The 59,350-nt window shown below is 37.1% G+C and overlaps 5 protein-coding genes across 5 annotated transcripts; 3 read left to right on the top strand and 2 right to left on the bottom strand.

Annotated features, from left to right (window-relative positions):
• Nucleotides 1–1,285: 1,285 nt before the first annotated feature.
• On the top strand, nt 1,286–29,900 carry LOC106143222 (zinc finger SWIM domain-containing protein 8 homolog). Its single transcript, XM_060945924.1, has 29 exons — nt 1,286–1,323; nt 1,743–2,062; nt 3,053–3,301; nt 3,745–3,908; nt 4,846–5,156; nt 5,419–5,614; nt 7,429–7,554; nt 7,901–8,008; nt 8,468–8,728; nt 9,061–9,210; nt 9,619–9,703; nt 14,183–14,385; nt 14,825–14,950; nt 15,317–15,538; nt 15,754–15,971; nt 16,129–16,222; nt 16,384–16,575; nt 16,739–17,029; nt 17,437–17,645; nt 18,046–18,213; nt 18,483–18,595; nt 19,155–19,252; nt 19,520–19,697; nt 21,838–22,037; nt 22,429–22,563; nt 22,948–23,216; nt 23,379–23,612; nt 23,845–23,994; nt 24,167–29,900. The coding sequence occupies exons 1-29, from the start codon at nt 1,286–1,288 to the stop codon at nt 24,231–24,233; spliced, it is 5,175 nt and encodes a 1,724-aa protein (XP_060801907.1). The 3' UTR covers nt 24,234–29,900.
• Nucleotides 29,901–32,866: 2,966 nt separating this feature from the next.
• Nucleotides 32,867–35,072, top strand: LOC106143232 (uncharacterized). Its single transcript, XM_060945844.1, has 2 exons — nt 32,867–33,319; nt 34,231–35,072. Exons 1-2 carry the CDS (start codon nt 32,867–32,869, stop codon nt 35,044–35,046), a joined length of 1,269 nt encoding a protein of 422 aa, XP_060801827.1. The 3' UTR covers nt 35,047–35,072.
• Nucleotides 33,313–35,722, bottom strand: LOC132902075 (formin-like protein 1). Its single transcript, XM_060945845.1, has 3 exons — nt 35,258–35,722; nt 35,067–35,167; nt 33,313–34,193 (listed from the first exon to the last, which is right to left on the bottom strand). The coding sequence occupies exons 1-3, from the start codon at nt 35,487–35,489 to the stop codon at nt 33,453–33,455; spliced, it is 1,074 nt and encodes a 357-aa protein (XP_060801828.1). The 5' UTR covers nt 35,490–35,722; the 3' UTR covers nt 33,313–33,452.
• Nucleotides 35,723–40,153: 4,431 nt separating this feature from the next.
• LOC106143253 (alanine--glyoxylate aminotransferase 2-like) lies at nt 40,154–47,405 on the top strand. The gene is made up of 10 exons (XM_013345296.2): nt 40,154–40,309; nt 40,386–40,473; nt 40,550–40,668; nt 41,094–41,328; nt 41,949–42,042; nt 42,351–42,565; nt 42,913–43,132; nt 45,264–45,508; nt 46,528–46,702; nt 47,195–47,405. The coding sequence occupies exons 2-10, from the start codon at nt 40,412–40,414 to the stop codon at nt 47,276–47,278; spliced, it is 1,449 nt and encodes a 482-aa protein (XP_013200750.1). The 5' UTR covers nt 40,154–40,309; nt 40,386–40,411; the 3' UTR covers nt 47,279–47,405.
• LOC106143221 (nucleic-acid-binding protein from mobile element jockey) lies at nt 47,391–49,322 on the bottom strand. The gene is made up of 3 exons (XM_013345245.1): nt 48,849–49,322; nt 48,131–48,653; nt 47,391–47,416 (listed from the first exon to the last, which is right to left on the bottom strand). Exons 1-3 carry the CDS (start codon nt 49,320–49,322, stop codon nt 47,391–47,393), a joined length of 1,023 nt encoding a protein of 340 aa, XP_013200699.1.
• Nucleotides 49,323–59,350: the final 10,028 nt, after the last annotated feature.

Here is a 59,350-nt window from a genome sequence, read left to right as displayed (position 1 = left end):
TAATAATATTTTTTAATTTACATACATACATAAAATCACGCCTCTTTCCCGGAGGGGTAGGCAGAGACTACCTCTTTCCACTTGCCACGATCTCTGCATACTTCCTTCGCTTCATCCACATTCATAACTCTCTTCATACAAGTTCGGCGGTTTCGGGTACTTTTGACCTGACCCTATACCAGGACGTCCTTAATTTGATCAAGATACGTTCGTCTAGGTCTTCCCACTCCGACCTTTCCCTCCACACTCTCCTTGTATAACTGCTTAGTCAACCTGCTTTCATTCATCCTCTCCACATGACCGAACCATCTCAACATACCCTTTTCTATTCCTGTAACTACATCTTCTTTCACATCACAACATTCCCTTATCACGCTGTTCCTTATCGCGTCACTCAATTTCACACCCATCATACTTCTTAACGCTCTCATTTCCACTGCATTTATTCTGCTTTCATGCTTCTTTTGTCATACCCAACTTTCACTCCCATACATTAATATCGGAACCAACACGCCCCTGTGCACAGCCAGTCGAGTTTTTTTGGATAGTTTCTGACTGCTCATAAAGGCATGCAAAGCTCCATTCACCATGTTCCCCGCGTTCACTCTCATTTCAATATCACTATCACACTTGCCATCTGATGTAAACTTTGATCCTAGATAGGTATACAAACTCTTTCACTTGCTCAACTTTTTCTCCTCCAATCAAAATATTACATGCTGTCATTTCTTTCTCTATTTCAAAAACCAGTGTTTTAGTTTTACTTACGTTCACTTTCATTCCTTTCTCTTTTAAAGCTTCATGCATACAGTTTACCATCTCCTGTAACTCCTGGCTGATGACGCCAGTATAACCTGATCGTCGGCATAGAGCAGACATTTGACGAGTAACTCATTCATCCTTAATCCACTTTCAGACTCTTTCAAATCTGTCAAACAACTATCCATAAATAGGTTGAACAGCCACGGCGACGCAACACATCCTTGCCTAACGCCTTTCTCAATCTTAAACCACTCAGTGTGCGCTCTGTTTATCCTGACACAAGCACTCGAATCCTCATATAAGGATTTCAGTGCTCGTATTAAGAGACTGCTCACCCCATGCATAGAAAGTGCTGACCACAATTCATTCCTCTCAACTCTGTCATAGTATATATTTTTTAATTTATAATATCTTTTTTCTTTTGTTTTCTTTCCTAATTAGTTATTTTATGAAAATTTTTTGAGAAATAAACTCAAAATCTTATTCATTTATTTCAATGAATTTTGTAAAGATTAAAAAACGTATGTCTGTGGAATTTTGGCAAACTAAATTTCAAGTCCTGTAAAGATTTTTCGGTCTTAACTTTGACACGCGGGATTGGTCTATTATTGAATTTAATGTTTAAATTTTATATGGCAACTAAAAGAAAGCCAAAAGTATAAGTATCCATAGTAGGATGTATAACTTACTGTCAAAAATTGTCTATGGTCTTAAAATTTAGCGAATTTTAGCGACGGAAGACGGAAGAAAGGGCGACGGGACGGGTGTCGAACGGGTCCATGCTACGGGTCTATGGGACGGGTTGTTCGACGGCCATATTTGTTATTGTGCTCCGTAGGAATATTATGGGGATTTATTTAGATGAATAAAGTTTGGTCCTTTAGATGTTTCATTGTGATGTATTTTATTTTATGTAATCTCTCTATTGAAAGTTTTCCCTGGTGATATATGTTCAGTTAAAGCAAGTGATGTTTGTGAAGACCTCCCCGTGGTGATTCGCTGATATTTTTCAGCGAATTTTATTGTGGAAATAAAACAAAGAATTCAGCTAAAGTGGCGGGGGCATCAAATAATAATGGGAAAGGGGGCCGTCAAGCTGCCCCAGTCGATGTGGGGTCACCTCTGCTCGACTGGGAGGAGGGAGATCATTTCAGCTTTGAAGACTCTGAACGATTTGAAGAGGATTCCTTGTGCAGTTGGAGCTCGGAGCCCGAAAGCCTATGCAATAATTGGCGAGGATGGCGGAGACCCAATCCTCCGATGTGCTTTGTACCGCGTCCTATAAAAAAACCAGTTCAAGGTAATGGACTCAGCTGATCCTTTGTTTAAAAATTACGACAATTTTCTTTTGTGCATTGAAAATAAAGGAAATCACTTTATTTTCTTTCATACATTTGAATAGAGGCATAATGTTGTATATAAGATACATTGGATATCAAAACTAACATCTATACATACTGATTACTTTGTTTGTATTGTGTTAAGGTAGGTACAAAGAACAGGTGCTGTGATGGTCATTTACCTCTAAGTGGATTGAGCAGTAATAATAATACTAGCTTTGAAATCCCTGCCTTGCCTTTGTACTTCTTTGTTTCTTTTATTTTCTTTTGATTGTATTTAGAGAATTAATTTCATACTGTTTAGAAAGTTTAAAAGAACTTTCACCAACTTTCACTATTTTTTACTTTTTAGGATTAATTAGATTTGATATTGTAACATAGCCATATTTTTTATTAAAAACTAAATATGATAATGAATGCACTTTTTGGTAAAATTTTAATTTTAATTATTGTATTATTTGTTTTATGGTCATTTATATATGTCAACATATAAATATATTTATGTTACAATTTGGCAAATTAAAGTGCATAGCTTTTAAAGATATACTTAACTGAAATAAGTTTATATATGCACTTTTTTATTATTATAATTAATTGTTTTTTAACATCATCTGTGGTGGAGGTAACCAATTGTGAGCTTGGTTCTGGTCTTGCCTTTAGAGTCAGGTAATAGTTGCTCTATGTAATGCTATCACTTTGGCCTAGACTTTGAAACAACACAATAAAAAATATATTTCTTTTTAAAATTCTTGCATTTTTCATATACATAAGTAATTCTTTTCTAAAATTCTTCTTAATTTTTTTTTATCTCAGTTTTTTTTACAAAATTGGAATTTGTTTTTGATAAACCATTATCATAAAGGTAAAATGCCAAAGATGAGATTTCAATGTTTGCTAGTGCCCATATTTTTTTAGCTATAAATAACTTACAGAAGTTATTTTCTTTGCAGACAAAACAGTATCAACCTTGAGTGAGCTTGCAGCCAAATGTGTTGCTCGTCACATACCATTTGAGTTGGTAGAACATGTCTATCCACCAGTGCCAGAACAATTGCAGCTACAGATTGCCTTTTGGAGCTTCCCAGACAGCGAAGATGACATTAGACTATATTCTTGCCTCGCCAGCGGCTCTGCTGATGAGTTTCAAAGGGGAGAACATCTTTTTAGGGACAGATCTGTCAAGGATGTATTACAAATTGGTCAGTATATTGCAATACTAGCTTTTATCTGCAGCTTTGCCTGGGTGAATTTAGCGCTATCTACAAAAGCCACAAATTTGATAAAACACCATCTACAAACAATAATCCAGATTTTTCACAAATCAAATGGGAACAATAGTTTAACTGGGATCAAAGGTACCCTAAGTCCTTAACTTTGTACTAATAGACTTTTAGTTATATGTGATATTTCAAGATTCTTCCTTTCTCATGCAGAAAGTCTTCCGATTCAAGTGATGGGTTATCATATAATTACACCCCTGTATCACAATTCCACTATTGACTCATTCAGCTGATTATGAGTGACTTTTGTCTACAGATATAATGTGTGTCTATTTTTAATATGTATGTTTTTATTTATATTGCTTCATTGATTACATAAAGTAGATTATGTAATTTATACTATTTTTATATTATTTTTATAGGATTCCACCTGTCAGCTACAGTTATGCTTAACATGCCACGAACACAGTTTAATGTGGCAGTGACATTTGACCGACAGCGGATATCATCTTGCAACTGCACGTGTTCTTCGACCGCACACTGGTGCTCACACATTGTTGCAGTCTGTCTTTACAGGATACATTTGGTGAGAAACAATTTTAATTATGGTTTTAACAAAAAATTATGTTTTGCGAACTTTTTCCTGAGTCACCAGTGTGATTAAACATGATTTTAATCACACTATGTATACCAATACTTTAATTCCAGTTCCTGTGTAATTGATTGCAAATGATTATTGCTTCTTCTTTTTGTTGGTTAAGAGGTAAAGACACATGTATTTTTTACTGATGGAATAAAGCAAGTGAGGTCTACCATCAACTTACACAACAACAATACATTTGTGACAACTTTCGAACTGTTGGTCTAATTGTATGAAATTTAAAATGTATGTAGGATCTGTCAATGGAATTTTTTAGATTGTAAGACATTAAAATCGTTAAATAGTTCATTTAATAATCGTTAAATGTATTCACAATTAGTGTTCGCGAGGTATAATTTCGCAATGAACACCTAGTTATTTTGTATAGAATAGAATAGATTTATTTTCAAAATTGGATACAAGGTATCACTTATTGACGTCACATCACTTAAATCTTATTATAACTACTACCGCTTCCAAAGCGCATGTGTAGAAGAAGCGGCGGAACAAACTACACTGCAGCATTTTCATCAGACTTCAATTTACAAATATAGATCTCTTAAATCTAAAACATGGAAGAATGCACATTGTCTACATGATGAACGAAGAACTAGTTATTTCAATACGAATATTTCGTCAAATAAATGAAGATAAAGATTAAATAAAATATGTAGACACTGTACAAATTATGTCAACACCATATCAAAATGCACAAGCATTTAAGAGGCCATTATGTCAAGCTCGGGCCACACATATAAGAGTTCTTATCTACTTACCTATAAGTAATAAGATATAATAAAAAAAACATAGTAAATATTTTTTAAAGAGAAGTTTTGTCACTAAATCATCTGTCATCTTTCACAATAACAATCAATATTTTCAGCCAACACAAGTATGTCTTCGTGCTCCAGTATCAGAGTCCCTACAACGGCTAAGACGAGACCAACTGCAGAAATTCGCACAATACCTCATATCAGAGTTGCCACGTCAAGTACTGCCAACCGCGCAACGTATACTCGACGAGTTGTTGTCAGCACAACCCAACCCCATCAACACCACTTGTGGGGCACCCGACCCCACAGCTGGTGCGTCGGCCTATGAATACACCTCATGGTTTCTCGATGAGAAGACTTTGCACAACAATATAAATAAGATTTTAGTCAAGTTCTGTGTACCAGCTCCAATAGTATTTAGGTGAGCTAAAGCATATTTTTGTTTTGAAAAATTTATCACATGGTTTCTCAATAAACACTGTCGGTGAGGAGTTCAAAAATTTCCAAACAGTATTGGATGAAACTATACAGCTAGCACCTTGTTCATCAAAATAACACAACTAAGTTTTAGGTAGTCTACAATTTAGGAATTAAAGTGGCCACAAATCAGTAGAGAACCATTGCTGATTCATTCAAAAAGTTGCTTTAAAAAGCATTGTTTAAGCAAACTCAATTTGTTCCAGTGACGTGAACTATTTAAGTACAAGTGCCCCACCTGCCGCGGCAGAATGGTCGTCGCTGCTGAGACCATTGCGTGGGCGAGAGCCCGAGGGAATGTGGAACTTATTGTCCATCGTCAGGGAGATGTTTAAACGAAGCGACAGAAACGCCATACCGCTTTTAGAGATCATCACAGAGGAAGTCATGGCTTGTGAACAGGTAATGATTAGGATATTTTGGTAGTGGTTAGTATCAACACTGTAAGCTAGAGACTGATTTCATAAACAAAACACATGATTACAAAATGCGAAAATGATATGCTATAAGAATATTAGCATTACATATCTAAGACATGTATAAAATGATAATATGTATTCATTTAGAAAGATCAAGGTTTTTTATTTGGTACAAGTGTCTGCCAATAATTTGAAAGAATAATAATTTCTGTAAGTATACTTGCACTGATAAATAGAAGTTGTTAAAATATGATTCTACATTTGTGAACCTTTTCAAAGCTCAAGATGGTTTCTTCCACTTAAACATGGAAAAACAAATAAGCAATCACCAGATAAGAATTTTTCTCTTTAAAAAACACGGATAGGAATGAAAACCTACTGCCTCTTTTTAAATATTGTAATTTGAAAGAGGCATTGTAAATTGAAATAAAATATGGTCATTGTACATTTACTATTGCTTTTTTTGTTTACTGTAGGTTTTAGATTGGTTATACATATTTCCCATTTCCAAACCTAAAACTTGTCTTAAAATGTAACAAGAGGACCCCGATACCTGAGTCATGATGGAGAACATAAATATGAGAGAGAGATACTATATGTTTTGAGTTGGTACCCAGTTGTTGTTATAAGTTGTCTATAATTCCTCCGCTGATGGTTTGCGCTCTGCAATTGCGACTATTAACAACGATTTGATGAGCATATCAGACTGGAGCAGATCTTTTGGCATAAAAGTTAATCCTTCCAAAACGCAGGCAATTATAATCGGCAGCCCTTATTTTGTTTCCCGTATAGACTGGAATTCTATACCGTCCCTTATATTCAACAATGTGGTTATTCCTTTCAGTGACAAGGTGAAAAATTTGGGTCTGATATTTGACAAAACTTTGTCTTGGACGCCTCACATTAATGATGTGAGCAGGAAAGTTTTTGTTGCTTTCAGCTCACTCAGACGGCTTCGTAATTTTCTGCCTTATGACACCAAAATTGCGCTGTCACAATCCCTTCTGCTCCCTCTTCTTGATTACGCTGATACTTGTTATCTGGATGTCACTGAAGAACAATTAAACAAATTAGAGCGTCTTCAAAATCTATCCATTCGATTCATATTTGGGCTTCGTAAATACGATCATGTTTCTTCATTTCGATCGCAACTGAAGTGGCTCCCGATCCGACTTCGTCGCAACTTGCACATTGTGACAATGCTCTATTCGGTCTTATTTGATCCGTTTTCTCCATCTTATTTAAAGGAGCGCTTCAATTTTTATAGCGATGCCCAAGGCGCCACCCGCAGTCTGCGTAGCACGTTTACTCTACGACTAAGAGTACCGACATCCAACACCAATTTTTACTCCCACTCTTTTACTGTACAAGCTGTCCGTCTATGGAATGCTCTCCCTGTCGATATCAGGAAAGCCCAGACTATTAATAGTTTCAAAAATCTCGTTAGGTCTCATTATCTTTCTACTCTATCCTAAGTATATGTTATTTTTATGTATTTATGCGTATTTGTATGTATTATTATATAGATATATATTATGTATGTATTTTATTATGTTCAAACATTTATTTTTCTTGCTCTGCGCCAACGCCAATCTCCTGTTTGATTTCCTTCCACCCAAAGGTTGACTGGAAGAGATTGCTTTAGCGATAAGTCCGCCTTTGTACCATATATGTCTGCTTTGTGTTGTTTTGTATGTTTTACTCATATGGTGCAATAAAGAGTTTTATCTATCTATCTATCTATCTATAATTCTGTTTTTTAACCAAAAATGATAGTGAAATAATTGTTTGTCACAGATCATAGTATGGTGGTACAGCACCAAGGCGGCGCTAGTGGCGTGGGGCGGCGGCGGCGGCGGGAAGCACGGGGGAGGGGGAGGGAACTCCTCCGCGCAACACGCCTGCTCCTCGTTGTGTGACGAGGTAACACTACTATAAGAATAACAATTTTTTTAGCCTATGTTTCTTGGTCTGTTTGTTGTTTTCTTTTCTACATAAAATATGTTCTTTCAACATCTTGGAAATCAAATTATTTATAAAATGTTGATGATTGATTAGCTATTGCCTCAATTATTAAAGTTAAACTAATGATAATGATTAGAAATGTTCTTCAATTTGTTATGAGCAAATGTTATAGGTGGACTGAAGTAATTTCGGTGTTCTAAAATTTTTAATTTTAGCATAAAATCTAAATCTTTTATGTTTTAATCATTCTTCTACTATTTATCTTTATCATTAGGTGATATGAATACATTTTTTTTATATGTAGGTTGTAGTTCTATGGCGTCTGGCCGCTTTGAACCCAGGACTGGCACCTTATGAGCGCGACACGCTTCACGAGCAATTTGCTCAGTGGCACATGAAGGTCCTGGATAAGGTATGTTGAACGAAATAAAATATATAGCGAAAATTCCATTGTATGATTAATGTGTGTATTGAAAAAAATGAATTTCATTATATAAAAAAAAAAAAACTGCCTAGCCTTATCCCATTATATACGGGTTCAGTTATCCTTTGGTTGTACACTTACACTTTACAATTGACAAGTTAGTAGGAAGACCTCAGTAAACGTGACTCGGGATTTTTAAGGCAAGAATCAATAGGCATTATTTTGAGCTTGCGTGCACCACCATAGGCCTCATGCCTCACTTCAGGCCATTTTCAAACACTCTCAAATTATTATAATATACATATAGATATAATCTCGTCTTTATTATTTATGGGCTAGACAAGGCCAACTGCCTTGAAAAGACTTAAAGGCCGTGTTCAGACAAATTTCTTTATTACTTTACAATATTACCCAATACGATTTTGCGCTATGCTATATATATTGTAGGTGGCAAAGAACCGCAACAACCACATGGGCAGCTCGTCCCACGCGCGGCACGCGCGGGCGCACGCGCACCCGCCGTACATCAACGGCATCAGCGAGAACGAGGTGTTCCCCGGCTTCCACCCCGCCATGGAGGCCTGCTTCCTCGAGTGGGACGACTACCAGATACCCGGAGTCACCTACACCAACGAGTTGAACCCGCTGTATCACAGCCCGTTCACTATATTCAGACATGTTGATAAGCAGAATGAGAGTGTTCATCAGGTATGTGATTACATCAACTTTATTGTCTCAATGATGTCAGTATAGCATGTAAGTTGTACCAACAAAGAAACAGTAATCTGTTTAATTTTACCGATTTTCGGGCGGTCCGGGCCGGTTTATTTATTTAAAACTTTATTTAGTCTTAAAATTACAGCAGCAGAACTCAATGCAGAAAAAATTCTCTGCTAGTTAGGCTTTTAGTGAAAATAATTATGATAATTTTCTTTATTTTTACTTTTCTGAGTTCTTGTTTTATAAATAGAAAATATTCGACCTTTCTCATTAATATTGTCATCCTCCAATAGCAAACTTCATTTAAATTATTATTAAAGGTGAACTCATCAAAAGCGGTTCTCAACAATGAGATGTCTCTCAGTTACCGTCTGACGAATCCCGACACCTCGATGCAGGGTCACCGTACCCTGGTCAACAGAAATAGCCGCGTTAACGTCGATCTAGCCATGCCCGGACCCTCGGGACAAGTGAGTAATTATAGATGTCATATGAGTGATGACTCAATTGTCACATAGTTTTTTTTGGCATATGGAACTTCATATTTGTGTCTAGTTTGAAATTTATCTGTGGGATTAATTGGGTAATAGAAGTAATGCAGCTGATATATATGCTCGTGCGGAGTGCTTCATCTGCCCCCTCCACTTCTACCACTACCACGACCTCTCTGTCAAGAGATTTTCGATGATGAAGAAGAACCGATAGGCTCTGCCCTTTACGAACTTTGACAAGGCCTTATATTCTCTTCCTTTTAATTTCGATAAACAAAGTAAATTGTGTTGTCAAGTTTTGTGAATACCTGAATGCTAAAATAGTGCATTAATTTATATAAATTTTTATATGTTGAAAACTATTGACATGTATTCCTCTATTTTCAGCCTTGTGGTTCCAGCGAGGGCCCCGGCGAGGTCCCTAGGGAATCCGGCCCGAGTGATGGTAATCACTCAAGTGTATCTTCTGAAGGTATGAATTTTAGGGTGTGCCTTTTACAACCATAGTCCGAGATTGATTAAATTAGGTTTTTACAGAAAGCGATTGCCGACTGACCTCCGCAAACTTGCAGGAAAACCTAACCTATATTGGATCATTGTTATACATCCAGTTGCCTGAATGTGCAGGTTTTTTTGCGATGATTTCCCTCACGGTTAGACTATCAGGTAGTACTCAAACTACTACATTAGCATGGATGATTATTACAAATACATGTGTAAGACATAAAGAGCTATGGCAGATTTTTAGGTCAAGGTTTTAAAAGCGTCTATATATGTCGGCTATACCAAAAATCATAAAATATTTTTCAATAAATTATCAAAATATCAATACCATTTCACAACTAGCTAGATAAAAGAGTGATAATTAAAAATAGCTATTATGATACCTATTTGATTTTCTATAGAACTCGCCATTTGTTGTTGTCACAGTGTTGACAGCCTTAAAAATGTTTTTTGTGTGTATTACAATACATCAATATTATTTTTCTTGATTGAATGATTTAACAGATTTTCAATATAAACAAGTCTATTGTTTTTGCTTTTTATAAATTCATATTAGATAGCTTTGCAATGAAATGCAGCCATAATAAAGCCTCCTTGACCGTTGATGGACAGGAAGCTAGCTAAAAGGCTGCCAATCAGAGCTGTCAAAAAAAATGACATTTCTTTTCATTCTTTCCGATTTGAGTTTTCATTTCACACATCTCACTCGCTTGCGCCCGCGTTTCGTTGTGTTCTGTGTATTTTCGTAGCTTGGCATGCTAATATTATATACTTACCTAAATATCATTTGTAGTCACTGATACGAATGGTACCTAACCATAAGTGCTGTAGCTTAACATGCGTAATTGTGAATAATATGCCTTACTCAGTTTCCGTAGTAAAGTATTTGATACAACATAAACTAATATTAAGGTTGATGGTGACATAACCTACAAAACTTCAAAACAGTATATTTCAAAAACCTGAAGTCATACGGCTATATAGTTTTTTTCACCAAGATCCAGAAAATAAGCTCTATTAGGCAAGATATATTTCATTCGTAGACGCTAACTTTAGACATGACCTAAAATGATGTATGGGAAGCTGCCATAGCTCTTTAGAATTTTGAAAATCATAAATATATAATATTTATTTGGTTTTTATACAAAAATACATATAGTTTCCGGCATCATACATATAGTTTTTACATTTTACTTCATTTTACATTTATCTCAGCATATGTCACGTGTCAATTGAGACGCTGATCTTACGCAATCACCTAAAACTTATTAATAATAGCAATTGTGGCGATGGTGTCCGCACCCCATCACGTCTCGTTCCCGGCGGGAGCGGTATGCGGTCTGCTGAAAGCCGCTTTGCGACGATGAATGTAAGAGGAGGAATGAAGGATAAAATTGAGGAAGCATGTCAGATGATGGGTGAAAGACGGTTGGATGTGTTGTGCGTGAATGAAACGAAGCGGAAAGGATGCGACGCGACGCAGCACGGCCCTTACACGGCGTATTGGTCTGGAATTTCCAGTAACAGCCGAGGCTGTCAAGGGGTCGGTCTAATACTTTCTGCACGAATGGCTGAGTGTGTGAATGAGTATGAGTGTGTCAGCCCTCGTCTTCTATGGATTAGGCTGAAAGTTGGAATCACTCGGATCTTCGTTTTAGGTGTTTATGCACCGTGGGATGTGGGTTCGAGGGGTACAACATCAGCAAAAAGCGAAAACGAGGAGTTCTGGAATAGTGTAAGAGAAGTATTGAAAGTTACCAAGCCAAATGAGAAGATTATTATGTTAGGTGATTTTAATGGATGGGTGGGTGTAAAGCGTGATGGATATGAAAAGGTGCTTGGTGCGTTTGGTGACGAAAAGGTGAATGATAATGGAAGAAGTGTATTAGAAATTTGTCTAGAGTGGGATCTTTTTGTGTCGAACTCAATGTTTCAACATAAAGAGATCCACACCTATACAAGAGTGGAAGGTATTTTAAAAAGTATGATAGACTTTGTGATTGTAGATGAAAGATTGAAGAACAAAGTGCTGGATACCCGTGCATATCGCGGTGCTGGCATTGACTCGGACCATTTACTGGTGATATCCCGGATAAGGGGTATCTTCAATCGCTGGCGGCACAGGGTAAGGGAGCAAACCAGCGCTTTGGAAAGAGTGAAAGTAGAAAATTTGCAAGATATGGATGTAGGTAAGAAGTATATTAATAGACTGAAGGATGAAATTGAAGATTTAGATGAGAGGAGCAATATTGAAGATGGATGGAAGGAATTTAAAGAAAGAATTGTGAAAGTAGCTGTTGAAGTGTGTGGTGTAAGTAGAAGAAGGAAAGGGAAAAATCACAACAATGCGTGGATGAGTAAAGATGTGCAAGAACTTGTGCGATTAAAGAAGAAAGCATGGCTGGATTTGTTAGCAGCAAAAGCTAACTTAAGAATGCAAGAGGTTATAGATGAGGATGTGAATGAAGCACGTAAGGAATATAAAAAAATGAAAGATTTGGTTAAGAAAGCTGTGATTAGAAAGAAAGAAGAGTATAAAGAGGATTTTGATAAAAGGCTATCAGAAGACTTTCAGTCAAATCTGAAAGTATTCTGGAAATCCGTAAGGTCAGCCCGAGGAAAAACTATAACCAGAGAGCTGACTAGGATCAGATGCCAGGATGGTAGCGTTGTGAAAGGAGAAGAATGTGTGCTAAAGATATGGAAGGACTATTTTGAGAGTTTATTTGAAAAAAAGGAAGAAAATAAGAAAGAGTTCTGCTATAGCGAAGAAAAAGAGAATGAGATGGAAGGCGAAATTGAAATGTTTGAAATTGTGGAAGCACTTAAGAGTATGAAAGCGGGTAAGGCTGCCGGGTATGATAGAGTGTCGGTCGAGATGCTTAAAGCAGGAAAAGGCGTCGTAGCTAGACAGTTGTACTGCCTTTTCAATTTGTGTTGGAGAAGCGGCCGAGTACCAAAAGATTGGTGTAAGGCTGTTATTGTGCCACTTTACAAAGGAAAAGGGTCACAACTGGACTGCAAAAATTATCGTGGTATAAGCCTGCTTAGCGTCGTCGGCAAATTGTATGCTAAGGTATTGATTAATAGAGTCAGGAATGAAACTGATGACAAAATATGGGATGCTCAAGCGGGATTTCGAAAGGGAATGGGATGTACTGATCAGGTCTTTTCTTTGCGGTGCATAGCCGAAAAGTTTTTGGCCAAGAGTCAAAAAGTCTATTGCACTTTCGTGGATTTGGAAAAGGCCTATGACAGAGTTGAGAGGAATGAATTGTGGTCAGCACTTTCTATGCATGGGGTGAGCAGTCTCTTGATACGAGCACTGAAATCCTTATATGAGGATTCGAGTGCTTGTGTCAGGATAAACGGAGCGCTCACTGAGTGGTTTAAGATTGAGAAAGGTGTTAGGCAGGGATGTGTTGCGTCACCGTGGCTGTTCAACCTATTTATGGATAGTTGTTTGACAGATTTGAAAGAGTCTGAAAGTGGATTAAGGATGAATGAATTACTCGTCAAATGTCTGCTCTATGCCGACGATCAGGTTATACTGGCGTCATCAGCGGAGGAGTTACAGGAGATGGTAAACTGTATGCATGAAGCTTTAAAAGAGAAAGGAATGAAAGTGAACGTAAGTAAAACTAAAACACTGGTTTTTGAAATGGAGAAAGAAATGACAGCATGTAATATTTTGATTGGAGGAGAAAAAGTTGAGCAAGTGAAAGAGTTTGTATATCTAGGATCAAAGTTTACATCAGATGGCAAGTGTGATAGTGATATTGAAAGGAGAGTGAACGCGGGGAACATAGTGAATGGAGCTTTGCATGCCTTTATGAGCAGTCAGAAACTATCCAAAAAGGCTCGACTGGCTGTGCACAGGGGCGTGTTGGTCCCGACATTAATGTATGGGAGTGAAAGTTGGGTATGGCAAAAGAAGCACGAAAGCAGAATAAATGCAGTGGAAATGAGAGCGTTAAGGAGTATGTTGGGTGTGAAATTGAGTGACCGGATAAGGAACAGCGTGATAAGATAATGTTGTGATGTGAAAGAAGATGTAGTTACAGGAATAGAAAAGGGTATGTTGAGATGGTTCGGTCATGTGGAGAGGATGAATGAAAACAGGTTGACTAAGCAGATATACAAGGAGAGTGTGGAGGGAAAGGTCGGGGTGGGAAGACCTAGACGAACATATCTTGATCAAATTAAGGACGTCCTGGTGAAGGGTCAGGTCAAAAGTGCCCGAAACCGCCGAGCTTGCATGAAGTGAGTTATGAATGTGGATGAAGCAAAGGAAGTATGCAGGGATCGTGGCAAGTGGAAAGAGGTAGTCTCTGCCTACCCCTCCGGGAAAGAGGCGTGAGTTTATGTATGTATGTATGTATTATTTAAAAGATAGCACAAAATTAAACTTCAGTTTTTCTACTAAAGGCGTATATTTATGTATCAGGTTTCTGCGAAAATGAGGAAGAGATTCTGCAGCAAAGCGGCGGCGACACTGATTCGCAAGAATCCAGTTCTCCGCCTGTGTCTTCTGATGACGCTCAGAGGAGAGTGTCGAATGACGATTCTGTGTCCGATGATGATTGCAACATGTACTTCTATGATACCGCGGCGGCGAGACGAGTCGCCGGGGAAGGATCCAGTGCAGCTGTAAGTATTTAAGTGATTTTAACTTTCGCGTTGCATAATACTACACTTTATCGAAGTTATTTCGCATTGTATTCTTCTTGTTAGTGGACGAGTAATCCACTTGCACTCTAACGGTAAGTCACCATACTCCACCTTAGTCCCGGTTGCCTGCTCACTTCTATGAAAGTGAGTTGCATAATCTGCTTCCTCCCAACGATAAGTCCGGTAACGGTATCATATAGGTAATATAACGTACACCTACATAAAATCACGCCTCTTTCCCGGAGGGGTAGGCAGAGACAATATTTTTCTACTTGCCACGATTTCTGTTTCCTCGCTTCATCCACATTCATACATCTCTTAATGCAAGCTCGTCAGTTTCTGGTATTCTTAACCTGACCTTTTGTCAGCAGGATGTATAGAAATATTATAAATAATTGATGGTTACCTATTCCCCCAGGCAACGGCGTCAGCCAGCGGATCCGGCGCGGGAGCCTCGGGCTCCATGTCCCAGGGCGCCATCAGCTCCTTGGACGGCTGGGAGTGCAGCTGGGAGGTCGCCTTCGCACGTGCTGAGGGTCTACAGGTATACGTTTTGTTCATTTATATTTTTTTACAATGATTAATATCAGTCCAATCTACCATTATTTTGTACGACATATTTTTAAACATGTTTTGATGACTACCGTATATCCTGTCATTCCGGGTTGAGCTTGGTCGACGCTTCGTCAATGCGACCGTTATTTCACGCCTCCTCTAACACTTGATATTATAATGCCCGACCATCGAGTCAATATTTCTAAGGTTCGCCCTTCAAACAATCATCCCTTATTTGATTAAAGGGTGCTTTGTAAAAAAATTAGTGTTTTAATGTTAATTGTCTCTGCATTTTTTTTTGAGATACAGTAAACAATTTCTGTATCGAAACTGATTGTTCCAATGATCCCTCCAGGCTCACGGTTACGCGCGCGAGGCATGCGCCCTGGGCGCCCGGCTGGCGCGCGAGCTGCTGGCGCGGCCGCCCGCGCTGGGCGGGCCGGGCGCCAGCGCGCCGCCGCACGACCCGCGCAAGGCGCGCCGCCGCCACGCGCCGTCCCCGCGCCTCTGCGCCGCCAGCCACCGCCTGTCGTGCCTCGCGTCCGCCACGCTCGCCAAGTGCGCCTTCCTGTGCACCGTGAGTACTGGAAAATCTATTTATATTACGATCCCTCGAGGCCTCACGAAAACGAAAACTCGCGCTAGCTACCAGACTAGCGCAACATTTCAAAGTGCTTATTGTAAGGCCGAGCAGTGACACATCGACAAAGTTACATGAATAACGTCAGAAGGACACCTGCCATCACTAAATATCTTAGAAATAAATGTATTAAAACCTAAAAATATTTACAGGTGCTGGCAGAGTTCAGCGAACATCACGAATTGGCTTTCCGCGTGGGCTTGTTCGCTTTAGAAATGGCGCGACCGCCAGCCAGTACTAAGGCTTTAGAGGTGAAGTTGAACAACCAAGAGACGGAGTTGGTTGCTTTGCTGAAAAAGCTGCCTACTGGACCAGAACAATTGGCATTGGCAAGGGAAAAGGCTGAACAACTGAGAGAGGGTACTCTTAGGTATGTAATTCTGAACGCAAATAATATTTACTTTTTATCTGTTTTGATCTTTATCACGATTATGACTGTCAAGCTATTATCTGACAATGTTTAATGAAATATATGCAAGGATTTTGCTAGAATGTGATCGTTATAATGTTTTTTCTTTTGTTTTTAGGAACCGCGGGCCGGCATTATTGCCCATTGCATTGGCAAGCTTTTTGTTCGACGTTCTCGTTTTGTCTGCAACGGATAAAGAAAACAAACATCCGGTATGTATATTTTCACTAAGCCAACTGGTAAATATTTTCTAAAGTTCCGGGTTTTACATAAATTCTGGGCTTATTTTCTCTTCCTTTATGGTATACTTAGATAACATTCTTTATCAAGGTTCAAAATTAAACAAAAATTTTATAAACATATTTGTTACCAGGCAAGACTACCATCCGACGAGATACTCGGTTTTGAGGCAGCCGTTGCAGCTCTAGGGCTGAAAGCCAATGTGTCTGAGGCCGAACATCCTCTGCTGTGCGAAGGCACGAGACGGCAACGTGGCGAATTAGGGCTCACACTGTTGTCCTTTTATAAGGACGATACTGTGAAGTTGCCAAGGATCATGAATAAGGTATAATTTGTAGAGTGTTATGACTATACATCGTCAAGCTGTATCTAAAGATTTTGATTCATGTAAAATGTTTTTAGTGATTTCATCAGTTTGCAGATATTTTTTTTTTATACAACTATGTCTCTCTACCCAGAATAAAATCTAAATAATCAATTGTTTCCAGCTCCTCGATCGCGACATCCATCAACTGACAAAAGGGCCGATGGTCAGCGTGTACTACACGAACAACCCCAAGCTTACTGCGTACCGCGCCGACGTACAACAACCCACCTATCCGGTCCATCCTCAGTATCCCCACCCGCCACATCAGCATCCTCCGCATCCGCCGCACCAGCAGCATCCGCCGCATCCACAACATCCACAACATCCGCCACATCCGCCACATCCTCAACATCCGCAGCATCCGCAACATTCGCAGCATCCGCAACATTCGCAGCCTTGTATGGCGCCAGCGGTATGTGTGTTTTAAACATACAATAAACTAACGCCCTATCCCTAACGGGGTCACAGACTCGACGGCCACGTTTGGCTGAATATGTCTACTATGTAGTGTTTTGTAAAGAAACTAGGAGTTTTATTTCTAATTAAAAATAGTAATTAAATGAGAAAACCTCTATGGTTACCTCTATGGCCGCCAGTCATCTCTACATCGTTCTAATAGGTCTAACAAAAGTTAGTGATCCTCTTTCATTCAGCCTTTCAGATTGTATTTGTAAAATTGTGCAAGTGAGACGTCATGATTTTGGCTACCATATTAGATTCGTTTTTCTATCCCCTCAACAGTCCAAATGAGTAAACTTGTTGACCAGTTATTAAAACGGGTTATATTTATGTACCTACTTACATTAACATCGTTTTCAGCCGCCGTGCCAGATGGTGGGTGACATGGACCGCCTCGTGCTCGCGGACATGGAGCGGCTGGTGGTGGTGGAGGGCGCGTCGCCCCCCGCGCCGCACCCGCCCGCGCACCCGCCGCACCCCGCGCACCCGCCGCACACTGCGCACCCCCCGCACCCGTCGCATCCCCCTCACCCGCCGCACCCGCCGCTCAACAGGGCCAAGGACTCGAGGTAAATCATAGCTTACTTCTTATCAAAGAGCATAGACGACTTTTTAAAGCGAGAGAGGAGGTTTGCATGAAGAATATTATGAATGTGGTACAGCAAAAATATGCAGAGATCATTGCAAGTGGAAAGAAAGTAGACACGTAAGTACCCCTTTTTTAAGTGAAGACCATTATTGAGGAAATCAGCACAATCCGAATTAAAGAATGTAACATGATATAGACCTCTATGGCTAGTAAACTTGGGAGGTGGGTAGGGAATGACTGCAGCCAATCATATAAATTTATTTTGCTAATATACCTACATAAAATCACACCTCTTTACCGGAGGGACTTTCCATTTGCAACGAAAACTCATATAGATTTCATAAAATTATTTTAAACTTCACTAACAATTCCAATTTCAGATACAAAGGCAAACGCGTATATCCATCAGTGCCCAACCAGCCTTCCGAAGCGTCTGCGCATTTCATGTTCGAGTTGGCGAAATCCGTGTTGTTCAAAGCTGGTGGATCGTCAAGCACCAGTCTGTTTACGCAGACATCTTGCGCTAGGGAACATCATGGGCCCCACCGGTAAGATACCGAAGTTATTTTCGTGTTAAACCATAGAAGTAGTATGCAATTATGCCGCAGAATTTAAAACCATATCGACTTAGTTAACAAATACATTCAAATTTATGTATTATTTACCCTTCCCATGAGTTTTGTAGGTAAAATCAAATTCACTCTGGCGTAGTTTCGCGTTAGTGTTCCGTATGGTTTCGCAAGGGGTTCTTCTTATGTTTTTTAAATCTTACTTTTTAATAAACTAATTTTAACTTCAAAATCTATTTTGGTTTCAGTGGCTTGCATATGGCTGCCTTTCAGCTGGGCCTCTACGCACTTGGCCTTTTGAACTGCGTAATTCCTAATTGGCTTAGTCGCACGTACTCTTCACACGTTAGTTGGATTACAGGTAATATTGTGAAGGTTTAGGACTTATTTACATGAGACATAAATTTGTGTTTAAAACGCTTAGTAATCGAAGTTATCATTGACAGTAATATAAAGTATTATATGAGAGATTACATATAACCGAAACTATCGTTGCATGGTACAAAGTCTTGGGAATGATGTTCTAGATGTCCCTTGTGAAAAATAGGGGAGCATTGGGAAACAATTTAAGAAAAGACCTGGAAAGGGAAAAAAGGAATTTTAAGTATTTCGTTATATATTGAAATGAAGATCTCCATAATTGTGAAGTAGTAGTAGTAGTAATATTGTGAAGTTGACGTTGTTGAAGAAAATGCTGCAGTGCAGTTTGTTACCGGTTCTTCTGCACTGACGCCTTGGAAGCGGCAGTAAACTTAGTTTTTAAGTAATTTATTTGACGTCAACCAAGTTGTTAAACCATACGACAATTATTAAGCGATATAATAGTATCCTATAATAATGAATAAAAATTTTGAATTTGAATTTGAATTGTATGTACGATATGTTGGTTTTCTGCTGTTGACGCGCCTGTCTTTTTCTAGGACAAGCCATGGATATTGGCGCACCAGCGATTTTATTCCTGATAGATGCTTGGGAAGGTCATTTGACACCACCTGAAGCTGCCAGCATCGCTGATAAGGTAGTAAATATCGACAATTTTTTTTTGTATTAAGCTCCAAGCTATTACTTTTTGTTGTTATATTTTCACTAAATTTGCTTTCGAGATGGGTAAATGCATAACTGATCTTTTTTTTCCTTTATTTGCTCTAAATCTATGACACTCCCAAAGTTTGTTTTTAACTAAAATTACCACCTGCTTTGCACACAGAAAATCGAGAAGAACTGACCTTACTATAAATTCAATCAAAAATTCTTGTTTAAAAAGTACATATAATACTTCTTACAGGCATCTTCAGGCCGTGACGTAGCCACCGTTCGTGCCGCAGCCGAACTGGCATTATCAGTATTGCCTCACGCCCACGCACTCAACTACAACGAGATCCAGCGCGCCGTGCTGCAGTGCAAGGAGCAGAGCGACGCCATGCTGGAGCGCGCCTGCCTGACCGTGGAGGCCGCCGCCAAAGGTTACTATACGGGTTAGAGTGTGTATACTCGGAGTGTCGTCACTGTGTCATTGTGATCCATGTCTCACACGCACTCACTACAACGAGATCCAGCGCGCCGTGCTGCAGTGCAAGGAGCAGAGCGACGCCATGCTGGAGCGCGCCTGCCTGACCGTGGAGGCCGCCGCCAAAGGTTACTATACGGGTTAGAGTGTGTATACTCGGAGTGTCGTCACTGTGTCATTGTGATCCATGTCTCACACGCACTCACTACAACGAGATCCAGCGCGCCGTGCTGCAGTGCAAGGAGCAGAGCGACGCCATGCTGGAGCGCGCCTGCCTGACCGTGGAGGCCGCCGCCAAAGGTTACTATACGGGTTAGGGTGTGTATACTCGGAGTGTCGTCACTGTGTCATTGTGATCCATGTCTCACACGCACTCACTACAACGAGATCCAGCGCGCCGTGCTGCAGTGCAAGGAGCAGAGCGACGCCATGCTGGAGCGCGCCTGCCTGACCGTGGAGGCCGCCGCCAAAGGTTACTATACGGGTTAGAGTGTGTATACTCGGAGTGTCGTCACTGTGTCATTGTGATCCATGTCTCACACGCACTCACTACAACGAGATCCAGCGCGCCGTGCTGCAGTGCAAGGAGCAGAGCGACGCCATGCTGGAGCGCGCCTGCCTGACCGTGGAGGCCGCCGCCAAAGGTTACTATACGGGTTAGAGTGTGTATACTCGGAGTGTCGTCACTGTGTCATTGTGATCCATGTCTCACACGCACTCACTACAACGAGATCCAGCGCGCCGTGCTGCAGTGCAAGGAGCAGAGCGACGCCATGCTGGAGCGCGCCTGCCTGACCGTGGAGGCCGCCGCCAAAGGTTACTATACGGGTTAGAGTGTGTATACTCGGAGTGTCGTCACTGTGTCATTGTGATCCATGTCTCACACGCACTCACTACAACGAGATCCAGCGCGCCGTGCTGCAGTGCAAGGAGCAGAGCGACGCCATGCTGGAGCGCGCCTGCCTGACCGTGGAGGCCGCCGCCAAAGGTTACTATACGGGTTAGAGTGTGTATACTCGGAGTGTCGTCACTGTGTCATTGTGATCCATGTCTCACACGCACTCACTACAACGAGATCCAGCGCGCCGTGCTGCAGTGCAAGGAGCAGAGCGACGCCATGCTGGAGCGCGCCTGCCTGACCGTGGAGGCCGCCGCCAAAGGTTACTATACGGGTTAGAGTGTGTATACTCGGAGTGTCGTCACTGTGTCATTGTGATCCATGTCTCACACGCACTCACTACAACGAGATCCAGCGCGCCGTGCTGCAGTGCAAGGAGCAGAGCGACGCCATGCTGAAGTCACTGGGTCATTGTGATCCATGTCTCACACGCACTCCACCAGACCAGAACGATCCAATGTGTCATATTATCATTCATCACGATTTAAACAATCATCATCTCTTCTTATTCCTGGTTTCCGTTGCTGCAGCATTCTCATCACTGTGGAGAGGAGCCCGGGGTATGCCTTTGATTATGGTTCCTGGATTGAGTAAGGTTTTTACACAAAACGACTCCCATATGACCTACGCAACAATTGCAGGTAAACCTAACCCGTATTGGATCGATCTTGGTTACAAATCCAGGTTTCCTTTCTATATTTTTCCCCACCGTAAGAATATCGGTTAGTATTCAAACTAATGTACATAACCTTGACAATAGTAATTTTACATGGTCTAGATGGGATTCGAACCTATGCCTTTCCGCGCATAATGAGTCCACTTGTAGCCTCAATCCCAGATTTGTAAACTCAACTCAACGAAACTCAGGTTTGTACACGAGGAAATTCCTGTCTGATTTGAAAACTAAAGAGTTTGTTTGGATATTTTCTCGTACCGTAAGAGTATGGTAAGCAATTAAATGAATATACATAACTCAAGAGTCTATGATCTTAAATTTAAATGATCTTGGTAGGTTTTGAACTACTGAACCCTTGTATAATAGAACATTAAACGTTTGACCATTGACGCTTTTAAATAAATAGCATGCATAAATATCATAAAGGGAATATGTATCTAAGTTGTGAAGTAATTGCAAAGAGTAGAGCGACGCCAAAAAAATAAAAACTCACGAAAACAATTACACAATATTATCTTTCAGGCGGTGGCGTATATCCTGAAGTTCTATACACAGTCGCTCGATACTGGCACGAGTTATACCTACGGCAAGCTAATGAAGAACCGGAACCGGCCGAAGAGCCGCAGTTCCGGGCCGTGCCGTCGGTCGCCGTGCCCGTGCCGTATCCGTTGCCGTATCCGTTCCCGTATCATCCGTATCCGCCGCCGATATACCAATTACAGGTGAGGAGAAATTATTTGTTTGGCTGCCTATAAGATATTATGGCTGTTGATGTATAATTCCGTTTCGGTTTTGGAATGTTAAGTACCAGTTTGACCAAAGATAAGGTGGATGGAAAATTTGCTTTGTTGTTGCGAGCACCTAATTATCGATGTTGAATAGTCTTGCTGTCAATTTTACGTAAACCATCGATAGTAGGTATTGTTACAATCGATAACTTCCAAAAATTTTGTATTTTTTCAAACTTGATAGTTTTTGCTATAGGTAGTCTATCGAGCGGCAACAACTAATAGCGTTAAATTAAGACAGTGAGAGAGAAATATGAGGTACTTATTAATGTAGGTGTTTATCTTTTGTTATGATTTCCAGCATAATATTTGTGATGTTTTCCAGTACGGAGGAGCGCCAGCGCCCCACCCCGCGCCGCAGTACGCGCTGCCGCCGTACTTTGTCCGCGGCATCGTGGCGCCGCCGCCGCATCCTGCGCACGCGCCGCACGTGGCGCACGCGCCGCAGATCGCCGTCAATGTTAGTCAACTAGACAGTTGAAACTACTAAGTTGTATACTGAACTTGAATGAACATATTTATTTGTTAAGTATAGTAACACAAACAGTGAATTCTTGACCAAATAAAACAAAATACTTACGATATTTTTAGCATTATCAATAAAGGACTCTGCTAGTAAAAACATAATAAGTTACAAAAGAAGCGAATTCGAAATTTCCTTTGCATTTATAAAACTATCAAATAAATCGAGGAAGGGAGAAGACTTATGTTGCAAAGATTTTGTTTCAAACTAAAAAATTATTTTATTCTTAATTTTTACTTTGTTATGGAAAGTTTGATTCGTCTTATAGATCACATTTACCTTGAAAACACATAAAATGACTTGGCAAATCAAAATTTTCAGCAGCATCCCGCGCCGATTCCCCCTCCAGTTCAGGCCGCACACAACAACGTTGCTAACGTATCCAACATGGCGGCCGTGCCCGTCAACCCCGCCAACGTGAACAACCCGCCCGTGGTTAACGCCCCCGTCGCACCCCCCGCCCCCGGGCCCCCTCCACTACCGCAGGCGCAGCTAAGGAGGCTTCTGGCGGCGTACAGAGTGGGGATGTTGGCGTTGGAGACTCAAGCTAGACGGGTGCATGATGACAGGCCGCAGAATAAGTTTGGAAGGTAAGAGGGTAAACCTTAATGAACGTCAAGTGAAGGAGCCACTCTCTCTGAAACTTTGAAATAAGATGTTAAAGAATTAGAAATTAGTTTTTTCTTGTACTATAAGAAAGTCTATACCAGGTACACTATAAGACTGTAACTTAATAAATTATTTTGTCCCAGAAACCCGCCTTACGGAGAACATGTGAAATGGCTGCTCCGCATCTCCAAACATTTGGGCGCCCAGTACCTTCATCAGTTTTGCGTGTGCGCAGTGAACTCTGTCGTATCGCCGTTTGTGTTGTACGAGCTTTGTGTGGAGTCGGCACACTGGCTCGCACGCGGCGGGCCGCATCAGCTGGTCATGCAGCATTTGAGAGGAACATTGGCGCCTCTCGTTCAGAAGTGCCAGCAAATGTAAGTTCTGATTGATATTGTTACAATCTGGATACAAGGTGGTGATCTCTCTTACAATCTTTATAAGATAATGCGGTTAAATCATAATTTAAATCGAACTCTAAACAAACTGTTGAAGCCGCCATTTCCCACGCATGAAACATTGAGAAACTTTCAAAGTGATAAGGCTCAAATTAATGACATTTCAAAAGAATAATTTTCATTGCATTGTTTAAAAATGTTTCTTTTACAGGTACATTCAATGCATACATCAAAAGTTGTACCACTTGACAGCTGTAGAGTATGAAGAGTTTGTGAGCATAGTTTTGTCGGCGCGCACGGCGTTCCAATTGACGCCTGAAGGCAACACGCAGTTCAAAGAGTGGCTTGCTTCTTTGCGCAGGTAAGTACGTCTCACAAATGTCATTCTGAATCCTATATGATGGAGACCTCAAGATGGCGGATGCCCTAAGATGGCGACAGTATTTTGAAGGCTTTCCTAAATATGTAAAACAAATTACAGAAAAATCGTTATTAAAATTACACGTAAGTAAATAATTCAACCATATTTTCAGGTCAAAATCATGCAAGAAGGATCTGTGGACACAACTGAATGCGGCTCTGCAGACGAACGGCAAATGACGTCGGCAGCCGATAGTTTGTATGGTGCGGTGTTCCGCGCGCAAACTGTCACAATACAGGCGATGGCCGCGATACCGGCTCGTATACCACTTACACACTCTCTAACTATATTATAAGCTGTGTTATTTGTAATTTCAGTGACCGTTTCAATGAACAAACTTACATGTATCGTTAAAGCCAATAGGACTTTTTGCCAGACTATTACAGTATTGACATGAATATGGGTGTTATTATATTAGCTATGAATCTTCTACGCGTTTAGAATATCTTAGCTTCACTAGATATTTACCCGGCATCACCAATATTAATGAAATTAGTATTAGTTCATCCTACACTAAAATTACAAATGACATAACTCTTTGATTCGATGATCAAAGGAATACCGCCGATAGTTCAACACTCGTTTTGAGGGTAAACGATCTCAATATTAACGAACAGTTTCTGGTTCATGCCCACACAAATGTTGCTAACTCCTCGCATTGTATGAGTATATCGTAGAGTATTTGATACGCTCATTTATTGACTAAACGATTGGAATTTCGCATGGAGTTACAGTGAAGTTGACGAGCGCATCATCGAAAAATAGATCTCAACTTGTAAATATTGTATTCGTAAATCATAATCATCACGCAGCATTCATTTTGTTACTAACGCAGAGAGGTTACAAGCTCATTTTGAAGGTTGTGCATAAAATAGTCTTGAGATATGATTGTAATTGTTGTTCTTATTATAGCAAGTCATAAAGAACACGTGTGTTTAAGGAGTTTAGCAACATTTATCTAACTAATGTGCAATGTGTGACTGAACGACATCTCGACTTACTATGTATGGCGTGTCTTATATATTTATTTTAGGCTTTGGCCGTTATCTATGACCGCGACTTAGCTAAGGTCTTCGTATTAATAGTTTGCACGTGAGGCTAGCGTGCCAAGCAATTAGTAAACTTTATATTTGATTGCACAAAGTCTTTTTAACTATACGTCCGCTTCAATTCTCAGTCTGTTACCTAGTCAAAGGATTTATGTTTTTGAAAGATTAGCAAAACTAAATGATAATTTCTCTGGTATGATACATATTTTTTTATTTCCGAAAAACGATAGAAATACCTAATATGTAAGTTAATGATTCTTTACTTCAAGACGACAGGAGTAATGCTTGCACTTGTGTGTCTAATTTTAATACGCCGAGTCTGTATCATTATTAATCGAAATCATCTTTTTGCCTTTTGTATCATTCAGTTATGGTTAAATTTTATTAATTTTTTAGTTAAATTATGGTTGTTGGCAACTGGTATTGATATCACCTATGAAACTAGGTAAAAAAGTGAATTATTTCCGCGATTATGATGCCCTGTAATTTCAAATTATCGATCATAGATAGTTAAATAAGATACCTACTTCAATTAAACATTAATTCCGTCTATTGTACTTTACAAATTGTAATTGTTACAATAAAGAGTAAATAAATAAACTTCGACGGTTCCTCATTAAAATATAACGATTCAATACAGCAGTTGCTTGCATCCATTTAGCGATTTTAATAAAGATCTCTGTAACATGTTTATTATTAAGTTTCTAGAAATATTTTCTTTCCTTGATGTATGTATTTTCTTTTTTGTTCTTATTAGTATATATTTCTTGCTTTTTGCCTGAGCATACTTGTATGTTTTTACGATAAATCCTTGATTAGATTAAAATTTGGCTATTGATGCGCGATATACATTTTAAAATTTATATAAATGTTATCAAAACCATGATGCTTTTTTATATCCTACTATACAAAAGCATCATAATTGGATAAGACTCAAAATTTTAATGTATCGCACACAAATGAATTAGGTTTCAAAATTGATAAAAATAGTCCATATTATATTGAGGGTTGCTCTGGTAATTGCAAGTGACCTAAAATATTGTCATTAGACTACAGAATATAAGGCAGAATGTAAATGATAACCGTCGATACACTATTTTTGATATTCTCTTGTCGAAATTTGCAGTTTCAATGTTTAAATTATGACGTCTTGCAAGATATATGTAGACGTGCGTTCGAGTAACTATAGTAACTTTATTTACACGTTTATATTATATTATTATATTGTAATGCAAAGTAGCGTTTTGGGAGCCTTCGGAATATAACTATATGGTATAGGACGTTCGAGTTGGCAACAAATCATACATCAAGTCTCGTCGCTGAATCATCAGTAAAATGATCAGCTGATTCTTGAAAGTACTTCCTAATAAATTTTTAAAGATCAATACCGTCTCTAAATCATTTCAACGTCAGATGTTAAATATTAAATTTATTCTATAAATATCAAAACGTATTTCACTGCGTATATGTTATTTAGGGAATATGATAATTAAAAATAAATTGATAATGTTAATAAGATCTTCCAACCATAAAGCAATATTAAAATATCATTTTATACGTATATTTGATAAATCATTGTAAGCTGATAATATTATACATATTGTAGTGATTTTTATCAGAATATACTATTGTATTGAGACATGCAAAATGAAAGTATAAAAAGGACGCAGTTAGTATACTTAACAATAATTCTAATCGCGTGGAATGAAAAAGTATAATGCTGAGAAAAGTATGCTTAGCCCGCAAGATGTATACTATACATGTGGCATGAATGAAATAGATAAAATAAACAGTGGAATGTCATCGTGCCTATTTTATATGTCGATAGGACAGCGGGAAATGCGCCGGTGCAATTTGTGCCTTGACACGGGTTTCAAGTCGTTTTTAAACCGTCTCCGATCATAATGTATGCGTGTTTATACCGATATTTGTACGTAGCAACGAATTACTTAATACATAATCCGAAGACGATATCGTTATCGTCACCTAACGTAGGTCCATTTCAGTCCGTAAGTAGTATTGTTCTGTAGGCATTAGAATAGGCAAGATATTTACTTCAGCTAACTATAGAAATCTGACATTGAAATGATACGTTTGTTGCCAGTCGACTCGGGCGTCGAGTAGTTTTAGTTTGATATCCTTATAAATTAGATGTTTATGTGCATTCATTGAATCGTGAATGTATTTGGCATTCAGTAGATAGTAAATTTTAGAATGCTAGTTAGTATAAATTGACGTTCGTAACAATTTGAATAGAGCTAAGCAGTTTTATTTCATCTTTAAACTGAGAGATTTTTCTGGTATGAGAGCGAATGGTTCAGAAGTATTTCTATAATAAGTATTTTTGAAGGGCGTTGCGTTATTCCAGTATGTTTTCTTAGCAGTACAGTTTTTGCTGTAACTAATGCATTCAGTGGTATATTGTCCGATATCGACAGTCGCAAAGGAAGGCTAATCGTGCGAAAAACTTTTATAGTTTGTAAAATTAAGAAGTACAAATTTTACGTGTGTTATTCGGTGGTGCTTGTTGAGTGTTTGGTCTTAAGAACTTATTATATTTAACAATTTTTATCGGTCTAATTGTAAGTTCTCTTATACATATATGAGACAAAATAAAAATTATTGTTTTTAGTTTAAAGCTCTATGAGTCGAGTGTTGCTCATTTAAATAAGGTTCAACAAGTATTAAGTTTTCATTTACAAATCTTCCAAAGGCAGATTACGGCGCGAGTCACTTCAATATTTACTCAGATAAACTTCCTTTGCGGCGAAGAATATTGAACAAACAATTAAATGCGAAAAAAGAATACATAGTTTCTCTAACGATTTGCCGTCCATGATTATTTGCAAATCAGTATCTACATACTAAGCAACTACTATACTTTGCAATGTCTCCTATAAATACTATTCAAATTCATATATAATTATTTATATGATATTATCACAGATTCTTATAATAAATTCTCCGTACGCATTACTGAAAATCTTAAGTATAATTTTGTTTATTATCAAGTTATGCTACATTTCTCCATATGGCGTTAAAGAGTGCTTTGACATTTGTCTCAAAGAACTATTTTTACACTAAAGCATATTTAATGATTAAAAAAAAGATAAATATATCGTTAGTTTGGTAATTATAGAATGTTAGTACGGAACATATTTTAATTAGTCGTTTAATGCATGTTCATAGTTTGTAATTTGCCCAGTATCCGAGTTTGCGGGGTGTCTTATTTGATGTTGTGCTATTCTCATTTTGCATGTTGTTGATATCACATATCATTTGGATTTGACACGAATCTGTACCTACTCTTTTAAAATTTCCTTCAGATTTTAAGCGCATAATACATTTACACTATAAATATATTTCTACTATTAAAATTGAAGTCGGATTATTACGTACTTATCTGGATTTAAAAAATTATATAGGGGACATACAGTTGACTGAACGTTATAATACTATCGTCATGTAGCATCTTGACAGTTATTAGTACTTTTTACTGAAGGCAAAGTTGCCATGAGTGCCTAAAGAAATAGAGCTGGTAGTTCTTGTCCCTTAGAAGTGACGATTGTTTGTATGTCTCTCCACATCTCAATACCTTGTTCGTGATTTGTGTGAGTACTGTTATAAAAGTACATTTATCTATTGCAATATATACCTGTCTATTTTAATGCAATTTTTGAGTTAAATTTCACGGAGTTACTCTCGCTGAAGATCCTGTACTCAATACTCAAGATATTCTTAGTACTACGTCACATCACAGTCAGTTAGGTTACCGAGGATTACAGAATGGCAAATCTGTTTAGTTCTAAATCGATGATGCATAATTATTTTATACATCTGGATTCGTAGTTTAATTAATACACTTTGTAAGTGTGGTATCTCCGCCTATTAAAGTATGTAACCATTGCAGATTTGGAATGGCTACTTGTTAGTACGTACGTAAAATATTATTATATTTTTATTGTTCATATCGCATATTTTGTATTTGCAATCGCAAGGAGGTACAGTGAGAAGAAATAACTGTTTGTTATCGCAAATGTAAATTATTGGATATTGTTCGTTAATGCTCACAGTTGTATCTCGGAATTCTCGGATAGTCCGAATCGTAATTCGACTTCAGGGAGCTGATGCCGCAAACAGTTTTATCTTCGCGCCATAGGGTTTGATTTGCAAGCTGTTCAAAATATTCATCTTGCTGGGCGTAAGACTGATATGAGCACTTTTTGAAATAGTCGATTCTGAAAGTCCTATTTAAATCCGCAGGGTGTCTGAAAACAGTATCCGTATGTAGCTTTCCGTATATTTGAGACCTAATCCAGGTGTCACCCCAATGTTTGATAATTGTTTTATGACATCCTGATTAAATACAAGTGCCCATTATATAATATTTATTAAAATATATAGCACTAGACATTTTGCTCCGTTGTCGCAAATGGTTGTAATTATAAAAGTATAGTTAATATTAATTAGTGAAAAACAAGTAAAAAGATAGACTGTTTTGCACGTTTCTAGTTTGACATTCGATTGTTACTGTCTTGTACACTGGTGGCCGCTGCCGGAGCGCTTCGTGCTGGCAAGTTGATGTCTGATGACGGCAGCGCGCCGCATTCTGGTATTTTATCTATGGCAATATCCCACTTATATAACAATGTATGCTCCCACTCAAACTCAAAATATTTTGACCTCTAGAACATTTTTTATTATTACTTTTACTATTACCCATATTATAAGTCTTTTTTGGCAAAATATTTGAAGTAACATTATTTAATTATTCAATATACTTATTCTATATTAAGACTTGTGTGTTTTATTTCATAGCTCATTCATTTATTTGTCCCTATTGTTGCATAACTACATTATCTAAGCTTATAATTTATCATGAGCGGTTATGCTGCTATCTATACTGTATTGTTTCAATGACATTAGGTAGCTTTCCTATGTGCTTATTGTGGTCGATATCAAATCTTATCGCTCATCATTTTGAGTTTATCAAGTCGTGTTCGAATATCCTTGAGTTCCAAAGATACCTTCAATTCATTACAAAGAAATGTTCTTTTAAAATAGAAGTTAAATTTTTAAAGAACTCTCGTAAGGCGTTGGTGCTTAATGGGCGAAGCTGTGAACGTAAAGGTTTTATAAAATTATAATTATTTAAAATACCTACATACAAGTAGTACATATCTTTATCGTTATTCAGTTAAAAATAAACACGCATTAAGCTAATGTGTTCTTGACTACCATTTAATCTTCCTTAATCTGATAACGTGTTTGCGTTATACTTAACGGTATATGTAGGAACTACATAATAGTTTCCGTAAATAGATGTAAATTCTTTGCCACAGTCTCTGCTTACCCCTTCAAGAGAGAGGCGTGATTTTATGTATGAATGTAGGTATATATCTTCCCATATTATTTCAATCCTCAACCCTATATACTAGGCTTAGAATCGAGGAAATTGAAATGACTTATCATTTTGAGAGCATATAAGTAAGATGGCAATATACAGTGAGATGGCAAATGATAAGGCGCAGTGGAGGGAACACACATCAAGAAAAAATAAAGCATACTGTGTAAGTACATTTTGTGATTTGATCTTGCACAGAGCAGAGTCCTGGCGCCTGGGCTGTTTTTATTCTGTGCTGTCTAGCAACCTTTTAAATCTGGGCTATCAAATGCAAAAATATATTTTTCGAATCGCACACAATCACAATTGTGATTGTGTGTGCAAGGTATTGATAAATAGTTGGGCAAAGAGGCCACTATACGAGAACCTTTATCTCACGACCCGCAAGCGTGACTTGCACGTGTGCGTACTAACTAAGTACCTACCGTCAGCAAAACAGTTTACTGATGGACGATAACTAATCAGAACACAAGTTTATTTAAATTTCGGAAAACTTACCGTAGAAGCTAAGAAAAAATAATACTTAGTGTGTGCCAGCTGCTTCACTTTCCGTGCAGATTCTAAAAGGCAATACAGGAAAAGGCTCAGTGTCTTGGGATTCTTATATTTTAAGGCCTAGCAGCTTATGACTATTCCAACACCGAGTTAAACAGTCAAACGTTGCCTTTCAGCTTTTTGGAAGACTGTTGGTTCTAACTTCCCCGTAAGAATGCAGATGTGTTTATGTTAAACAGTTATCCATTTTATTTTCGTGTCTGTAAGTGGCAAACGGTAGGTACTACAGAGTAGGTACGTTTAGTGAATAGCTATTCCTTTTCAGTGAAAAATCTGATGTTTTTGTAATAAAATACACTAAGGCGACATAACATACAGTATACAAGCTGACGGTAAATAGTCGCTGTAGCGGTAACCTAAAAATAATTTTCAAACAAGTTATTGTTTTCTAAATCATGGTATAGTTAACACAATTTTTATCAATGCATCAAAAATGTGTAGTCTCAGCTGTTAAAAGACAAGTTATATTAGTATACCGATTCAAACCAAAATGATAGGTTATACAAATAATGAAGTGCAGACAGACCGATCTAAACCGAATTTATCTGGAAAGTAACATTTGACCTTATGATATCATCACACACATCTGTTTAATTTATATTATCGTTATTTGAAGAACGATTAAATAAGTATACCTAATGTTTTCTTATAGAAAGCCAACGTCTCGAAATGATAGGTATTTCAGGGGTACAGCAATAAATATAATCAAAAAGTCACAGTTATTATGTTAAATATGGTATCAGCCACATAAATCTGTATAGATTCTTCAGTGTCCTTCACAGACCTTTGGGTTAATCTTAAATAGTTGAGGGTTCTTACAATAGGAAAAAAAAATTAAATATAGGTTGATATCATAAATATGAAAGTGCTCCAAATGTCCTACAAAAAGGAAGATTTGACTCCTGGTGCTTCAATATGTGATTGAGATGGTAAAATTTTATTTTGTAACTGATAAGTCTGCCTTGAAATATAAACATAGTTATCAATAGAACATGAACCACGTTTTTCTTTTATATTTAGATTTTGTTTAAACATTAACAATAGCAATTTAACGAGTAACGAATTGGTATATTCGATAAGAGAGGCACTGACGGCACTTTGTAAGCCAAATGTATTTTGATGTTTTGATGATGATTTCAGATGAATTAAATACCAATTATATTACTGACTAGTTGTTGCCCGCAACTTCGTTTGCGTGTTATTGGAAAAACCAATGTTAAGGTTATAAAATTTACTTATTTCGGTAGGTACATATTACAGAGTAGCTCGTCTCTTTAGCTTCTACATCACATGATCCAGATCTTCCATTTTTTTTTCGCCCAAAGAAAATGTTCATCAGGTTGAACAACTTTTGTCAAGACGTCATTTCGATATTTCCTATGGTTTAGTTGAGTAGTTCTGCCGTGGTATAACTAAAATGCCGTTATCTGACATCAGGATTTACACCTTTTTTACCAGTAAAATAAGAAAAAAAAATCTCTTTCGATCTGTATATACGACTTTTTGGTACCTTTAAGTCATAAATAGGCGTTCTCATTGATGAATGGCATCAGTTTAAATTTTTACCGCAGTTTTTGACGTTTCATTTAAAACAAGGATTTGGCAGATAACGGCATTTTAGTTATACCAGGGCAGAGTTATAGTTCGATATTAGGCGGGTCCACACAGAGCGAGCAGCCTCGCGAGGCATTTGCCGCGCGAGGAAACTGTCCCCGAACGAGCGCGGCAGCCTCGGTATCATCGCAAGGCTGCTGCGCGCGGCAAGCCCGAGCCGTTCGTTCGTTCAGTTGAGAGTTAAGACATCATGGCACCACACGTACGTGTTGCGGTGGCAGCTGTTGCTTTTATACTTATAAATAGGATTATAAAAAAGAGAAGACAAAAAAAACTTAAACGAAGACAATATTGGATCCAGACATTATACAAAAACAGATTATATAATGGAAAGGAATGTTATGGAAACGAACTGTACCAAGAATTGATTAATGATGGAGTGGAGAAAAATTTTGCACGCATTAATGCAGAGGAGTTGGATCTATTGTGTTCAAACTTGCAAAGCAAACTTCGGAGAAATGATACGAACTGGCGTCGAGCGATAACCGTGAGAGAAAAGCTACTTTTAACATTACGGTTCTTAGCGACAGGAGATTCTTATACCAGTTTGCAGTATCTCTTTCGCATTTCGAAACAATCTATATCGAAGATTGTTCCTGAAGTTTGTGATGCCATCATCGAACATTTAAAGGATTATGTAAAGGTAAGTGAAAGAAAAACAATATCTATTCAATTTAGTCCAATCACTTTAATTATAACTTTCACAGTAACTGCACACAAATAACAAAAAAAGAAAAAGAAAGAAAAGTGAAGTCAATTTCAACGTGTCGCTCGCATTATGTTTTAGTATATTTAGGAGGCAGAGGGGGAGGAGGAATCTCTGATGGATTTTGAGAAGTCATTGGAGGGGAAGGGGGAGGAGGAATCTCTGATGGATTTTGAGAAGTCATTGGAGGGGAAGGGGGAGGAGGAATCTCTGATGGATTTTGAGAAGTCATTGGAGGGGAAGGGGGAAGTGGAATCTCTGATTGAATTGGAGAAGTCATCGGAAAGGAGGTAATTGCTGGTTGAGGAGGTAGTGGTGAGGGAGACATCGGATCGGTGTAAGATGAAGCATGACTGCTAGGATGTTGCATAGACCTAGCATAGTTCTGTGTATAATAGCCATATTGTTGATAAGCTCCTGTGTTGGCTTGAAATATTATTGCGCATATATCTTTTTTTACATGCGCCAGAGTTACTGGATCATAGTTTCTCAATTCGTTGGCTATGTATTGTCCAAATGCCGAATACGAGTCACAAGGCGGCTGTGGGGCTGGCTGTGGTTCTGCGCACTGCTGGAGAATCCTGAAAGCTTCGGAAAGAGTTTCGTCCGATAAATCGTCTGTGTCTTTCGCAGGTCTTTTTTTGCTTCGTTTTCTGGATCTCTGGTCTTGCGTTCCAACTCTAAATTGTGTGTTATTGGTGTCATCTTGTTGTTGCTGATTTTCCATAACTTGAATATTGTCGTTGTCAGGTGAAGGGTCTTGAGCGAGTTGAGTTGCGCTTACTGTTTCATCGTTAGTATCGGTTTCATTCTGTAAAATAATATATACTTTTTTATATCAATTTTAGGTGCCGGCTACAGAAAAAGAGTGGCTCGCAATTTCAAACGGTTTCCTTAATAAATGGAATTTCCCACATGCTGTAGCAGCGATGGATGGCAAGCATGTTGTTTTACAGTCTCCCATAAACAGTGGCAATGACTATGATAATTATAAATCATTTTCAAGTATAGTTTTGTTCGCCTTAGTAGATGAAAATTACAACTTTTTATATGTAAATGTTGGGAGTAAAGGACGGATTTCTGATGGAGGTGTCTTTAAAAATACAAAATTATATCAAAAACTTGAAAAAAGAGAACTTAACATCCCATCACCCACAATTTTGCAAATACCGTACTCTACCAAAGTACCATTTTATATATTAGGTGACAAAGCTTTTCAGCTGAATGAATACACCATGAGACCTTACGAGGGCAATCCAGAAAGAGGTTCAAAGGAAAGAATTTTTAATTATAGACTCTCCAGAGCACGAAGAGTTGTAGAAAACGCTTTCGGAGTGTTAAGTTCTGTTTATAGAGTTTTGCGTAAACCAATGTTATTGGAACCGGAACAAGCAACAAAAGTGGTCTTAGCATCAATTCATTTGTATAACTATTTACGGAGAACATCCTCTAATAGCTTTGCAGCTCCTGGCTTTTTTGATGTGGTGGGAAATGACGGGGAAATGGTAGAAGGTAGTTGGCGAAATGAATCAGAACCAACATCATTATTACCAATTCAACAAATACCACGACGGGGAGCAAATAATGCTAAAGAGGTACGTGACCACCTAGCAAGACATTTTATTACGAATGGAACTGTCTCATGGCAAGATAACTATCAATAAGAAATATTATATGTACTTACATTTTCCATAGTATCCCGCGTGGTACCTGGCTCGTTCCTATCAGACATAAATGCAAAGGCATTATATGCAAACCAGCTGGATTTATAAACGTCATCACGACCTGGAAGATAAAAGTGACAAGTTTTTATAATAGTAGATAATAGTTCTTAGTAGTAAATGTGAAAGCAATTAATAAATATATACATCTTACCTGATCCTGTCAAACGACTTTTCTTTTCTCGTGATTTTTCCCTCCGGTAGGATCCCATCAACGACTCCATCTTCTTTTTTAAATCAGGAATGGGGATATTCATCTCGCGGCTAATATTTAACCAGGCATCTTCTCTAAGCCCTCTATTTGTATAATTAGGATCACTTGCATTCCATAGCCAGGTGTTTACACCATAGAGAGATATTAATTTCAAACACTGATCTTTATCCATAATTATTAAGCTCGAGCGAGGCACGAAACAAAATACACGTGCGTCCAGAGTGCGCGCGGCAAACGACTGAGGCGCCTTTGAGCAAAACAAAAAGCCGACACTCGGTTGCTCGGACGCTCGGTCGCTCGCCCGCGGCGGTACACGCGATTTCCTCGGCCGAGGCACGTCTACATAGACCGAGCGGCCTCGCGCGGCAAATGCCTCGCGAGGCTGCTCGCTCTGTGTGGACCCGCCTATTAGCTGTTCTAGATTTCAAAATAAATTATAACCTATATGTTGACAAAGGTTGACTGGAAGAGATTGCATTAGCGATGAGGCCTTTGTACCATCGCTGTCTGTTTTTTTGCTGTTTTGTATGTTTTACTCTTATTATGTAGGTACAATAAAGAATTTTATCTATCTATCTATCTTATCACACAGATTTCATTTTAAGTTGGACGAAGTCGCGGGCGTCGGCAACAGCTAGTAGCAAGTAAAATGAAAAAGAGCTGCCTTCATGGATGCGGTGAGGTACGTTCTAGGCGTACGAAATTGTTCTTTGCTATATCTTTATCACGGATGATGTGGTGAATCTAAAAACTGAGGATCATTACTAGTATGTTTACTTAGGTATACATTTGGCAACGAAAATTGACACTCTATCCAACTAAAGAGGAATAAAAATTATTTAATGTGCTTTACATTAAATAATTTTTATTCCTCTTTAGTTGGATAGAGTTATCAATTAAATCCGAAACTTTTTAACGTTATCTTCTTCCACTTCCACCACTTTCTACCCGAGCTTTGTATTAGTCCATACATACCTACATTAATACTCAATTTTGACGAAACCTTCTTACAAGTATCTGTGATACATACATAAATAGTCACGTCTTTATTCCTTGCGGGGGGTGACAAAGCCTACAGTCTTGAAAGGACTGATAGGCCACGTTTAGCTTTTTGGCTTGATGAGATTCAAATAGTGGCAGATTGCTAGCCCATCGTCTAAAAGAAGAATCTCAAGTTTAGGTATAAAAGTACCTGTGATACATACGCTGAAATTCAGGTAAGTATTTTATTCCAAGAGAGATGTGGGTGCAATGGGTTTAATCAATTCTGCGTACTATTCTTATAAGTAGGTAAGTATAATGGAAAAATGGAGTTAATCAGAAGGTAACTACATAAAAATAAATAAAAAAAAGTTACTTAATCATCGTATGGCATAGTTGATATATTTTTTTCCAAAGCAATAAAGTTTTCATTAATTCATCAATACATATAATAAAAAATTAAAAAAAATTGTCGGTGCATTGAGTATGTTTTCAAAAAAAATATTTATCATGTTAAAGAAATAGTAACCGAGCTTGAATTTAAAAAAAAGTCTGTCTGTTTGTATGTACACGCTGATATCTGGAACTACTGAACAGATTTGAATGAAACTTTTTTGTTGGATAGCTCTGATGTCTGGCCGACATATTATGTATATAGTAAAATTTATTTTGGAATCTAGAACAGCTGATGTGGAACCATAACAGCTCAGCTTAACTATACGAAATATCGAAAAGACGTCTTAACATAAGTTAATCAGCCTCATCAGGCATTTTCTGTTAGCGTAAAAAAATCGAACAATTGGGACACCTGATGCAGAACCATTACAAATCAGCTAAACTATCCGAAATATGGAAAAGACGTCTAAATAAAAGATGTTCAACCTGATGAGCATATTCTATTGGTATATAAAAGTCAAAGATTTGGAACACCTGATACAGAACCATTATAGACCAGCTTAATCATCCTAATTATGGAAACGACGTCTTAACAGAAGAACCCGATTAGTATTTTCTTTTGGCGACAAATAAAATTGGGAGATCTGGATCATGTGATGTGGAAGTCAAAGGGATCAGCTACTCTTTAATATGTACGGAAATGAAGTGTTAGCAAAAGTTGTTTTTCCTGGTGATATATCGGTCCATTAGTTTTTGAGTTTATTCGTTACAAACAAAAATACAAATCTTATTTCTATGTATAATATTAGAACGAATTATTAAATATTTAGCGTCACCTGTCTGTGCCCTGGGGCAAAGTAATATTTATTAATCCAAGATATATCGTATGTAATGCCAAATTTCGTAGAAATTTATTTTGGTGAATTTGTGTAAATTTAATAACCTTAACCTTCGTATTTCCAATAACACGCAAACGGAGTTGCGGGCAACAGCTAATATTTTCTCAGGAAAAAACCCCAATTTACGATTTATTTAGGAAACAAGGTGGTTTAACGAACTTAAATGACTGCCTATCTCAGTTTATATAAAGGTGACTTTTAAACTCGTATGTTATGTACAGGATGGGCAAGTTTATAATTAAGATATGCACCTATATATTCTTCCTGTTTTTTCAATTGAACATTTCTGCTTTTCATCAAGGGTGTGTTATTGCAGGAAATGTTAAAATTATGAGGTACTACCAAATATATCCAAAATTGTGTACTGAGGCCCTCACAGCCGTAAAGATTTGAGGTCAGTATGTAGAAAACTGTTGATGTAACAATTATGTTCCTGTAAATAGTCAACAGTATAGTGTTCTCCGCGAAGGAAAAAAATCGCAACATTAGCCATTACCGTCTCCTGGTGGGAACTTGAAGATTTCTGAAGATAGGGATGCACATTATATAATAGTTATCTGAAACTAAAATTATGCTTTTCCCGAACCTCCCTGTATTCTTCTTCCTCCTGGGTTTAGTCCTGGTTGCATTCTTACTAATTAGGAGAAGAGCCCGGGTGCCTTTGACCATTGAGCCTGGATTGGGTGGGTCAGGTTTTTTTTTCTTACGAAGTGACTCCCATCTGAATTACGCAACTTTTACTGGAAAATCTAACCCGTATTTGACCGATTATGATTACACATCCAGTTGCCTAAATGTGCAGGTTCACCTCACGATGTTATCCTTCACCGTAAGAGCGGTGAGTTATTCAAAAATGTACATAACTTCGAAAATAGTCATTGGTATAAATGGCCGAGGTGGGATTTGAACTTGTGCCATTTATGCGCATCACGCATTTACTTTTATTTAACCGGGTAACTTACCGATGCGACTACTGACGCTCTCGATGCCCGGATCACCCTGTATTTATATGTTTATAAATGGAAAATTTGCAAAGTGGTCTTGTCGAACAAACATATTTTGTTTGCGTGTGCGTTTCTCGTTTGACTATTACTTGACGCCTATTATCTGCGTATAAACAGCGATGGTCTATTTATAAAATACGGTTGACAAAACAGCAAAATAGGTATCTATACACTATTAAATAATACTTACTTAGTTTATATAACCTGACATTTTGCAGTTCATCTTTGTGTCGTTGTACTTATCGTATCGATGGCTGGGTAATTTCCGGAAGCGAAGATAATCTTTATAGGGCGTAACTAGGATTCTCTATAGGGAAGGGCATATACTCGTAAAAAAACCTCCTCCCTTAACATCCAACAGCCTATAGGACTCGTTGAGCGACCGACTTCGTATACGACCTCCGTATTATGCACTTACTTCATTTCCATGTTCATGATACTTATTATTACCGTTTTAAGTTAGTAGGTACCTAAGTACCTACCTAAGTACACATATTAGCGATATTACTGTAGAAGCTATAGTAAGAATATAATGATTTAAAATAACTGAACCATTTATTTTTGAAGTATATTACACTATATATATATATATATATATATATATATATTCTATTACACAGTCAGTCGGCTAAGTTGAAATTTTAATGAACAATTAATGAAAAATAAAATAATAGAAATGTATAGTTTTTATTAGCAGGTTCAGTATCTTCAAAAAAAAAAAAAACTGTGATAAACAAAATAATCAAATGTACCTACATAATTGAATAAGCATATCATGAACACAACGGTGACCTACTTCCGAATACTTTTATAGAAAAAATTAAATAATTAGTAATTAACTTATGATCTTTAGATACCATAATGCCTTCGACAAAGCTTAAAATATGTTATTACCGCGATAAAGTAACAGAAAACAGAACTAATTTCGTAATAAGACAATGATGGTTAGCAAATAAATTAAGGCCTAATTATTTTCATGTAAATTAAATATTCCATTAAGTACCTATTTATTTTTACCTTATGACGCAAACCTTATCTGAATTTATAACAGGAAATAATTTATTAACAATAGATGAACACGTGACTTTACCTATCTATTATGTAACTGTGCAACTAGCAACCCGACCCGGTTTCATGTGAGTTTCACTTTTCAAAAAATTTTGTCTATCAGGATTTAGATCCCTTTTTTCGTAACGTTTAGTAAAGTGTACACGAAGCAATATAAAGGAAGGTACAAATATTTTCTTTTTGTTCATTTTTAATTTTTACGCTTATTTATCTAACTGGTGATGATGATGGGATGGGATGGTAATTTCAGGAGTATGTATCCCAGCATTAAAAAAGAATAACAATTTACGTCTCACAAAGAATGTAACGCTACCCAACGTTTTTTTTTTACGAATAATTAAATTTTCCATGGCATTTTCACTGGCTTCCTCTTAACAGCCATGCGTCGGACCCATGTCACCGGGCAACCATCCGCGTGGTCCGGAGTCTTATCAGCGGTGATAACGAGCAATTACGTCGGGTTTTGTTTTTATTGGCCGCGGTGAGGGTGTGCGCGCCTCCGCCTGGTCTATATAATCGGCCGGCTATCAATTTCTGACAGCATTCTTGCTCTCGCGCGTGCTGCGTCACGCGCTTTCATCATCACTCTTCACTTTTCAACACACCTACCTAATTGAATTTCCCTACTTCTATTTTTATTCACGGTAAATACTATTTTTATACTTGAGATGTATCAATATATTTTTGTGTACATTTTTTATCAACATGTTCTTTTTACAGGTATCTAGCAGCAATAAACTTGAAAAATGGCGTATCTACAATCAATGCCCAAATCTGAAACGATCAGGCTCCGTGAAAAACATATTGGGTGAGTAATTCGATCCGACCCAGGTTTAAATGTAAATCATATTTTATGGCATCATTTAAATGGGTTATTCTTTCAGGGCCGCTTGCCAGTTGTTCTTCCGTTCGTCCCCGCTGAAGATTGTTCGGGGAATTGCACAATTTATGTACGATGAGACGGGCGAGCGTTACCTCGACTGTATCAATAATGTCGCCCATGGTATGTTTTACAATATGCATAATATATAATTTGGTATTAATATTTTCAAGAACGCTAGTCGTTTAAAAAAAGAAGAAATGCAATATAATATGCTATGGTGCAATATAATATAATATAGATGCAAAGCACTATTTTAGAATTACTTTTACAATCTGCAAGCAAGAGTTCAACCTTAATTTTACTTGTATTTACATTCATAGATAGAGGTTCCTATATCCTTATGTTGGTAAAACTACGATATCTTCTCCATATTTATTAGATATGCGTCTGTTATTTTTTTATTTATGTTATACCATTCCGTTTACATACTTAGTAGGTGAAAAAAAGGCACTTTTATTGTCTTAAAATTGGAAATAAAATATTTCTTTAAATAGGATCGTCACATTGTAGTACTAACATATAAAATCATTTTATTTTTTGTACAGTCGGGCACTGCCACCCACATGTGGTCGAAGCGGGCAGGAATCAAATGTCCCTCATATCCACCAACAACAGATATCTTCACGACGAGATGGTGGTCTTAGCCGAGAGGTTGACAAAGACCATGCCGGACCCTCTCTCAGTCTGCTTCTTCGTCAACTCAGGCTCTGAGGCCAATGACCTCGCCCTCAGATTAGCCAGAGTCCATACAAATAAAAAAGATGTCATAACACTCGACCAGTAAGTATTAGTAACATGTATTAATTATTATATTCGATCAGGTTTGGGTCTATCTTTAAGTATTGAAAGATCGAGTGAAAGATGAGGCTCATGGCATTTCAAATTATTTTTGATAATGAAGTGTATTTAGGTGTATTTTCCGTCTCAAAGGCCCAAGTCAATTTCGATATATGTATGCTTTGTAAAATTATTTTCATTAGGTATACAAATTTTGTAACATTCGGTCATAGGCGAAGTAATGATAATTTCATATGTATTTTGAAATTTTTGGTAAATTTATTTAATGGTGTGTTCACATTAGTTGAATTTCATGGTTTAAAAACAAAGTTATAAAGTTTATATCGGTTAAAATTACCAAAAGATATCTAATTTGTACACACGATTAATTTTTTTTTTACTGATTCTTTTAAACTTCAATTAAATGCCATTCATTTAATTCAATTATTATTATATCCACATGGATACCTTAGTTATGTTTATAATCAGTCACAACATTCTTTTACCAGACGGAAAGTTCCTCAATACTGCCATTTTTGTCATTTTTACGCCAATGAATCTAGTATGAGAGTAAGAGTGGAAGTTGTAGTGTTTTAGGGTGCTTCAGCGCCTGTTTGTTACAGCGCGTATCATGGCCATCTTACGACCATGATTGATGTGTCTCCCTACAAACTGAACCTACCCGGAGGGCCAGACAAGCCAGAGTGGGTTCATGTGGTAAGTTAATCATGGAACACTTATGTAAACGCACCTTTATTATACTTTTCGGCTTTAGGCGGTTTGTAAACGTCTTAATTAAGTTTTGTTCGTCAAGTGCGTACCTATATTGAGGACTTAGGTACTATAAATTCGAAATCAATTAAATTAACGAGTTTATAATGAAAAGAAACTTGAGTAATTAAAAGTAAATAAAACAAGTTATACAACTTGCAAGGCAGCTAAATATAGAAATGAAATTTTGCTTTTCTTAAGAACGAAAATTTAAGAAAAGTATCGTATTAACTAACAAATTGAATATTATTCAGGCTCCCGTTCCGGACGTGTACCGAGGGAAATACACATATCCTAAAGACGCTCAATCAGAAGAGGATTTAGGGGCACTATACGCAGACGAAGTAGGGAAACTGTGCAGGGAGGTTACCGAGAAAAATGGCGGCGTATGTGCCTTCATATCAGAGAGCCTGCAGAGCTGCGGCGGCCAGATTATACCGCCCGATGGATATCTCAAGCGGGTTTATGAGTAAGTGGCAACAATCTTATTTTGTTCTAAACCATTACATATTACCATAGTGAAAACTTTATTGAAAAAGCTTGTAAAAAAGGTTCAGTTTTTCGAAAGATATTACATAAAAATCATTATTTATATCGAAATTCATTATACAGCAACAGAACTTAGGTATATACAATTACCGCTCTTTTTTCGTAGAGGTAGGCAAAGAATAAATCTTCCACTTGCTACAATTCTTTCACTTCATCCACATCATAACATTATTCACTCAAATTCACCGGTTTAGGGTAAAAAATACAGTCATAAAATTGTCTTATTAGAATAATAAAGATTGTATTAACATATAAACTAAATTTCAGGCTAGTCCGGGAAGCATCAGGCGTATGCATTGCTGACGAAGTCCAAGTTGGTTTCGGTCGTGTGGGCACCCACATGTGGGCCTTCGAGACCCAAGACGTGGTCCCTGATATCGTCACCATCGGGAAGCCCATGGGGAATGGCCACCCTGTCGCCGCGGTGGTCACCACCGCTGAAATAGCCAAGAGTTTTGCAGACACGGGCGTAGAATACTTTAACACGGTAATTTCCATAGTAAATTAGTTTATAACGCGGTGTGAATTGAACACGTGATTCTTTTGTTATCTCGGCGTTAAGTAGTAAACATTGATGGTGGTTCATTCATATATTAGCGCCTCTGAACTAAGAAAAATAGGCAATAAAAGAACGTAGTTATCGTTAGTACAAAACTTTGATAAATAGTTTAACAGACTGAGGTTAGTCAATATTTAGTTTACGTGAAACGTAAAGATTAACAGTGAAAATAGGAATCGACATGCACAAAGGTATATATGAAAAGGATATTTGTTACTGTAAAATGTTTTGGAACACTGCATCGTGTCTGGTTATCGCATCGGTTGTTTTGTGGCGTTAACCGACATTGTGATTGTGAGACATACAACACCCGTTGTATGCATTTGTTGACTGTTCATCGCGGCAAACCAAACACGTTTGTTGGTGTCAAATGAATAGATAATTTGCAATTAGCTTTTGTCTTTGAATTTTTAGAAATAATATCCTGTGTTTTATCTCGGATAAAATTACCAATATTTATACAAAAATTCATGTAATTCAGAGGATGTAGGGCGACAAACGGACAGCATTTCACATTCATAAAATTCAAATACTGTTTGGATTTAAATTGCACTGAAAGATAATCATTTATGAAAACGAGATTGCCGGCGATTTTCTTCTTCTTGCCACAGAGCAAGGGAGATCTTGGATAAGTACCTTCTCCGTGAGGTTAATGCATAAAAGTGCACGCATATGTTGCACGCTTTTACCTCCTGTCAAATTTATCTCTACGCTATCAGGACAAATGTGTATTTTTAACCTCAAACAGAGATAATGCTATTTTCTTATTCTTACATCGCAACAATGTTAACGATACCGATACGGTTTGTAGATACACACATTAGTAAGTTAGACGTAATAAGAAACAACTTAGATAACATGGAAGTGTAAGTTCATAATTAGGTATTTTACGAGTAGATATTATTTTGGTGTCGTGATAGTAGTAACCATAAAGTAATCGTTAAACTGTTTAACATTTTTTATTATTTCTGAGTTATATCCCATGTTTAATGTCTTCTTCGGTCGATTCGACAAAGTAAGGGGGAAACTTCCAATTATTTGTAGATATTACGACTTGTCATCTCACACGAGAAAATTATTAAAGACTCAAGTTTTCTTATACAGTAATACCCCGACTTACGCTACCTCGACTTACGCGAATTCGGAGTTACGCGATTTAATTTTCTCGTCTATTCGTTTTCTGTTAGAACGTCGCGTAGTCAAGGTCAAGCGTCGGCGTTTGTTTCTGACTCCTCCCGCCTGCATTATTATTCGTTCAGTTAACAACAGGCACAGACGTGTAGTGCGGAATCGGCGCGTAGGTACATAAGTTACGATTTTGTGTTTTTTTGTGCGTTGTGCGACGACCTGAGATATTTACTAAGTACTATGGCATCCAAACGAAGTAGAACCGACTCTTTTCACTTGGTAGAAAAATAAATTTAGAAGTGGATAGTGATGATCCAGTCCATCAGATCCAGACAATTTTGGAAAACATAGACTCCAATGAAGAGCGCATTTTTGTTACAAAACATAGAATAAAAAAATTACTAGGATGCTACGAGGAGATATTACGGGAGAAGAAAAAATCATTGACTCGTCAGACGACTTTGTTACAATTTATGAAACCTTCTACATCAAAATAACTTCGGATTGTGTTTATACACTCTATTAATATAGTTTGTCATATTATCTAAAATTAGATACTAATTATTTCCTAAATTATTGTTTTATTTAGTCTCCAGTCCCAATTAAATATACTTTGTATGTCTTTATATGCAAAATTGTACCCCGACTTACGCGAATTCGACTTACGCGGATAGCGCTCAGTCCCACCTATCGCGTAAGTCCGAGGTATTACTGTACATATTTTTTTAAATGTCGATAATGTGCATTTTTCCACGTTTTCGATTTAAGACCTATATTTGTAAATTGACGTCCGGTGAAAATGCTGCAGTGTAGTTTGTTCTGGCTCCTTCCACTTGCGCTTTGAAAGCGGTTGTCAATATAATTTTGACGTCATAAGCGATACCTTGTAGTTTGAAAATAAAACTATTTCCATTTATTTTTAAATCCACAGTACGGCGGCAATCCTGTCTCCTGCGCCATAGCCAATGCAGTTTTGGACGTGATAGAAGAAGAGAATCTTCTAGAACGGGCTGCTCGCGTCGGAAACCACCTAATATCTCGTTGTGAAGATCTGAAGATGCGGCATCGGCTGGTTGGAGATGTGAGGGGCAGGGGATTGTTCGTGGGAGTTGAACTTGTAACTGACAGGGAAGCAAGGACGCCTGCTACGGCTGAAGCGAAACACATTATCAATAGGTGAGTTCTCTGCTTTCTCCTGGTGTTAATTCCAGTCACATTGTAACCTTGCGCCTTTTGACCATGATCCTAGATTGGATAACTCAGGTTTTTCCAGGGCCGTAATTCAATTTATAATAAATATCATCTCTTTTTTATGTGAATATAGGTTTTCGCGACATTTGCTCCCGTCATATAAAAAACCATTCTTAGCTGAATAATTTCACCAAAATTGGTTCAGTTGATAGATGGGTCACCTTTTTCATTTCTTTTTTCATAAGATTTCGTATAAGCTGAATTGTTCAACTAGTCGCAATAAGATTACTGTTGTAGCTGATTGTGTCTCCATACAGAGAGAATCGGTTGGAAAATTATCGATAAGTTCTTTCTTTTTTTATAGATAACGATTTCGGCGAGTGATTTGTTCAAATCTGTCCTACTTCCCGATAAATCGTTATCGTAGGCACACTTACAAAGTTTGATTTAAAAGCCGGGTTATCGATGTGGGCGATAACTTAAGCGAAGTAAACAAACAGTACTTAAATTAAGTTTGAAACTAATTTTCCTTCGTGTTACATGACACCCACTGAAGTTTTTTTCTTGGAGTACAACGTATGTTGTATAGTACTTTGATTACTATTTAAGATTACGACATCTACAGTAAATATTTTACATTAGCGATGATATATTGTGAGAACTTATTACTATATTTAATTGGTGTATTGCTATATAAATGATGATCAAATGTCTATCCTATCCTATAATGTCTATTTATTATTATATATTGTGAATGGATATTATGATGTAATTTTATTGATTACAAACGTAAAGAAAGAATAATTCTAAAAATGTGTGGTAGAATGTATTATAAATGTTTGCTTTTATGTCTTGATGACAGCGAGATCGAATCGAGCCCTCCAAGGCAAAGGCAAACCCCGGGCTTCTCTCTATAGTAATGGCGAGACTAAAGCCTGGAAGAAGGAAGGAGGCTTTATGTCTTGTATAAATATATCTGTGTAATGATAAAGTATATCTTTCAGGATGAGAGAAGAAAAGATCCTGATCAGCCGAGACGGGCCTGACAGCAACGTGCTGAAATTCAAGCCGCCCATGGTGTTCAGCACCCAAGACGCAGACCGCCTGGTGGATACCCTGGACAGGGTGCTGACGGAGCTGGACGGGGGCAGGGTGCCTCTCTCCAACCTTAAACTTGAGGTAACCGGCTACTTTTCAATATGCAATAATTCATATTCTTCCTCCTGGCGTTAGTCCCGGTTATATCTTCACCTTCCAGAGGAGCCCGATATGTGCATTCTTACTATGTTTCTGGATAAGTTGAATCAAGTTTTAACACAGAGCTTCTCCGATCTGATATTCGCAACCCTTGCAGGGGAATCTATCCTATATTGCCAAGACTTGACTCCATCCACCGCACTACCAAGCGTTGCGCATACATGCTATGCGAAATGAAGTTTAAGAAAGAAACATAATATGTCCTGTTCATTTGCAATCCAAATTGTCGCGTTTATTTCTTGCCCGTTTTGTCGCGTTTATTTCTTGCGCTTTTTTTTTTAAAATGCTTACGTAGCGTTCCACACTACAAGCGTATAAAGTAACGCCAAGAGGTGAAGTGACATAATGGCGGACGATTATTATTGTGACTTTACGGGTATAATATCAAAATGATTAATATATTGTTATTCTTAGGTGCTGGTCACTCCTATAAGCGATGATGAATCAACTAGCGATGAGGTGCTGAAATCCAACATACAGTCTATCAAGAGCTCGTGACAGACCAATTCTGTACACCATTGAGTATTATCGAATATTTCTGTAAATATAGTGTAAGAATTGTAATGTAAATATTATACTGTTATGCTACCTATAGGTTAAGCAGTGAAAATCATAGGCATTCATTTCTGGTCTCCTCTAAGTACAAAAAAATAAGACAGTAGAAATGCCAGGAAGGTGCTTGAAACTAATTGTGGCATCATATTGTATCGCACACAGTTTACCGGCAGTTGTAAAGATGTCAAATATATATCAGAATTATAATATGTATGGATTAATTGAAAACGTTATGATGTTATCAGTCAAGATGACTCATTTACATGTACTTACCAAATTCTGGAGTCTTATATTATTCGGGATACTTTGTCTAAATCCTTTTGAACACTGAGTACCTACTCGTACTTAACCGTAACATTGAGTATGGAATTAATAAGAAGGCAAGTCAAAATGATACATGTGTCTACAGAAAAGGGTCTATAACTGTTTTTTTTTTAAATTGCACAATATAAGATGGATAAATTAAATAATTACAAATATGAAACAACCTTTTTGAATGGTGGAAGTGGAATGAAACAATGAATAAAACTTCTTTAAACATAAATTAAAATCTTTTATTTAACAAAATTAAATCTTACGAATAAACTTTCTTTTTTACAAATTAAAATCTTTTATTGACCGAAATTAAATCATTTCAATAATTCTTATTCATGATTCTATATTGAGATTAATTCATTCCTTAAAAAAACAAAATATATTGACTTACAATGATTGATTCTATATGGAATACAAATGAGATATGTTAGCGTTATCAATGTTCTTAAAATAAATCTATTTTTTTCTTCTTTTTCTTACCTCCGTTCTTTTTCTTTTTTCGCATAGATAACTTATATTCCCTTGAATCAGGACAGTGAGAGCATTTCTTATAATTAGCCGTATGAGGTCCACCACAGTTGGCACACTTCGGGGGTTCACGTAATGATTTCACACAAACCATCGTAAGGTGTCCTCCGGCACATTTCAGACACCTAGGATCGGAGTAACAGTATCTCTGCACGTGACCCCATCGCTGACAATGATGACATTGCCTAGGTTTCTGATGAAGTTTCTCCAACTTTACTTCAATGCCTAATATATGAGTAACGCGCAGCATCTTCTGACCCTCAGCTGTGTTTCTCAGTGTGACTAAAACTAGCAACGTACTATGATTTTCAGATCTCGGTACGTACATTTTCGTCACTCTTAATACCGGCATAGACGATTTTCGCAATATTTCTCTCACTACTGTTAAGTCGGTACCAACTGGTAAATTTTTCACCACTACCTTCATCGTTCTATAGTTAGGAAATCCATATGTATGAAACGGTATTTTTTGGTACTGCAGGTATCGTGATATACAAATATGACCTTCAAATGTTTTCATATTAAATTTCACATATTTACCTTTCTTTATTATATTACATTTATCGATGCCCGCTAGCATTCTTTTGATGCTGACTATTTGACTCTTATTTTCAAAAGGCTTATGAAGGAATAGAGGAGGAACCTTATATTTTGGCAGAAGCCAACGTACCCTTACTTCGACTGGTATATCGGTCCTAAACTTAATTTCGGCCTCTGGTAAATTTTCGGAGATATGAGATTGTTCCAGAGATTCGGTTATTTCATCAAAAGTATCAGAGCTATCTAGCATTGATACATCCGTTATTGTGTCTGACAAATCTAGTACACTTTCTGATGATTCTGCGACATTTTCAGGTATACCTTTTAATGTTTCGGTTGAATCTTGATCACTTTCTGATGAGTCTTGTTGAGTATCTGGCACATTTGTCACAGTTTCAGATGTATCATCTATGGTCTCTGATGAATCTTGTTTAGTGTCTGATGAATCTTGTTCAGTTTCTGATGCATCTTGTTCAGTGTCTGATGTATCTTGTACAGTTTCTGATGCGTGTACAGTTTCTGCATCTTGCGCGGGTTCAGATGGCCCTTGAACATGTTCAAAAGATTTTTTTTTCTTTTTGCTTCTACGATTTTTTCGCGGCATTGGAATCAGTTAACCTAAAGCAATAATATATAAATTTATGATATAAAATTATTAATTCAATAGTATAAAGATAAGGTAAGGCATACATAGAATGTTTAACAAAAGGCCTCTGTAGTGAAAAAGTCTAAATTATTCCAAAAAACTCTTTACAGTTTATTTTTTTCAGGAACTTAGATACGCATGTTTTATGTGTCTATCCTGCAAGGCATATAGTCGTGATTACATACATACATACATACATAAAATCACGCCTCTTTCCCGTAGGGGTAGGCAGAGACTACATATGTGTATATATTGCTAATCGTTGTTAAAATTATACGTTAATTTACACATCGTAGGCTATTGCTAGTTAACCCACATAATGTCACCTTTTTTTATATTACTCTAAAATACCTAACTTGTTATATATTTACTAAATGCAAATATTTCTTTAAAAATGTAAAATGTACGTAAATATGAATATAATTTAATGACAAATGTAGGCTTTGTAAAAAAGCCTATATAAAATTAAGGGTTACAACAAAAAAGTTGCACAATTAGTATTATTTTAAAAACTGTAATTTACTTACAGGATAATGTTCACCGAGCTTAGTTACTTATAGTTAATACTGGCTGAACCACGTTTGACTGATATTGAAAACTTATTTAATCTACCCACATACTTAATAATTATAGACTTTAAGTTTAAAACAAATTATTCGTACAAGAAATCGAGGCAACCTGAGTAGCCAACTCTACAACCTCTCAAAATGCATGTCTGTCATTTTTCGTGTTCAGTACAGTAGGTACTATCAATCCATACTAATAGATATTAGATCTGAAAAGGTGGATGGAATTAGTGGATAACATCAGAACGCACAAATTCGTCAAATAGTAAGCTATGATTGCAAATAGAACAACTACTTTCCATAAACTCAGAGAGCTTAAATTTGGACCAGAGTCACGGTTTAACAGCCGCATAAAGGGAAAACTATAAAAACTAGGATAATCGAAAATCTGGAGTACCTGGTGACCCTGATTAGAAAACAAAAGAGCCCAATCAAACTATTCGAGATATCGACATACCGCCTTTATTCAATTTGGTGAGTCGCTTTATTTAATGTCAAAAATCTAAGGCCTAAATTATCTGATGAAGAACCCTCAGCTAGTCTCAGCTGTATTGGAGATATGGTTATGCTCCCTTCTACTATTGGTACATAAAAATCGACAGCAATTTCAAAAATCTAGCGTCCAGCTAAAAATCTAGCCTATAGCGTCCCAGTGCTGCGCGTATCTTCTTTTGACACGCATATAAATAAAGCCGCGTTACAGGCGTTTACGTCATTCTTTTACTAAATTTGATAATTTTTGCTAGGGATTAGGTGCAGCTGGATAGAAAAGGAACTGAGATGACGATAGTGATAGGTTTGCTAGCGCATGATATGTTTTAATTACTATTGAGGTGTATAATTTTATTCATACCGCTAAAGTGACTATTTGACCTTGCGATTCCTAAATTTGAGGAAAAACCCGTAAGTTGGAAACATTATGTTAATGAAAAGTATACCTTCCTTTAGGAAGCAGGGACAAATTGCAACTGAATAAAGGCCATAACGTCCAGATTAAATTAGTTTTGAATTTAGGTATGTTAACATATAGAAAATTTGGTATTATTATACTCATTAGTAGAAGCCTATGTTAATACAAATGGTACAAATATACATACATATGTACATATTTCATGTCATGTTCTTATCTTTTACGTTGTAGACAGAGCCTCGAAATAACTGAAATGCTGCGTTCATTTATGCTTTAAAAATATAAAATTTCTCAAGAAATTCAACAATATAAAAATAAGATTGTATTCGAATGCAATTTCTTAAGCTAAGTATATCATGTATTTTTCAATTAGTCGAACAAAGCGGGTTTTGATCATCTTGAAAACATAAATCACAAAACTATTCCGCTCAGAGTACCAACAAAGCCAAGACTATCTTTTGACAAAAGATCTGTCCTTACAAAGATTTTATGATTGAATAAACCAACTTTAGTGCGATGTAAAAAAATCCTTTACAATACTGAGAGTTGTGGCTGTAGCGTAGATACGTACACTTAAAACGAAAGTGGTTATAAGAATTTGGCCTATGTCTTTTATTATCCAACTACAAATTCAAACTATATCTACGTAAAGATGAGTTTTTTTTTGTGCCGCGTTGTTTTCGGTAGGACTTCAGAGTAGGACCACGCGATTTCATTTCCAAACATATAGTAGAAGGCGATAAAAGAAATAGGCGCATATTCATCTAGTGCAAGCTTCCATGCAGTCTTATTAGCGTAGAATAAAACCCTTTAAATACATAATGAGTGCTTCTCTTTCCATTCAAATTGTAAAAGTCAATCAAGTGAAAGGCCTACAATCTTGGGATTCTTCTTTAAGGCGATGGGCTAGCAACCTGTCATTTGAATCTGAATTCTATCATAAAGCCATACAATTAAATGTGTCCTTTTAGTCTTTTCCGAGACTGTTGGCCCTGTGTACCGCGTAAGGGATGAAGACGTGACATGACGTGATATGTATGTATGCCCTCTTGTCAAGTGCCCAATCATTTGATTTATAGATCAATTTATTTATAATAAAATCTATTTACTTAGAAATAAGATAGAAGTAGTGTTTATACTGCTTATTATAATTCGAACACAATGTGGCTAGGATATTAGACTCTAAAACGGAATGTGTCTAGGTGAGTGTATGTATTGTTAAATAGTTTCTGACGTTAATCAATACTGACAAAAAATCTAATTCAGGAACACATTTTGATTCTGATTGTACACATAACTATACTAGAAGAACGAACAAAATTAATCTATTAACAATATGTATGGCAGAAAGATATCATTTACTTTAGAGATCCGTAATGTTTTTTTGCCATTATTCGTGATTTCTTTCTTGGTAAAACCGTAACTTATTATTACATATTTTAATTATTTATAATTAATATAAGTTTTTCTGAATTATTAATGAATTTTTATGAAACAAATTTTTATAATGTCCTCTTGTAGTATTAGAAAAGGTAATTAAAATATTTATGGGCCTGACAAATGTTAGTAGATACTCGTACCAACATACAATCTCCTTGATGTAGATAGATCCTTCAACTTATGCCCATCATATGAAAAAAAATATTGAGGGAAAACCCGACATATTTTAACCTTTTTACTTCCTTAGACCACCAGCCTGATAGGTAGGTACTACTAAAACATGTAGGTTTATAAATTAAAAAAATAATTTACACAAAACAATGTGAAATTAAAATTAGAACTTTTTTCAAAACAGTTCAGTGTTTAGCCTCTAAAATTAAAATCGATATAAATAGTAATTTAAATTCGATTTTACTGTGTAATAGAATTGACAAACGAACATACTGTATAGAAAGGGTCAGTATAATTTCACTACCATTGTGTGTTGTGAAAACTGCCTTTTAATCACACTTTTAATAAACACTATTAATTCAGACTCAAAATTTTGTGTTTTCGGAAATCGTAAAGGAAATGTACCCTCACTCAAGTATAATCATTTTATTTATTAGAACATAAAAATAATGAGCATTGTATTTAAGTAAATCAATTCGTTTATTTCTTATCTATACATCTACCTACGGAACCTCGGAGTTTATTCATGCTACCATGTTCTTCCTTACACTTTTTTATAACTTTTGAAGACGTAACGTAGACTTGCAGCCGGCCACAGCACGTGCGCAAACTTGCCATCGGCCGTTACATCAATCTTGTCTACCTTTGTCCGTCTTGTGCAACCTTTTTCTTTCTTCAAACCATCACGAAAGTCAACCTTGACTGTGGGGCTTTTGAGATCAGAATTGTGTGTAGAGAGTTACGGTTTCTATCTTTTACTTGATACCGGGTTCGAAGACAATTAAGGTATTCAGCGTCTGAACTAGTGTTGTCGCTCGATAAACCTATCGATAGGTTGTCGATGATTCAGTTAATAGTAAGTTAAATTATATTGGTAATAGATAGTTGTTTCACTTGAATAAATAATTATTAGTTCGTTATCCTTTTTAGTCTACTAGAAGTCCTTTATTATTAGACCAAAAACAGCTATCGATAGTTTTAAACTGTGATGTCAATAAGACTAGCGATACTAAAGCGGCACAATATTGTGTAGACAATCGACATAACCAATGGTATGGAAACGGTTCAAAATAATATGTTGTTAGTCTATGTGTTGCCTATGGGCTCTCTTTCGGAAAGAGTGTACTGGAATTGCATAATTTAATTCCATTTTTTCACCATTCATATATCGGACGATGTGGCGTGGCCAGTGATTCCACCATACATGGTCGAATTTCCCCCTTTGCAACCTTTGGTTCGCCAAATCTTTTATCATGTAAACTGGTGTGATTTGGAATTTCCTTCCCCGATACATACAACTTGGGGATTTGCTAGGCAAGAGTGAATAGACACTGTTTCAGCACCATTTTAGGCCTCATTTTGCTTACCACCAGCCAGTCTTGTCTGGCTCTGTCTTCCTCACATGGGATAAAGACGTAATTGTATGTATGTATGAACTATCGATATATATTATAGATGATTTCCGGGGACTAGCTGTCGATAGTCGCACGATCGATAGTTCGACTATCGACAAGACGGCAGCACTAGTTTGGACAATGCTAGCCAGTTTTGTAACGATTAGCTGGATTTATATAACGGCTGTGATGTGAAGACGTTGGGGATGTTGAGACGGGGATAACGGACGAAGGGACTGTTTTGATTGTTTTTTATACTGAATTTATCTTTCAAGAACTGAGGAAGGGTTGTGTGCGAAACTATAAGATGTTTTTTTTTTACACGCATACGATTTGGCAAAGCTGTAGTGTTTGTACGTTACCCTCATTTGAAATAAAAAAATGTAGTAAACATATAAAGCGTAGGTACTTACCGTTTTTATTTTGTTGAAATGAGCAATACTTATCCACGAATATTTAATTTTAACTTGAATATATGAAGAGGAAAAGAAGAAGTTAAAGATTTAAAAAAAAATCTTAATTTGTCTCTGTGACCCACACCTGGGTATTTCATAGGAAGGTTGATGTAAGAAATATGCTAAAAAACAAAGCTATTAAATTAAATAATTGACTGAGTGTATCAAGATTTTTTACCTTCATTTCAGTACTCAAAGAAATGGAATAAGTATAGGTATTTTGTGTATAACTGCAACATCATGTCATAGCCGCCAGACAGACACGTTGTACACGACTTCGATTTTAGCCAGCGAGGAACTTGACATGGGACAAAACGGTGACGTCACATGCGGGCGGTCTGGTCGGGTGGTCGGATGTCGTGTCGCGTGCCAAACTCAGCCCAGACCACTTTCGTTAATCGTTTTCTGACATAAACGAGACCCGTGTAAGGGGTTATTATGCATGTTTCTAAATATGCGAACACTATTGTTTTACTTCTTAGTTGTTTTGTAAATTTTAGGTGTTTTTTTTTATGTTCTAACACTAATAGATTCCAATTAAAATATATTCCATACAATTCATAGCATGTGGTAATTATAATTTGAAGTAAAAGTAGCCCATGTTCTTCATCAGGGTCAACTCTATCTCTGCACCTAATTGCATTAAAACCAGATAAGTAGATTGAAAGAGTAACAGACAGATAGAGTAACTTTCGTATTCATAATATTTGTTGTTATTCCCTGGTGATCACAAAATATAACTAAGATATGAAAGGGCTTGTATTCATAATATTTTTAATTAAAGTGTAAATTAATGTATGTTATGTCTTTATGTAACGTACGCGAAATAATACGACACTTAATAACCCAGCATTAAAAAATACATGATTGGTTCTTGCTACTACGAGTCCTACGATATTACGTAGTACACGAACACATTACCACTTGACAGTTCTGTTCTTAAAAGTACTCCGTGTACATACAACCAAATTGAATTGTAGATTAACAAATTTTGTTGTTGTGTTTATATCTTCGGAGGGCTATGTGACTTACTGCAGCTGAAATGTTGATGAATCTACAAATATTTATAGCAATTTCCAGTTTATGGGGTCAAGCTATTAAAAAAAACTTAAAGATCTAACAATTTTTTTTGAGAAACCAAAACATTATGTTTATGTATTTCAAAAAGCTAGGTTAGATTTGTTGATAGTATTGAACCTTAGTAATTCCAGCTGTGGTTGCAAAGAATCTCATACAATTATTCTTTAATATGCATCATCAAGATATCTCAATTGCAATCGAAATTCGATTTTAACAAGAGAATTTGATTGTGTAGTGATTGGGCTTTTCACTAGTGTTGTGCAAGGGACGATAGATGAAACAATCGAGTTGCTATGCCCTCGTGTGAATGTCTCCTGCGGGTATGCGGGCGGCACGCGTCGGTCTAGTCCACTCCATTAACGCATAGCATGCTACATTTCCAAATGCATTATACTTCACAATAGCTCGCTTCATTCGATGATGGCAGCTTGATGTTTTGACTAAAACTCGAAAACTATTGATAATAGGATTTGCATCGGTGGTAGTCACAATATCAATTAACAATTTATTTTTGAATAGAATGGATTAAAATATTACTATCAATCCCGCGGACTCAACTCCGGGATAAAAGTAGCCTATATGTTATTCTGACTCCTCAGCTACCTACATACCAAATTTTATCGTAATCGGTTCAGTAGTTTTTGCGTGAAAGAGTAAGAAACATTCATACTGACATTATGACATATTCACAAACTTTCGCATTTATAATACCTATTAGTAGGATGACTGCACTCTTAAATGAAACACTGGATAGGAACAAGCTCGATAAGTACAGGTGGGTTTTATATTTTAGCTGCTAGTGGAACCATATGACTGGACTGATATATGCTTAAGTCTATTCTTAGAGAAATGTAATTAATGGAATCAGTCTCCTTTTCCAATTTAATTTCTTTTTCGCATTGGCTGACTTGTACCTAACTTCTGAGACGAAACCTACTTGAAGTTTGTACTACAGTACAAAATTTTTAACTCGAAAATATACAAACGAGTAATGACTATACAATTATTGATTAACCAATCAATAAAATATTTTGGAATAAGAAAAATTAAAACTTAAACTTTTTATAAAAAAAAAGATGACTACAAACTGAAATTAAATTTACAAATTGTACGGTATCAACTTGCGAATAACTCGAATATATATTCACATAATTAACCTTTATCTGCTAAATACTATTGCACGAAATCTTAAATTGTGAAATATAAGAAACATGTAATCTGATGATATACCTACTTTATTTTGAAAGGTACCCGATGCGTGTCAGTAATGTACCTATAGAAACGGTGTATCAAGGGTCAAAGTCACGTACAAAAGTACCTCATACATGCATAAGACCATTGTAAACAGCACAAACTTCCCAGGCGACCGAACGCGATGTTCCTTCTTCCTGACAGGCGGCCCGCTCTGCGCCTGACATATTGCTCCAAATCTCCAGGACCCTACATTTATATTCCGACTCCGATCCCAGATAATGCCTTTACAATAACGATCTCAAGATGACGAATTCGATTCCGACCCGAACGACCCATACACCTATTTATGGTAATACAGTTTTCAAATTCAAAATGCGTGTAAAATAGACGAAATCGTAAAGATGGAACGGAAATATACAATCGAAGGGAATTAATATTTAACAGATGACCTTACTGATAATTTCAGGTAGAACTGAATATTAATCGTGAGAGACAAATGGAATTTAAATCATTTTGATTTCAATGTGTTTTATGTGTACAAAAATCGTCGCCATTGAATATTCAAATTTTATTTAAAATATTCTTTGTGAGGTCTAATGGTACATTTTTGGTTCATTTCTTTACATAATATAATGTAAAAGAAGTTAGTATGATTTTGTTTATTAGAAGCATAGTATCTTTGCAATGTCAGCTTGGGAAATATTACAGGCTACTGCAATTAGTTAGACCGAATGCGTAGTGTGAAAAGTTGCGTAATCATTGTGGCCTCCATAAATCATGACGATAGTCGAGCAGACTTTCAAACACACATTTTACAAACGTTATTAACATAACATATTATTAACTATGAACAAACGGATCAGACACAAATGTATACAAGCATTCAATCCTCCAACTATAACGGTAATTTCAACAAAGCTCAACCCAGCACAACAGAAAAGTTTCGTTTAGCAAAGCATTGAGCAGACAATACAATCGTCGTCCAATGCAAGCAAGAGTAACCCATTCGATAAAGTGCATCGCAAAGTGTGCAATCAGAGTCTCACCAGGTGGCGTGAAAGCAAATTGCAAGTTCACCTTGCGCCTCTGCCACCACCCGTTCCCACGTTATGCATCCCGGATTACCGAAACCACCTGCACTTTATGCAAGCTAGAAACTTATGAAAACGTTTAGTTTCCGGAGAATTCAACCCGTTCCATTTGCGGACCATCCAATTATAAATTTTCGAGAATGTCTGCTGCTAGGTTTTTTTTTAGCGAACTTTTGAGTTTTGGTGTGATATTTTTAGGAGTGTTTGCGATATTTATTGAAGCAAGTTCCGTTTTAGATATTTTTCATTCTGATGATAATTACCTACTGGAATCGATCGTCATTCAGAATTCGATAATCATTATCAGAATGAATCGAAATCTCAGAGAAAACTAATTACGACTACAAAATAGAAAAAAAAATTCTCAACATACTCGTATTAAGATTAATATTAATGCGAAAAAAGTAAGTATTTAAAAAAAAAATCCAATACATCTAAGAACCAAAACAAATTGTTAAGCTTGTACGCAGAAATTCTTTTTGCAAATCTATTCTTGAAACTATGTATTTTAGGAAATTCGAAAGGGATGTGAGATTCGTATTATGTTTGGAGTCTATAACACGCGAAGCCTCCATATCACAGCCCATACAACACGGGCCTAGGGAAATATATCACAAGAATAGTACGTCTCAATATGCAATAAAATTGGAAACGTATGCGACCTCAGATCCGGGAGGATTTTTCGAGAGCACACCTGAACTAGATTACTGTATCCGCGCTATAAAAAAACCTTCGTTCAATCGTGTCGGGTTGGGGTGAATTTGAAAAGGACCCTCTGGTTATTCCTTGCCTGTACTATATCAAACTGGGGAGCCGTGCGTTTCGTTCTTATTTGCATAAACAGTTTCTCACAGTACCCTCGAGAGGTAGAATACGCCCTGATAACGTTTTGCCGCAAGTTCCACATACATATGTCGTGTACAAGGATGTACGTTATTGCAGTAGTGTTTGTCAAATACGGAGATAGGAAGGTCCCTTTTTGAATTCCGCTGAAAATTTATGTAAATATAGGTTCGATTTCATATGAAGTTGTTTTCTGGAATGGTAGTTTATTTATACATTTAAATGGGTAGGTTAATTATAATATTGAACTAAAAAAGTACATTTTTGTAACGGGGAGTACCTATGCTAAGATATTTTTTTCGGTAATGATATAGATAAAAAAAACGGTAAAAAATACGAACAAGGATTGATTTTCAATTTAAATCCAATTTACTGCAACATTATACAAAAATATGCTGTAAACATTTACGACAAAAATCAAACGTCGAATCAGTAATAAAATAAAACAACCGTAGTGCTATCATTTCCCTTTTATATCCGGAGCACTCGTAAGATCATAAAACAAAGATTTGGTAAATTGGAAAGGAATGTGTTTGTTTGGAAGGCTGAGCACTGATATACGAGGCACATAGAAAAATACAGAACAACGCTCATATATTAGGCGTTTGTAATAAACTTGCTCCGGGCTCAGCGCTTAATATTAAAAGCTTAAAGCTCACCTATACGGGAGTAGGTAGGTCGTTTGCAATCTTTCCGTTGTTGTTGGCACGACCTGAATCCGCTTTTGTGCCATATGAAAAGAAGTGGGACTAGAAAGGGAGTGTGTGCGTGAATAATTGAGGAACACTCCGTGTAGCCGGAGAAATCTTAACAAAACTCATAGGAAAGCGTCCTACGTACTT

Source organism: Amyelois transitella, chromosome 9, assembly GCF_032362555.1.
Source record: "Amyelois transitella isolate CPQ chromosome 9, ilAmyTran1.1, whole genome shotgun sequence".
In the NCBI taxonomy this organism is placed as follows: Eukaryota; Metazoa; Arthropoda; class Insecta; order Lepidoptera; family Pyralidae; genus Amyelois; species Amyelois transitella.
This window is presented reverse-complemented; position numbering and strand designations above follow the sequence as displayed.

Coding starts and splice junctions, on each gene's coding strand:
- LOC106143221 (XM_013345245.1), bottom strand. CDS start 49,322: ATGCCGCGAAAAAATCGTAGAAGCAAAAAGAAAAAAAAATCTTTTGAA. Junction 48,654..48,848: donor ATATACCAGTCGAAGTAAGG/GTACGTTGGCTT, acceptor CGATACCTGCAG/TACCAAAAAATACCGTTTCA. Junction 47,417..48,130: donor AAAAAAGAAAAAGAACGGAG/GTAAGAAAAAGA, acceptor TTTTGTACTTAG/AGGAGACCAGAAATGAATGC.
- LOC106143232 (XM_060945844.1), top strand. CDS start 32,867: ATGGCACCACACGTACGTGTTGCGGTGGCAGCTGTTGCTTTTATACTT. Junction 33,320..34,230: donor ATTTAAAGGATTATGTAAAG/GTAAGTGAAAGA, acceptor TATCAATTTTAG/GTGCCGGCTACAGAAAAAGA.
- LOC106143222 (XM_060945924.1), top strand. CDS start 1,286: ATGTCTGTGGAATTTTGGCAAACTAAATTTCAAGTCCT. Junction 15,972..16,128: donor CTGAGAGAGGGTACTCTTAG/GTATGTAATTCT, acceptor TTTTGTTTTTAG/GAACCGCGGGCCGGCATTAT. Junction 22,038..22,428: donor CGCCGATATACCAATTACAG/GTGAGGAGAAAT, acceptor GATGTTTTCCAG/TACGGAGGAGCGCCAGCGCC.
- LOC132902075 (XM_060945845.1), bottom strand. CDS start 35,489: ATGGATAAAGATCAGTGTTTGAAATTAATATCTCTCTATGGTGTAAAC. Junction 35,168..35,257: donor AAGTCGTTTGACAGGATCAG/GTAAGATGTATA, acceptor TTTATCTTCCAG/GTCGTGATGACGTTTATAAA. Junction 34,194..35,066: donor CGCGGGATACTATGGAAAAT/GTAAGTACATAT, acceptor ATTATTTTACAG/AATGAAACCGATACTAACGA.
- LOC106143253 (XM_013345296.2), top strand. CDS start 40,412: ATGGCGTATCTACAATCAATGCCCAAATCTGAAACGATCAGGCTCCGT. Junction 40,669..41,093: donor TATCAATAATGTCGCCCATG/GTATGTTTTACA, acceptor TTTTTTGTACAG/TCGGGCACTGCCACCCACAT. Junction 43,133..45,263: donor GCGTAGAATACTTTAACACG/GTAATTTCCATA, acceptor TTAAATCCACAG/TACGGCGGCAATCCTGTCTC.